Source organism: Sphaeramia orbicularis, chromosome 24 (assembly GCF_902148855.1).
Source record: "Sphaeramia orbicularis chromosome 24, fSphaOr1.1, whole genome shotgun sequence".
Lineage (NCBI taxonomy): Eukaryota > Metazoa > Chordata > Actinopteri > Kurtiformes > Apogonidae > Sphaeramia > Sphaeramia orbicularis.
In genome coordinates this window covers 3,041,708-3,113,796 of record NC_043979.1, presented here as the reverse complement: position 1 = coordinate 3,113,796, position 72,089 = coordinate 3,041,708, and the positions used below count along the sequence as shown (strand labels likewise).

The following is a 72,089-nucleotide window of genomic DNA, read 5'->3' as shown; positions in this document are numbered from 1 at the left end:
TATACATGTGTGTTACAACTTTCATTACAATTATAAATACAGTCACGGAAAAAATGACCATCAAAAGTCATCAAAAACAATGGTTATGCAATCAATTACTAACTCCTGTGTGTACCATGTGACTAAAACAGACAGAAAAGAAAACATGGAATGTCTTAAAGCACTGTTTTTGTCAGTACAATGCCATAGATGTTGATGGAAGAACTGAAGTGATTTTGCTTATTATCAAGAAAACATGTTAAATGGATAGACATCAGCTGTGAAATTAAACTACTATGAGCTATTTTTGTTGGTATCATTCTATTTGTCCAAACAAATGGACCTTTAGTTGGACCAGGCATTAAAACAAACTAGAAATTGAAGAAAACAAGGGTGGTCTAGTAATTTTTTTCTGCAACTGTACACAAAACATTTAGTAACAGAAAAAATATTGGTAAAATGGCATTTATTTCTCTTAAAACATTTCATGTTGTTCGTATTTGTTCAGGTTATTCACATTTTTTTGGTAAAAGTATAGTTTGTTAGTGTAAACATTTTCATGTAATTTTACTTTTTTACACTAAAATAAAGAGAAAATTTGTGGTTGTCATTCTTTATAGTTATTATCATAATATTTTACTGGTCTGACCCATCTGAGATCTAATTGGTCTGTATGTGGAACCTGAATTAAAATGATTTTGACACCACTGATTGTTAATATCTTCAGTGTAATTTTTGCATTTCACAAACTCATCCCATGGGCCGGAGTGGACCCTTTGGCGAGCCGGATTTGGCCCCCAGGCCGTGTGTTTGACACCTGTGCTCTAAAGGCACAGCCATCAGCAAGACCTGGAGTGTAATCCACTCATCTACATTTCATACAACTCTAATTAAAAAAGGTCAACGCTTTAACCCCTGATGTGTCTGTGTGAACGTATGATTTATTTTACATATTCATTAAAATTCAGCCATTTCCTCAATAGGAAAAAATTCCAAATGTGCTGATAGAATAGACTTTGTTCTGTCCATAGACATCTGAGCATGCTCAGTTCACCCCCCACCGCCTGTGGAATGGGGGGTAAAACACAGAGCAGTGAGTGAGACCGGCTCAGTATAAAAATAGACAGTTTGGGCTTCTTCTTTTTTTGTTTTTTACACAGTTTTCCTTGTGGTTTTTTGTTTGTTTGTTTGTTTGTTTTGTTTTGTTTTTACAGTTGTTTTCAGTGTTGTTGTGATTTTCCTTTATATTTTTTTTTACTGTTTTTACAGAGTTTTGACCATTTAACTGCTTTATGGAGTTCAACAAAGTGTCAAAAAGCAGCTGGACTGATTTATACAATAAAAAAAAAAAAAGAACCCAAACTAAACCTACTGGGCCCAGATTCAAATCCTTGTTGTTGTTCAGTGTGTTCCAGTTCACTGTTGATGTTCAACATCCTAAATCTCTTATTGATGTCCATTCTAGTGCCTTATTTAGTCCAAACCTGTCAAACTTCAGTTCCTCTCTTTGTCTTTTTCTGTTCTTCCACCTGTTTTGACCCTACAACACACGGTAAAACAAAACCACTGAAGTAAAGGAACACAAGCACATACTCACAGCAGCTTTAATGAACCTGAAACAGACGCAGATTCACAGCAGCACCTTTACCTGGAATCAGGGCTCAGGGGTTAAAGCAGTGTTTTTCAACCTTGGGGTCGGGACCCCATGTGGGGTTGCCTGGAATTCCAATGGGGTTGCCTGAAATTTCTAGTTATTGATCAAAAAAACAAAAAAAACAACAACATACTAATAAACAATATATGGTGAGTTGAGAGAGAGACAGTCACAATCCATAAAAGACATGACAAACTGTGGTTGTGAAACTGCAGCACTGTGGTTCTGTTTATCTGTCAAATGTTCATTGTGGTCAGTTTCAGATGCTGCAGCTCTTTCATAATTCATAGTTTGAGTTCTTATTTGTTCAGTATTAATTGTCAGCCTTGTAAATATAAGCTGGACTGACCAAGGAAAATAAAATTCTCACTTTTTGCAGTAATCTGCACCTGGCTTTTCTGTCTCCATCTATAATAATATATATTATATAGACTAAATGTCCTCTAAAATTAACATTTATTTGCAACATAGTATAGTAAACTATTACATGATCAAAAACAAATTAATTTTAGCAAAAAAAAAAAAAAAGAGTTATCCGTTTTGAATGTCTGGGGTCGCCAGAAATTTGTGATGTTAAAATGGGGTCAGGAGCCAAAAAAGGTTGGAACCACCGGGTTAAAGGGTTCATATGTGAACCTTTACCTGAATCAGGGCTCAGGAGTTAAAGGGTTAATATGGTAAACACCCATTCCTCACACTCAGGCTGTATCATGTAAGAAATTGGAACAGGAGTGGTTTAAGACTACTACTGAGTGAAAATAATTCAATATCAGTGTGATTTGAAATCATATCTATAATCTTTGGTCCAAAATCAGCAAAAGTGATTTGTATATTTCAGTCTAAACGGAAAAGAATGAGAAGATTGAAGGAATGTGGATGTGTTTCAAAGTGTAAAGGAAAAAGGTTCAAGCCTTAGTTCAACACCATGAGCTCTGATCCTTCAGATGACACCACATCACACACCATCATTCATCCAGAGCTGATAGAACCACATGGGTCAGGATGACTGTGGAGAACCTCTACCAGGCTGTACAATGCACAGATGCAGATATAAATACCAGATGAAATGACTGACCCAAAAGGAAGCCTTCTGTTCACTTCCTGGAGGCATCTGGTCTGGACCATCACTTAGTGGAAACACTGACTACATTCATTCCAATCAGTGCTCAGGTCTTTTCAGGAATAATTGGACGCTGTGTTTTCCAGACAAAAGACAAGACTTCTTAACCCTTAAAGACCCAAACAGCCTCTGGCAACCAAAACCATCTACCGCCCTAAAATATGTAATACCTGTTGATCCATTAATCTCATCAATCCATGTCAATAACTGGCGTAAAATACAATTTGTCATCTTTTCATGGTCATCAGATATGACCTATTTGGACGTTCAGAGGCTCTGTCGTTACCGTGGAAACACAGTTATCTTCTACAGCATTGATTCACCAGTAAAACCCATGGAGTTGGATCAGTGACAGTGGATGGACACACTGGGTTTATGTTCAGTTATTGAGATCTTTATTGAACCTTTATTTAACCAGGAAGTCCCTCGAGACTGGAGATCTATTTTGGGAGGGAGACCTGGACGAGAGGTTGAACTGGTGCAACAACAAGAATAGAAAGCAATAGGACATAATAATATAAACATTATAATACACTTACAGTTAAGAATAATATGTGAAAATCTGAATTAATTTATGTGTTAAAAGAGCCTTGAGTTCATAATGAAATGAGTCCAGTCAGTTTTATTGAGTTCTGTATGTGATTCCTGGACCAGGGAACAGCATCAGAGAAAGCTGCTCTGCCAAGTCCTGTATGTTTGATTTAGTTTGAGAAGGACATTCTCAGACTCAGCTCATAAAGGAACGGCTTATCCTTCAATTCACCACAAACATTCAGAACAAACACATTTGGAGACACACATGGTAATGGTAATCTGAAATCAGAATCAGAACACTTAATTAGTCCCAGAGGGAAACTGTTGTGAGTTACAGTTGTTCCATTCAGGTATAATAAAAAGTATCAGGAAAGACATTGTCAACACCAAAAATAAATGAATGAATGAATGAATGAATAAATGAATGACTGAATGAATGAATGAATGAATGAATGAATGAATGAATGAATAGAAAAAAATAATAAAATACACACACACAGATTAAAGCACTCTATTAAAACACTGTTAGAACAGCAATTTGTACAATATGTACTAGACAATGTATTATCAATATGATAATTACATAAATATACATGAGTGTGCAAATGAAACTAAAAGAAACTGAAAATGTTGAAGTAAAGGGTGAGTATCTCACATCTGCACCTATTCAGTTACATGAAATACCTCTCTGCTGCTGATATACACTGAGTGTATTCTCTAAAGGTCCATGTGCAGCCCTGCTGCTCATCTGATACTCAAAAAGAGGATTATAAAAGGGTTTTGTGACCAAAAAAATAAAAAGGTAGAGGCAAAAGGTCATTTTACGAGGACTGTTCCCTTTATGTAATCGCCTTCTTCTCCTGCTGTTCTTTGATGGAAAGGTTCACCTCTGTGTAAAGGCCAAACTGATTTAACCAAAAGTGTGTGATTCAGAGCCCATCAGGTGTTTGAAGCACTTGTTGGTTCCACTGAATGTCAGCTGTTAAAGCACTATTGAGACATTATTTCCCATGGGGCCTTTTGATTCTGAAAATAGGTGCTGTTAGTGCATTCAAAAGCTTTCTGAAGTCCTTTCGACACCACTATGACTGTAGTATCGACAACGCACATATACGCTCTGAGTAACTGAGCTGAATGGTGTGTATCTGCTTGATCTGAATGTGAATGTTCCAAAGGGAACAAGTCGCTTCTATGGATGACTGCGCCTCAGCTGACTCAGCTGATGATGAATGATCTGTCATCGTTCTGCCCACTCCTCACCAGCTCTGTTATGGTGACTTCTAACACACAACCAGTAAATGTCATTGGAGACGAAGGAAATGAAGCTTGGAGGACTCGCTGCCACTGGCTTGGCTAAAGAGCACTGAGGCAGACTAATAATGATGATGTGTAAAGGACAAAATGTAAAGCTTAATAATATCAAGTCAGGTCAAGTAAGGACTCCTTCAGTCCTCTGGGTTCATCCAATGTCCAGAAATATTCAGCCATCAAATACCTGGACTTTGTCTGCCATCTAGTGTACACTTACAGGAACAACATGTACCTGTTAGGAACACACAGGAGGTGTGTCTTTACCAAACTGAGGACTGAAAATGAGCAAAATACTCAGGTCAGCCAAAAAACCTCCCCACCTTTATTCAACTAAGGAAAGAAAAAAACCCCACTGAGTTAAAACCCACTTACTATGAGTCACTCTTAGAACTTCGCAGTGCTCAGTGTGTTTGGGGGTCTGCTCTTTCATCCACCAGAGGGCACCATTTAAATCTGTGTGACCAGATCACACAGTAGTACTTCCGGTGTTAGCAGTGACACATTTTAAGATAAAAGTTTTCAAAGAAGGTTCTTCCAAATAAGTGACAACTATCACCACAGATTCATAAAACACCGAAGTTAGTGTTTTTGAAACTTCAAATCTACAACTTTTCTGTATGGCTTTAAATTTTAAATGACTAATTCACTTAAATCCCGAGGATTTATTTTAAAGGCTTTTACTTTGGAAAAACGTAACCCGGAAGTACAATGACGGTCCGCTTCTCCCCTGTGATTGGCTGAGCTCACATTGCTGCTGATGTGGTGTTCCGGAGTTAGCAAAGCTGTTCGAGCGATTCATCCAGATTGTTTGGTCTATTACTCGGTTTCTGGGTGATCACAATGCCTTTCTATCAGACCTGGGAGGAGTTCGCTCGTGCAGCAGAAAAACTGTATCTGACAGATCCAATGAAGGTGAAGAATGTTGAATTATTTTAGCATGTTAGCATGCTAGCTGGGTAGCTTGTTAGCCGGATCGCTGGTCAGCGGCGTGAACGTGTTCAATGCTTGACTGTGTGTTTTTGACTGTAATATCTTCACTTTGCTCTGTCCTCAGGTCAGAGTGGTTCTAAAGTACAGACACTGCGACGGCAACCTTTGCATCAAAGTGACTGACAATGCTGTGGTAAGTGTTTGACTTTAATTTGTGTTTGTGAGGAACAGTCTGTTAAAGTCACTGATGCAGCTGCAGTACAGACCAGTACTGATGAACAGTCAGACAGAAGTATACAGTCACCTCATCACATCTGAAAACTGTCTGCTGCGTTTGTCCAACTTTTAATGCCATGAGCCTTTAAAGATAAGCATCTGCCTCTTTCTTAAATTTTTGACACAGACCTTTGTTTCAGCAGATTGCTCGGCTCTTTATGGATATAAGATAATCAGGTTGAATAAGGCACAGTGGCTGCATTTCATCTGTTCCAGAGTTCAGCTTTTTCATGTGTTTATTTATTTATTTAACCTTCATTTACCCAGGCAAGCAATTAAGAACAAATTCTTATTCACAAATGCAGCCTGATCAAAGAGCAATGGCTCCTTGAGGGATAGGGGGTGAGGGGGCTAAAAGTAAAAACATGGTTAAACAATTACAGAAACAATCAGTTAATAAATAAATACATATCAACAACAACAACAACAACAACAACAGTGAGACATGTACAAGACAAATACTCAACAGGTGCAACAGTCAACTAAAAATTGTTCCAGGTTTTGCTTAAAAACAGTGAGAGAAAAACCTGGAACAAATTTTAGTTGACTGTTGCAACTGTTGCGTATTTGTCTTTTACATGTTTCACTGTAATTGTTGTTATGTATTTATTTATTTACTGCAGTGGTTCTCAGTGTTTTTCTGTGGGCCCCCCTTTGGAGGATGAAAAATCAGCCCCCCTCAACCCCAACAGCATTGTAACAGTGGTGGAGTTATAACTTTTATTGAATGAAACATCAATATTGTAACAATATTTTTAGCTTTTCTTAAAGATAACTTAGATCTTTGCTTGAACAATCCAAATAAACTCAACCAGACTGCTCCCTGAGACAGCATTTTTCCAAGTAAAAATAGGAAATGTGTAAGTATCTTACAACTATGACAATAAAGTGACTTTTTTTTTTTTTAAGAACAACCAAATTTTGGTAACAAAGATGAACGTTTTTTAACAATATCAGTAGCTGCAATGAGCCTGTTTCCATTGCACATCTCAGAACATGAAAGTACAAACTGCAACAAAAGAAACACGTCCCATGTTTCTCGTCCATTTTCCAAACCTAAACTCTTGGTCTAGTCTAGTGCCAGATCACCATGGCAGTAGATTGGTTTGGTGTACGTCCCTAAAATGGGTCCAGGGTGCTCCAACGCTAAAACATTAGTTCCACCTGATACATGCTCTAACCCGAAGAGAAAAAAAAACAAAACACCCAGGAGTGATCCCATGACCCCCCCCTCACAAGCCTTTCCACTTCCCATAGGGGGCCTGCTCCACAGTTTGACACATACTGGTTTACTGGTATGCTACAATGTCTGAAAAAGATTTGTTAACATTGATTGGTCAAATCATGCATTCTGTCTGCATTTATTCTGTGAAATTTATTGTAATTAATTAAACTCTAACTGAAAAGAAGATGTTTTTTTCACTGAAGGCTTTCCTTGCAACACCTAAGCTGGGATTCACTTGTAAAATGCACAATATCATATTTTAACCATAACACAAATCAAATAATAGCAGAGACACTGCAGTTCGCCTCTGACACATTCAGTGACTTCAAAAAAATAACAGTGGAAAAAAACACCTGATAAGAAATAGAATATGGATAGATTTACTGTTTTAAGTTGTATACGTTTAAAGTAGCAGTCTTGGATGTTTAAAGGCAGCATTGTGCAACATCTAGTGAAGTTTAGTACAACATCAATGCATATTGTGCAATAATAACATTCACTGAATCTCAGGCTGTGAAATGGGTGAATGTGTGAGCTGTGCATCGTGTTTAAGCTGTTACCAGTGAATCTGAGCTAATGATCACAGAGCAGTACTTCTACAGAGACAGTAAAAGCTCCAAAGTCAAAGGCTAAGACAAGAATGAGCACTGAGGTGTGACTAAGCCAAACAGGTCAACTTGGTTTGACAAATTTGCAAAACTGGTGTCATGTTGATCAGTGTAAAATTAGTCGGCAGCTGTCTGTAAACTGTGATGTACGGCCACCACAGATACTGCTAGGCTTTGTTATCTTTGGTCTAAATGGAGACCAGGCACCAAACGATGCAGCTAATACAACATTTATCCTCATCAAATTAAAAGACACTGATATAAAAAATGGAAAAGTCTACATTAAATGTCAATGATCAGTTTTATTACTCACTAATTCTCAAAGATCTGTGTTTATTTCATCTTGTAAATCTACAGTTAAAATCATTTACCTCGTTGACACAGCACTAATAAAACCACCAATATCTGGTTTTTTATCATGAGTGTGAAATGTCCAATTCCTGGGAACCCTATAGTAGTCACAGTAGTCACAGCTCCAGGATCAGATCCAGCGGTGCCACGGGACACATGTCCTGTTCAGTAGTCTCTGTGTTTAAACTAAATAACTTACCTGTATGTTTAGTACATGTATGAATAGGTCTGAGTAAGTACTTTCACATGGCACATGCTACAATTTACAGAAATAACATTTTGGAGTAAAAATACTTAAATTCCTGCTGCATGACATGGGGACTCAAAATGAAAAGCATTTATTTTTCACTTTATTCAAATGTTCAAAACATGCTGTTCTCATCATAAATGGACCCTAAATGAAACACAGGGCTTTAGCTCAGATGTTAAACTACAACTGGGATCAATATTGGATCAAAATGTTGAAATGATCAGTTTGGATGAACACAAATGTGTTGTGACACTGGGACAGCAGTTTGGACCTTTGTTCAGTATCACAATAAAAGACTGACTGGAACTAAAACACTACAAATAGGATCAGAAACTTTTATTGAACAAACAAATTACAACAGAAGTGATTTATACAGATAATAACAGAACATATTTGACTAATAATTGGATTGGACAGAACCTCTGAATATTCCCGTACTGTTGAAAAATTAGTTCAACAGATTCACAGACTGAAAATATCACTGATACAAGAACAAATATTATTATTAAAGTTCATAGTGCATTTACACATGAGTCCTTTTTAGGTTTAATTTTTCTACAAATGATACTGAAATTTTGTAAACCGCTCCATAAAATATAGTTCTCAAGCTAAAAAATTAACCTATTTGAGAAATGATCGGTGAAACTTAAATTTTTGACCCTGATGTTCACTTTCATTTGCTCTGGCCCTGCCGTTTCACTTGTTGGATGCATAATGTGCTGTGTAAATAACCAGGCAGGAACATTTAACGCTGACATTTAAGGTAACAAACAGAAATATCAAAATAAACTCTCCTTTACTGTCATTAACCAGTTGAACCCACATTAAAGACAGATACGGATGCTCTTATATTTGGTGTCAAACTGAATAACTGGAGTGTAAACCATGTCAATCCAGCACAAAGCAGTACTGTGCCAAACATGTTTAAGTGCATTTACTTTTTGAGGCTTGGTGAATTCATGTTGCTCCCAGGGAAGCTCCACCCTCCTCTGATGAATAGGGGTGTAAGAAAATATCAGTTCTGCAATATATCGCAATATTTCATTTCACAATACTGTATCGATATTAAAAAGTACTGTATCGATATTTTTAGGTATTTATTCAAATGCAGATATTGTGGAGGTTCATTTTTGTTTTTTAAATATTTTGTTTATTTTTATTTAACAGTCATTAAATAATGTTAGTTCCTTTGTTGGGATTGCACAAAAACAATGTTTTGGTGTTAGTTCTGAACTAATAGAATATGAACATTTGAACAGGATCTTAAACTGTAATGTCTGTAAAACAGAATTTAAGTTTTAACAGGAAAATTTTGTGATATAGCATTAGATCCTGTTCTAATCAAATAAAAATGTGTTTAGTATTTGTGCATATTTCTGATGTAATTCAATTCTTCAAGGAAATAATCATTTAAAAAAAAAAAACCAGAAACAGACAAAAAATTGCCTTTTTAACAGTATCATGATATAATGAGATATATCGTATCTAGGGATGTAATGGTATGAAAATTTCATATCATGGTTATTGTGACCAAAATCATCATGGTTATCTTTATTATTGTGGTATTGTCGAAATTGTGCTCAAAATGTTCAAAAAGTACTAATACACACACTGAAATAATTTAACCAAGTTGTATTTTAAAAAAACAACAACAACAAAAAAACAAAACAAATAAAATAATTGACACAATGTTCCTTCTGTTGCAGAAACATTCAAATATTAACCCTTAGTGGTCTGAGTCTATTTTGTCCGTTTTTCAGTCCTTTTGATTTTACCTTTATATACTATATAAACAAATGTTTACTATACCCATGTTTGGGATCTGTTTTTCAGCACAACTTCATCTATATCATCTGCCTATTATTATTTTTTCACTTTAACCGACTATATCAACATAAAAGGCCAGAAAACACAAAAAATATATAAAATCCGATTTGAAAAATGTATATACTTTATTGCATAAATAACACACAGATGTTTAACAGACCTTTTCAAAGACTTTAAAAGTGAGTATTGGTTCCAAATATTAGGCATGTAAAATTAAAATTGGAATAAATTAAAACAATATTCAAATGTTTGACATAAAAGCAGATCTTTACATAGGCGTTTTCTCTGTATAAGTGCGGTAATCAAACACGGTTATCATGATAATTAGAATTTAAACTTTAATACTAACCGTTGGCAATTTTACTGCGGTTTATCGTTATAGCGGTAATCGTTCTATCCCTAATCATGATCCTAGTATTGTGATTTGTATCGTATGGCCAGATTCTTGCCAATACACAGCCCTACTGATGAATGTGAAAACTAACCAGTACTGTTGTTCTCATCATTATCGTCCTGTCTCCTCAGTGTTTACAGTACAAGACAGACCAGGCCCAGGATGTGAAGAAGATTGAGAAGCTCCATGGGAAACTGATGAGACTCATGGTGTCCAAAGAGACGCACAGCGGCGCCATGGAGACGGACTAAACTCCTCCAGAAGAGCTAACCTTCTGTAGCACCTGGACTGCGCTAAAAGTGTGGACGAGGAGTTTGTTTAAAGCACAGATCCATCCAAGTGCTATGAAGAAGTTGAAAGACTGTAGATGTGGCTGCCTACACTCATGTAATACTGTCAGAGATGTGGTACTGTACATATTCTCTCAGGATTTTGTTTTTATGATACTTTCCTAGTCTTTTAATATTTCATCCAGTTTTTTTTTTTTCCTGTGTCAGGCATGGAAACACATCCCTGATGGTGTTACAAGTCAGTGAAGGCTTGTGGGAAATGTAAAGTGATGGCAGAGGGGTTTGGAAAGGCAGGGTGAGACAAAAAGTACAATAGTGGAGAATCCTCTGCTGCTGTGTTTGCAGCTTTGGCACCTTGATTTGTTTAGAGGAGAGTGCATTTATTTTCAGTTTAAGAGGGACAAAAAGTACAGCTTGTGAAGACGCTGCATGTCTGTTTTTTTTTTTTTCTCTTTTACATCTTTACAGCTATGTTGGATTCAGTTTCAGCAAAGAGGTGGATTTTATTTTTCCCTCATGGACTTGTGCCACATTATGAAGCAGGACCTTCAGAAACCCCCGACAGAGGGGTGGGAAAACATATTTTCCATGGATAGTGATCCACACCACCAAATGCCATTTCTTCTACTGAGAATAAGTGCATTACTTGTTCAATAAATGTTTATATACCCAAATCAGTTTGAAGTGACATGATGCAGCAGATTTCCTAAAAAAAGTGTTGAATTTCAGATAAGATATGACCATTTATCCCACTGTGTTTAACAGCAGCAACATTTACATTTATGCATTTAGCAGACGCTTTTTTCCAAAGCGACTTACAGGGGAAAACCAAAATAAAAATAAATAAGAAAATAAAATACAAGAATAAAGACATGAAGCAGCTGTACAATTAAAAACAGTGTCGTACGGAAGAATAAAAAAGCAAAATGATAGACTAAAATACAAGAATAGACTAAGACAAAAACAGCTGTACAATTAAAACAGTGAAATAAAAATAATTACGACAACCAAGTGCAGACAGAAGACAGAAAAACCACAAATGAGTGAAAAATGAAATATAAGAGAAAACTGAGAAATTTGGTATTTATTGAAATATAGAATTAAAATTTAACATGACTTACATATTAACATTGTGGTTGCACATGGTGTGATATAAATCGACTTATTCATTTATATTTATCTACTACCACTACTTTCAGCTGCTCCCTTTAGGTGTCATCACAGATCATTTGTTTCCATCTGACCCTTTTCCTGCATCTTCTACCTGTTTGTCGTCCTCCACCACCTGTGTTGAATGTAAAGAGTTGCAAAGTAACATGTTACAGTAATATAACTACTTTTTTAGGGGGTAAAAAGTAGTGTAATGCTTTACTACTGAAAATTTGGTAACGAAACGTAGTTCCTTTTTCAGTTCGGCATGTTACTTTTCTTAGGGACAGATTTGACAAGTGTCACGTACAATTTTTTCCCCACAAATTTTTTTTACACCCTAAAAATTATGTGCATGCTCCAAACCGTCAGACATGCGCTAACCAAGGTTATTGTTAATGAAAACTAACGAAATGACGAAACTAGAATTGTAAAAACATTTTCGTTAACTGAAATAAATAAAAACTATAATTAAAAGAAAAAAAAAAGTTAACTAACCGAAACTGTATTGTGTGTTTACAAAACTAACAAACAGATAAAAATTATGGATAAAATTCTCTTCGTTTTCGTCTTTGTCAGTGTTGGATTGATATCAAATTGATTTATTTCCCTCGGGCAATTTTAGCTGCTGGCACCATATGGTATTTAACGATCCATCGCTTCTCGTCACTTGTTTAAAGTCGTCTTCTGGTCCCCACTCTACCTGGAAACATGGAGACTAAAGTTGGGAGAAAGCAGCAGAGTCCTGTCTGGGATTTATTTGAATATGACGGTGAAAAAGATAAAAGATATAAAAAACTAAACTAAAACTAAGCATTTAGAAAATAATGAAAACTAATAAAAACTAGCAAACCTGCTCTAAAAAATGATTAAAACTAACTGAATTAGAGAAAAAAAAGTCAAAACTAAATAAAACTAAACTATAATGAAAAATCTAAAACTGTTAAAATCCGTGGCGCAAACGCATTCTTTTCGATGTAAACATCCAGTAGTGAAACAGCTGCGCAATAGTCACGAGTTCTCATTTCACCTCATTTCACCAGGAAACTAAACAAGAGTTGGACAAAAAATGACAAGCCCTTATATACAGGGTGTCCCATAAGTCTCCATACATAGGAAAAATAAACGTTTCTTGACATAAACCTTTTTTATTTATATAATATGCTCTATATGACTGCCATTTTGTCGGGAACACATTTCAATGCGTGTCCTCCACTGCTGAAGAACTATAAAGAAATACATGTTAGAACCATATCTGTATGGAATGTATTGTGTCTCCTATGTATGGAGACTTATGGGACACCCTGTATTTTGTGTTCACCTGTATGCCCATCAGATGTATGGAGGTTGTGTTATTTCATACTGTTTGACATGGCTTAGTGGTAGTGTTGAAGCCTACAGTAGTCCAGTATTGTCTTGTCAAGTGCTCTGTTTGTGGCATTTTTTATAACAGAGCACAAAAAACACCTGTTCGGTCCTCCATAGTAGAACTATATCCATCCCTACACATTTACAAACAGATACGTGGTTCTGCCCAAAGTCCAGTAACATAAACGTAAAAGTAACAAGTAACATTAAAAAAAAGTTACTTTCCATAGAGGACAACCAAGTAAAGTAATGGATTACTTTTCAAAGAAGTGACGAGCAAAAGTTGCTTTTTAAAAGTAACTTTCCAACACTGTTCACCACATCCATACATCTCCTCCTCGGTCTTCGTCTTTGCCTCCTGCTTGGTATCTTCATCATAATTCCACCAGTATATTCACCATCCCTTCTCATCCCACGTCTGAACCATCTCAATCTGACCTCTCCCCCCTTTTTCTGAAAACATCTAACCAGACCGTTTATATTTATCTCTTACCTGTAAAACTATTTTAGTGTTTAGTGTTTTTTTTTTTTTTTTAGAAGATTTTTTTGGGTTTTTTTTTTTGGGTAATTTTGCCACTTATTTCTTTAAGGTGAAGTTATTTTTGTTTTATACAGTCGCAGAAAAAAATTTAAACTATCAGAAGTCAACAAAAACAATAGTTATACAATCCATTCCTAACTCCTGTGTGTATCATGTGACTAAAACCGACAGAAAAAACATGGACTGTCTAAAAGCACTGTTTTTGTCAGTACAGACACAGATACTGATGGAAGAACTGGAGTGATTTTGAATATCAAGAAAACATGTTCAATGGACAGATATCAGCTCTGAAATTAAACTACTGTGCGCTATTTTTGTTGTTATAATTATAATGTAGCAAGAATAGGATACCAAATTATTTAAGGACGGAGTGTTGATTTATTGATTAATTTAATTATAGATTTATAACTAAGCTTAAACTTAAATCAACCCAAAACAATAATTTGGAAATCTTGCAAAGGTGGTGGAACTTTTTGACGGGACAGGGAACCCGAAGGTGAAGAGGCAGTACACAAGGATAAACTGAGGCAGCGGATTTATACACGTATAAATAATTTATTAACTAAACTAAGACACACAAATAACATAAAGACAAGAGACAAACAAGATAATAGGGAGCAGGAGATTATGGACAGGAGAATATGTAGATTAAGTTGGCAGATGGCTGTATTCAAGGTATTATAACGTTAGTGAGGTTACTGTTGTGGAAATGTTCAACTGATAACCCACACACAAAGAGGAGGAGAGAAAGTTAGAGTTAAAATAAATAAATGCATTTATTGAGAAGTCAATCACAGAGAAACTCTGTAAGTGAAGTCTGATTAAACAAGAGAAAACTAAAGCTTATATAGAACCAAATCCAACCCCCTCAAACCATGATGTCATCCCTTACGTACATCGTACCACTCCATACTACTCCTTCTCTGCTCCATGAAGAGGTCATGATGACCTCTTCACCCTAACCTTGCATGGATCCTATCTGGAGTGCAGGCGCCATCGTCTATCTACACATTCAGACATTTAGGTGTTTGGGTTTTAACTCAAGGCAAGAAAGAACTCCATTCCTGGGTCGGGGGTGTTACAGAGTGGTAAACATCACACATAACAATGACTCAGCATGTACTAACAGTATGAAATATAAAAAGTAAATTTTCCACCACATTACGTTGAGGTAAACCTACTTAAATTGGAATAACACCAACTCAGATAAATCAGGAGCAAGTTTTCTTACAAGTTGGAGGCCCTCTGAAGGATGCAGGACGTGACTTTGGAGAAGGAGCATGTAGCAGCTGGAGCGACACGCCAAAGGTGAGGATGCAGGCTGGAGAGGCCTTGACGGAGAACGGATGCAGTTGGGCTGACGTCTTCTGACAGAGTTCGAAGCAGGAACAGGCTGTGGGAGCGGATTGCTCACGCCGGAGGTCTGAAGTTCTGAAGTTCTGCTGGCTGGAAGAGGTGCACAGCTGGCTCTGGCGGCTGGTTCTGGAAAGCTCGCCAGGAGAAGTTGAGAACAGCAAAGATGGTAAAGCTCTTTGAGAGCTCAGAAGATGGTAAAAGCTCTTTGTGAAGTTTGGAGAGCGACGGAGATGGAACAGCTCTGTGAGAGCCAAGGAGATAGTCAAGCTCTCTGAGTAGTTGAGAGCAAGAGGGATGGTAGAGAAGATGGTAAAAGACTGATGAAAAGTTGGTTTCGTTTACTTTTTATAGTTCTGTCCGAAAACCAACCCGGCACACCTCCCTTGTGCATATTGATGAGTCCTCGATGCCTCGGGGCGTTGCCTTCTTTGTCTGTTTCGGCTCTAATCCGGCCTCCTCGTGCATATTGACGAGTCGTTTGCATATCTCAAAGTATCACGTTTCTCCTCCCTCTTAGGAAGAGGGGGAGAGGACGTTGTGCAGACTTGTAAGAAAACTTTGCATCCTTAAATAAGATCACTTAAACTTTATACATCACCTGTAACCTCACTCGGCCTAAGTAAAATAATAGCATGATTATTCAGACATGCTATAAGCAGTAATTCTCTTACTTTCACATAACTCACCGTGAACATGATCAGGACACACTTATATGAAACCACAGGTCAGGCAAATGGCTGAAGTATTACGTCTACATGAAAGAGTTAACGTGCTGAGTTAATCAGCATTAACACATAATGTAATACATTATTAACATGGCACCAGATACCAATTTTGTTATTCAGCCCTTTGTTCGTTTCTGGGTTCATCTTCACCTCTGGATGAACAAACATAATAAAACACAGATGTTGAGAGTACGAAGTCAGCTAAGTGTAAACACTCAGTTCCTGAGTCCTTAATTTACTATGGCAGGGAAGATGTCTCTGATGAAGAACAGATAACAATGGCTGAGATTTTCGTTTTCTTAAGTCCTTTAGGCTCATTCCTTAAAATCATTCGTCTTCATAAACATCACTTGCAGAGGATGTCCCTGCATTGACCTGATACCAACCAATCAGCATGGTTGTTCAGGAATTTGGTTTGACACGGAAAGGAAAATAAAATTATTTATAAATCTGTTTTCGACTCTGTTCACCCACTGCACCGTCAGGAGGCTACAATATTTATCCAAACAAATGGACCTTTTGTTGGACCAGGCATTAAAATGAACAGGACATTGAAGAAAACAAGGAGTAGTCTAATAACTTTTTCAGCGACTGTATTATTAATTATACAGAGCACATTCTACTATTTTTTTTTTCTTGGCACAAAGCAAATTTACATAACAAGAATGGGAAAAATATTACAGAAGAGAAATATAGAAATACATTTGGAGACATGGTGGAATGGTTAAACACAACTATTCCAACTATCTGAAACAAAATAAGTAAAAAAAATTAAGACATTTGAAATGTAATGAAAATATTGAAACAGAAAGAAAAATGAATGAGTAAATCTGACTGGACAATAGAGCACAAAGGACTAAGGCAAGATACAATTAAAACAGCAAGGACTTAGATCAACTAAAAGAAAGTTTTCTGGCTTTTTTTTGGGAACATATTTACAATATACTGAAGAGATTTGTAATATTTAATAAAATCACATAAAAACAAGTTAAAGGAAGGGTTTGTGTTTTTCCACTTACAAGTATGAATATAACATTTACCTAAAATAATAATAAGGTTAACAGTATGTTTGACATGAACTTCTACATCACAGGTGTCAAACATGTGGCCTGGGGGCCAAATCTGGCCCACCAAAGGGTCCAGTCCGGCCCTGGGGATGAATTTGTGGAATGCAAAAATTACACTGAAGATATTAACAATCCTTTTAGTTCAGGTTCCACATTCAGACTAATTCAATCTCAAGTGGACAGGACCAGTCAAATACTATCAGAATAACATAGAAATAATGACAACTGCAAATGTTTCTGTTTGTAAATGTAAATATTTTCATGTATTTACACTAAAAGTATAATTTTGCAAAAAAAAAAAAAAGCAAATAACCTGAAATGTCTTAAGAGAAGCAAGTACAATTTTAACAATATTCCACCTGTTATTAAATGTTTTGTGTGTTTGTAGATCCACTGTGATCTGTACGTTCTAATGTACATGTGTAAATGAGAAACTGAGGCAGAATATTGTTAAAATTACACTTATTTTTTCAGTTTGTTCATGTTATTCACATCATTTGAAAGGATAGTTTGTAGATGTAAACCTGTTCATAAAGTAAATTAACTTTTTTCGCTCTAAAACAGAGAGAAAAGTTTGGAGTTGACATTATTTATTATATATAATTCTGTTATTATTTAACTGGTTCGGCCCACTGCAGATCACATTTAGCTGAATCTGGTCCCTGAAATAAAACGAGTTTGACAGCCCTGTTCTACTTTCTACTAAATATGCAAATGGGAAATGGGAAAACTTTTCATTCAGGCAAATACACGGGAACCTTGTAAACGTTTCCATATTGACTCTCAGTGTGCGCGCTCCCGCCAGCGTGTGCACTTTCCGTCTAAAACTCAGGCAGCAGAACTCTGCATCACATCTGGAACGGAGGACCGACCTGAGGTAAGTACTGGATCTGTGGGGGGGTGGGGGGGGACTTAATACTTGACATGATCGTGAGTAGTGTTTAAGTACAGCTACCGAACAAGTTGGAAAAAGGGGCTTAAACTGACACATTTGACCCAGTTAAAGGCAGCCTTACACTGTGTGAGTTTAGAGACGATTTCTCACTGGTGCGACTCTTTCTGGGATGGGGCCAGATGTGCCTCTAAGCGTGTGTGGTGCTTGGTGCAGTGTACATGGGGTAAGGAGAAGCGATCAGCACCTTACCACCAGCAATCGTGTGTTCGCAAGGAAAACAGAGCTGTTTGAAATCCTGCTCGCTCCTCGTGAGTCTATCGCATTGTCAAAGCAGTGCCACGAGCCCATGTGCTTCAGATTCTCACACTGTGCATGTGCGAACACAGACGCGTACAGTAGTGTACAAGCTGGCTATTGGCCCAGTGCAGTTCAGCTTTAGCAGCTTACCTCTAGTTAGGCCGAGCCGAGTAAAGCCGGCGCAGGGCCTATTGAGTCTGCAGTGAGCACATGGGGACCAAATCGCCAGTGACGCGGTCGCCTTTCGCCACTGTCGCCACTCTCACACATATTCACATTCATGGCACTGAGACCTTTCCGAAGATGTACATGACATGTGCACAAATCGCATATTTACACCTGCTCAGAATGAATGGGGGTCAATGGGTCACGCCCACTCGGGGTCAGTCATGTGGGTGTAAGTGCACGACACGTGACCTCTGACCCCACAGACATGTGGGGGAGCTCGAGAGCTTACAAATAAGGCCAAATACGTGGTTGCCACGGAAACGGCTATATTGTTCTTGCTCAGATTATTATTATTTTTATTTATTTATTTATTTATTTATTGTTTGTCTTATTTTTCTTTCTCCTGCACTTTGAGCTTAATTTTGACCACCTGAACATTTACGAAAACTCACCAAATTTTGCTCAAAATTCATAAATGTGCAAAATTGAATTTACATATAGGTTTCGTAGATGTCGGTAAAGAAATGTTGCTGCAGCGCTCCCTTGAAAAGTGGAAATGCATTACGTCAATGGGAGCATGTCCTCAAATTTGACTCAGATGTCTGTCTCTCAGGCCTACACCCATTTATCAGAAAAAAATGAAATTTGGTGCTATAGCGCCCCCTACAATTTTACCTTCACGAAAATTACTTTACTTCAGACATACGATCACCAATTTGGCTCAAATTTGAATCAGTTGTCAATCTCCCAGGCCTACACCCATTTATCAAAAGAAATTGCCACTTCGCTCAGTAGCGCCCCCTACAAATTTACCTTCATGAAAATTGCATCAGTTCGGACATACGAACACCGATTTGGCTCAAATTTCACTCAGTGGTACATCTCGCAGGCCTACACCCATGCAATGGAACAAATTGAATTTTGGCTCATATCGCCCCCTACAGATTCATGTATACAAAATTTTTTTCAGTTCGGACATACGAACAAAGATTTGCCTCAAATTTGAATCATTTGTCAATCTCCCAGGCCTACACCTATTCATCAGAAGACATTGAAATTTGGTGCTAGAGCGCCACCTGCTGAACGATGGATATACTTCTACTGGACATGCCCGTGGCGAGGGCCTTTAGATGCCACTTGCGACTTTAATTTTTTTTTTTTTAATTTATTTTTCTTCTCCTTCTCTTTGAGCTCAAATTTGACCCCCTGAACATTTACGAAAACTCACCAAATTTTGCCCAAAATTCAGAAGTCTGAGAAATTGAATTTACATATAGGTTTCGTAGATGTCAGGAAAGAAATGTTGCGACAGCGCCCCCATGAAAAGTGGAAATGCATTACGTCAATGGGAGCACGTCCAACGTAAAGTTTGTTGTAGAGCCATGAAAATCGGTGCACAGATTCATCATGAGGAAACAAACAAAAAATATTATTATGGCCACGCCCCAAAACCAACCCTTAGTCGGCCATATTGGATTGAAATTTCCAAAATGCTGAGTCAGCGTTTTTGCTGACGTCGTATTTGAACTATCTCCTCCTTGGCCATTTGGCTGAATGAGCTCAAAATCGGTGTACAGTATCTAGAGAAGTGGGGCATCAAAAGTTAGCCAAATTCTTGGGATCGGTGTCACCGTTTTTGTGTGACGACATCGGAAGCTTTGCAAAGTTTCTTCGGGAATTTACCATTACAAAAATTGCTTCAGCTCAGACATTCGAACACCGATTTGGCTCAAATTTGACTCAGACGTCCATCTCCCAGGCCTACACCCATTTATTAAAAGAAATTGAAATTTCGCACTATAGCGCCCCCTACAAATGTACATTTACAAAAATTGCATCAGTTCGGACATACGAACACCGATTTGGCTCAAATTTGACTCATACATCCGTCTCCCAGGCCTACACCTATTTTTCTAAAGAAACTGAAATTTCGCACTACAGCGCCCCCTACAAGTTTAAAAAAATTTTTTTTTTAAAATTAAAATTGCTTCAGTTCGGACATACAAACACCGATTTGGCTCAAATTTGACTCAGATATCTGTCTCCCAGGCCTACACCTACTTGTCAAAAGAAACTGAAATTTCGCACTACAGCGCCCCCTACAAGTTTAAAAAAAAAATTTTTTTTTTATTAAAATTGCTTCAGTTCGAACATACGAACACCAATTTGGCTCAAATTTGACTCAGACGTCTATCTCCCAGGCCTACACCCATTTATCAGAAAAATTTGAAATTTGGAGCTATAGCGCCCCCTACAATTTTACCTTTACAAAAATTACTTCACTTCAGACATATGAACACCAATTTGGCTCAAATTTGAATCAGTTTTCAATCTCCCAGGCCTACACCCATTCATCAGAAGACATTGAAATTTGGTGCTAGAGCACCACCTGCTGAACGATGGGCATACTTATACTTCTACATGGCGAGGGCCTTTAGATGCCGCTTGCGGCTTTAATTTTATTTTTTCCTTCTCGTGCGCTTTGAGCTCAAATTTGACCCCCTAAACATTTATGAAAACTCACCAAATTTTGCCCAAAATTCAGAAGTGCAAAAAATGTAATTTACATACAGGTTTCGTAGATGTCTGTAAAGAAATGCTGCGACAGCACGAGTTTGTCGTAGAGCCATGAAAATTGGTACAGAGATTCATCGTCAGGAGACAAACACAAAATATTATGGCCATGCCCCTAATCCAACCCTTAGTCGGCCATATTGGATTGAAATTTCCTAAATGCTGAGTCAGCGTTTTCACTGACATCGTATTTTAACTATCTCCTCCTTGGCCCTTTGGCCAAATGAGGTCAAACTTGGTGTACAGTATCTAGAGAAGTGGGGCATGACAAGTTAGCCAAATTTTTGGGATCAATGTCACCGTTTTTGTGAGACAAGGTTGCCAACTTTGTGAAGTTTTTACAAAAATTTACAAAAATTGCTTCAGCTCGGACATATGAACACCATTTTAGCTCAAATTTGACTCAGATTTCTATCTCCCAGGCCTACACCCATTTATTGAAAGAAATTTTAATTTCACACTATAGCGCCCCCTACAAAGTTACCTTTACCAAAATTGCTTCAGCTCAGACATACGAACATCAATTTGGCTCAAATTTGACTCAGACGTCAAACTCCCAGGCCTACACCCATTCATCTGAAAAATTTGAAATTTGGCTCCATAGCGCCCCCTACAAATTTCATTTTACTAAAATTGGTTCAGTTTGGACATACAGTCACCTATTTGGCTCAAATTTGAATCAGTTGTCATTCTCCCAGGCCTATACCCATTCATCAGAAGACATTAAAATTTGCTGCTAGAGCGCCACCTGCTGAACGATGGACATACTTGTACTGGATGTGCCCGTGGCGAGGGCCTGTCAATGCCGCCTGTGGCTTTAATGCTCTTTCTGTCTGCTGGTTCAGACACGTTCAGCCAGTTCATCTTCATAGTCTTTTGCAAGAAAAACAGACAAAAAGACAGTCTCAAACTGGCTCCAAGTAGTGACATCTAATCTAGCGATTTCCCACCAGTCACAAGCGGTGCCTTGGAGGACAGTTCTGAAAGTTGCCAGAATATCAGAATCAATCAAAGGATGTAGAGCAAGAAAGTCATGGCACTTTGACAGATAATTAAGGGGGTCAGGATCATCATTAGGTCCTCCATACGTTGGGAAGGTCTTCTTAATATGATCACTTTTCGTAACTGGGGGGTTTGTAGTCAGAACTGGGCGTGATTTATCAGAATACTCTCTATAACTCGAAGAGGATGGAGTAGATTTGACTTCAGCTATGAAAGATTCTAGTCTTCCTTCCAGACCAGAAGATTTCCTCTCAAGACACGTTAACTGTTCTTTATTTTCAATCTCCACTTTCTTCATGTTAGTAGCCAGCTTGGTTAGCTCAGCACTAGTTGCTTCAACAGTTTTTGACAACTTGGAAATGCATTCTTGAGAATGTGTGTGAAAAGTTTTGAGCTCCGATTGGATCTCCACTTGAAGCTGCTCCACCATAAAGCGAACTTCTGACAGCAGGGATGCTTCAGAGTTTTTTTTACTTCCTTTTCTACAATCAGTTTGATTGTCTTTACAAGATTCTCCATTTCAGTTCCCGTACCTTCTTTATGTGATGTAATCATAGTGCAGAGTTGTTGATGATTTGTACTTATTTGATCCACAAAATCCTTAAGATGTTCCTTTGAAGAATTTTGACTTTCTTTTAAGTATGTTGTTAGCTCCTTAATAGCCACATTTTGCTCCTTCATTTCCATGTGCATTCTGTCCCAACCTGTCTGGGTTTGTTCTGTGAGTTGATTCAATTCCCGAGCAGGTGTAGGTATTGCACGTGGAAGTTCATAAGGAGAGGGAGGTGCTGGGTAAGAAGAGGAAGCTGTAAGGTTTAAAACTCCACCTCCTGGAGCAGATGAATAAGACACAGCCTCAGTTTCCCAAGCAAGAGATTGATCAACAGGATGTAGATTATCCAAGGGGGGAAAGGATTGGAGAGGGACTCTGGCATCAGGTGTTCCAGCTAGTGGTTGACTGGGGGTTGGAAAATAAGTCTGTAAGTGTGCACTAAATCCAGTGGGTGCACCATGTGCAGCCAGTAGAGGGGTTTGAACATCAGGAGGTTCTATGTCAAGAGAAACACTTGGTGACACTGTAGAAGACTGTCTAGCCATACTGTAAGGTGTGGGGGTTATGGGTGAAGTATGAAATATGAAACAGAGTAAAACACTAAGGGTCATTCATCACATCAAAAAAAAAAAAAGTCAGTATCAGTTCAAATCAGCATTCAACACATTAAAACACAAAAATCCACAAAACAGACCAAGAAAATGAATATACAGGTGAAATAAATTAGAATGTGTACTTTAACTTAATATTACTGAGGTTTTATTGCTCAGGGCTATAACAGCTACTTCCATCCAAAGATATGAGGCAATACACAACACATTCAGACAAGCATATGCTGTGGGAGGGGACTGGGGCTCCACAGAAGACAAACCACCACTCAGTTTTATTTATGAACAGACTGAAGACTCCAGCTCCACACCCTTCTGTCTCCTGTGTAGTAAGTGTTTTCGCATTATATGGTTGAGTATTTTACAGATTTAGATTTTCTATTTGGAGGAATTCCACATTCAAAAATCCATGCAAATTACTAATTATTAAAATTATGTAAATGAGTAAAACTTGTTTTTTTTGTGTACTGTTAAAAAGAATCAAGCAATCCAGTTCCAATGAAACACACTAATGCTGGTGATAATGCAAAGAAGATCTGATGAGCTAAAAAGCTCAGTTTTTGTGGGTGAAAACAGCTCAACTTATTAATGGTGTTTTCCCACCTCTGTGCTGACTTACACCAGTCAGGTTGGGACACGTATTCTCTTTACAATAATACTGGAGGGTCTCAGAGTGTGTGCATGTGTGTCAAGGTTATTATCGTTAACGAAAACGAACGAAATGACAAAAACTAAAATTGAAATAACATTTTCGTTAACTGAAATAAATAAAAACTCTAATTAAAAGAAAAAAACGATAACTAACTGAAACTGTATTGTGAGCTTACAAAACTAACTAAAACGTATACAAATTATGGATACAATTCCCTTCGTTTTCGTCTCTGTCAATGTCGGATTGATATGAAATTAATTTATTTCGCTCCAGCAGTTTGAGCTGGTGACACCATACGACACTACACAGTCTGTCATGTCCGGTCACTGGTGGTTTCCAGTGGTCTTCTGGTCCCCACTCTACCTGGAACATACAGACTAAAGCTGGGACACAGCAGCACAGTCCTGTCTGGGGTTTACTGTAGTGATGCATGGGATACATGGGTCGGGTTTTTTTTTTTTTTTTTTTTTTTTTTTGGCGTACCGTGTGCGCGCGTGAGTGACAGAGACAGAGCAGAGCTAAAGGACAGAGTCAGTGTTGAACTAGCATCCAGGTTAAAACTGGAGAGTTTATCACCATGAAAAGGCCTTCCAAGCCCTGAACTGCACAGTTTAGAAGAGGAGAAAAGAGGAGGATGAAAACTAATCCAATTACAGAGGTATGGAACCTGTTAGAATGTTCAAAAACGTTTGATGTTACAGCTACAGCTAGCTGAACTGAACTGAAGCAAAGTTGGCTAATAATGGAACTGGAGATGATTAAGATATGAGAGATCTGCTAAGGTGTGGTTTACTGATGAGGAACTGGGTTATATATGTTTATAAGTGGTTTTTATATGTTTCTGTCTGCTTTAACTGCTGGTTAGCTGGTTTATAATATGTTCCTATCTGCTTTAACTGCTGGTTAGCTGGTTTATAATATGTTCCTATCTGCTTTAACTGCTGGTTAGCTGGTTTATATATGTTTCTATCTGCTTTAACTGCTGGTTAGCTGGTTTATATATGTTTCTATCTGCTTTAACTGCTGGCTGCTTTGTGCATCTCCTCTCATGCATTGCACATCTTCGCATTGTTTCACGTAAGTGACGTTGTGTATGGATTGCACCCCCCCTCAACCTGCTATAGGGAATTTATACATTGTACAGTACATTGTGTCTCTGCTCAGTCCATGAGCCGCCCTAAACCGACCCCCAAATAAAGTGTCCAGGGTAACCCATATCCGCGCCTCACTAATTTCTTTGAATAGGATGATGAGGAAGATAAAATATATGAAATAACTAAAACTAATACTAAAACTAAACTAAACTAAAATAAAACTAAGCATTCAGAAAAAAACGATAACTAATAAAAACTAACAAACCTGCTCTAAAAACTAATTAAAACTAACTGAATAAGAGAAAAAAAAGTCAAAACTAATTAAAACTAAACTATAATTAAAAATCCAAAACTATTATAACCTTGATGTGTGTATCTGCACACTTCTGAGAAATTGAGATGTTTTGAAGTGGCCAATTTGGTACCTACATTTGAGTAATAGTCCTGTCTCCACATTAAACATTTTGGCAAGTTGACAGGACCAATATTTTGGGAGATATTTGTAATTTTGGAATACAATTGCCTTACAATCACGGAAGCACAACGCTGCATGACGGGAAATGAAGTTAAAAACAGGAACGCCGCATTTACAAGCTACAGTCCCGACGTATTGGCATCGGAGCCAGTTCTAGAGAGGGCAAGAGGGGGAAATTCCCCCTTAAACAAACATCCTACCCCCTCAAAAAAAAGTTTGCGAAGTTTTAGGAGGTTGGGAAAGGTAAATGAGCTTCATAACAGCCGGAGACATAGAGGAATTGCAAATGCCTGTTAAGTTTCACATCTGTGCGTACTCATTGTGAGGTACCCAGCAAGGAAGCCCCCCCCCCCACACCATCTTACAAATTATTCACCCCCCGCTGCTCCGCCGCTCACTATTTCACTCTGCAGGTGCGCCTGTGTATATGAATTGCCGGTCACATTTTTAAGATTTACTTAGCAAACAATTTTTATGTCACTACTTATTCAGTATGGACTATCATCTTTTCCCAAAAGTCTGCTCTCCCCAGCATAAGAACTCCCACATCTACAGCCCATGGTTCCCCATGGGCCACATACTAGTAAAATTATAATTCAGAACATTCAGCTATTCTGAGTTTGCTTTCACACCACACTTTGTCAAACAAAACATTTTGAATAACGTGATCCCCTCCTCTCCTATGATGGCGGTGCAACAAGAATTACTGAAGGAGAAGACAACACAAACAAAGAACAAGAAACCTTGGTTATCGGTTGGTCTGCGGTTGGTTATGCAGGGTAACTTCCTTTTCTGTTATATATGTTTACCCACAAGGCCCTGCATTGAGGTCCACTTCCTACATTTGGTTTCCTTTTTCTTTTTTCTTTTTTTTTTTTTTTTTTTTTTTTAATATTTATTGAAATAGAATAAGCCAGTGTTTTTCAACTGGTGGGGTCACCTGGAATTCAAATGGGGTCGCCTGAAATTTCTAGTATTTGGTAAAAATAAAAAAAATTACTGATTAAAAAATATATATAGTGAGTTGAAAGGGACAATCACAATACATAAAAGACATGTCAAACTCTGAGTCTGAAACTGCAGCACTGTGGTTCTGTTTATCTGACAAATGTTCATTGTGGTCAGTTTCAGATGCTGCAGCTCTTTCATAATTCATAGTTTGAGTTCTTGTTTGTTCACTATTGTCAGCCTTGTAAATCCAAGCTGGACTGACTGTACATATCCTGACCAAGGAAAATAAAATTCTCACTTTGTGCAGTAATCTACACCTGGATTTACTGCCTCCATCCATAATAATGTACATTATATAGACTAAATGTCATCTAAAATTGATGTTTATTTGCAACATAGTATAGCGAACTATTACATGATCAAAAACAAATTAATTTTAGCAAAAAAAAAGTCTCTGTTTTGAATGTCTTGGGTCGCCAGAAATATGTGATGTTAAAATGGGGTTACAAACCAAAACATTGTTGGGAAACACTGGAATAAGCCATACTGATAACAACTAAGACCATTTACAAAACTTTAAATAATGGACAAAAATACACAGAGCAAGAAAAAAAAAAAAAATTAAGCAACATTCTCATTACAACCTATAGTATTTTTTTCACAGGCACACCACTGTTTTCCAGCTGCATAATGACAAAAACTCAAAAGCCAAAAGTGATTTTTCGTTTAATGTTAATTTGATGACTCGGACCAAGTCAGACACCAGTGGTCAGCCTTCAGTTACACAAATCGTTTTGGATCTGGTCCAGAGCCAGGAACATGGTAGCTGCAGATAAAACCCTGTCACTCACCAGTGATCTTGTTCCTTTTGTTTTATTATAGACCATAACAGAGTGCTCCATTTTGTTTTTTATTTATTTATTTAACCTTTATTTACCCAGGCAAGCAATTAAGAACAGGTTCTTATTTACAAATGCAGCATTGCTATGGAGCAATGTCTTTGGGGATAGTAGGGATGGATAGTGTTGATGATGGTGTTGGCGATAATCAGGATCACACATTAGACTCTTGTATTTTAAGAGGTAGTATCTGACGCTTTGGATAAAATATAACAGATCTGAACCTTTTCATGCAGGTCACTAGTTAGGCCCGATCCGAGTAAAGCCGGCGCAGGGCCTATTGAGTCTGCAGTGGGCGCATGGGGACGAAATCGCCAGTGACGCGGTCGCCTTTCGCCACTGTCGCCACTCTCACACACATTCACATTCATGGCACTGAGACCTTTCCGAAGATGTACATGACATGTGCACAAATTGCATATTTAGACCAGCTCAGAATGAATGGGAGTCAATGAACCACGCCCACCCGGGGTCAGTCAAGTGTGTGTAAGTGCACGACACATGACCTCTGACCCCACAGACATGTGGGGGACCTCGAGAGCTTTCAAATAAGGCCAGATACGTGGTTGCCATAGAAACGGCTATATTGTTCTTGATCAGATTATTATTATTTTTAATTTTTTAATTTTTAATTTTTTTCTTTCTCCTGCGCTTTGAGCTCAATTTTGACTCCCTGAACATTTACGAAAACTCACCAAATTTTGCCCAAAATTCAGAAATGTGCAAAATTGAATTTACATATAGGTTTCGTAGATGTCGGTAAAAAAATGTTGCGACAGCGCCTCCTTGAAAAGTGGAAATACATTACACCAAAGGGAGCACGTCCAACATAAAGTTTGTCGTAGAGCCATGAAAATCGGTACACGGATTCATCATGAGGAGACAAACAAAAAATATTATTATGGCCACGCCCCAAAACCAACCCTTAGTCGGCCATATTGGATTGAAATTTCCAAAATGCTGAGTCAGCATTTTCGCTGACGTCGTATTTGAACTATCTCCTCCTTGGTCGTTTGGCTGAATGAGCTCAAAATCGGTGTACAGTATCTAGAGAAGTGGGGCATCAAAAGTTTGCCAAATTCTTGGGATCGGTGTCACCGTTTTTGTGTGACGACATCGCAAACTTTGCAAAGTTTCTTCGGGAATTTACCATTACAAAAATTGCTTCAGCTCAGACATACGAACACCGATTTGGCTCAAATTTGACTCAGACGTCTATCTCCCAGGCCTACACCCATTTATTAAATGAAATTAAAATTTCGCACTATAGCGCCCCCTACAAATGTACATTTACAAAAATGACATTAGTTCAGACATACGAACACCGATTTGGCTCAAATTTGGCTCAGACATCTGTCTCCCAGGCCTACACCTACTTGTCAAAAGAAACTGAAATTTCGCACTACAGTGCCCCCTACAAGTTTTTTTTTTTTTTTTTTAATTTTTTTATTAAAATTGCTTCAGTTCGGACATACGAGCACCAATTTGGCTCAAATTTGACTCAGACGTCTATCTCTCAGGCCTACACCCATTTATCAGAAAATTTGAAGCTATAGCGCCCCCTACAATTTTACCTTTACGAAAATTACGTCACTTCAGACATACGAACACCAATTTGGCTCAAATTTGAATCAGTCGTCAATCTCCCAGGCCTACACCCATTTATCAACAGAAATTGTCATTTCGCTCAATAGTGCCCCCTACAAATTTACCTTCACGAAAATTGCATCAGTTCAGACATACGAACACCGATTTGGCTCAAATTTGACTCAGTGGTACATCTCGCACTCCTACACCCATTCAATGGAATAAATTGAATTTTGGCTCATAGCGCCCCCTACAGATTCATTTATAAAAAAATTTTGTTCAGTTCGGACCAAGGTTATTATCGTTAACGAAAACGAACGAAATGACGAAAACTAAAATTGAAAAAACATTTTCGTTAACTGAAATTAATAAAAACTCTAATTAAAAGAAAAAAACGATAACTAACTGAAACTGTTTTGTGAACTTACAAAACTAACTAAAACGTATAAATATTATGGATACAATTCCCTTCGTTTTCGTCTCTGTCAATGTCGGATTGATATGAAATTAATTTATTTCGCTCCAGCAGTTTGAGCTGGTGACACCATAGGACACTCCACAGTCTGTCATGTCTGCTCACTGTGGTTTCCAGTGGTCTTCTGGTCCCCACTCTACCTGGAACATACAGACTGAAGCTGGGACAAAGCAGCACAGTCCTGTCTGGGGTTTACTGTAGTGATACATGGGTCGGGTTTTTTTGTTTTGTTTTTTGTTTGGCGTACCGTGTGTGTGCGCGTGAGTGACAGAGACAGAGCAGAGCTAAAGGACAGAGTCAGTGTTGAACTAGCATCCAGGTTAAAACTGGAGAGTTTATCACCATGAAAAGGCCTTCCAAGCCCTGAACTGCACAGTTTAGAAGAGGAGAAAAGAGGAGGATGAAAACTAATCCAATTACAGAGGTATGGAACCTGTTAGAATGTTAAAAACGTTTGATGTTACTAGCTACAGCTAGCTGAACTGAACTGAAGCAAAGTTGGCTAATAATGGAACTGGAGATGATTAAGAGATGAGATATCTGCTAAGGTGTGGTTTACTGATGAGGAACTGGGTTATATATGTTTATAAGTGGTTTGTATATGTTTCTGTCTGCTTTAACTGCTGGTTAGCTGGTTTATATATGTTTCTATCTGCTTTAACTGCTGGTTAGCTGGTTTATATATGTTTCTATCTGCTTTAACTGCTGGTTAGCTGGTTTATATATGTTTCTATCTGCTTTAACTGCTGGCTGCTTTGTGCATCTCCTCTCATGCATTGCACATCTTCGCATTGTTTCACGTAAGTGATGTTGTGTATGGATTGCACCCCCCCTCAACCTGCTATAGGGAATTTATACATTGTACAGTACATTGTGTCTCTGCTCAGTCCATGAGCCACCCTAAACCGACCCCCAAATAAAGTGTCCAGGGTAACACATATCCGCGCCTCACTAATTTCTTTGAATAGGATGATGAGGAAGATAAAATATATGAAATAACTAAAACTAATACTAAAACTAAACTAAACTAAAATAAAACTAAGCATTCAGAAAAAAACGATAACTAATAAAAACTAACAAACCTGCTCTAAAAACTAATTAAAACTAACTGAATAAGAGAAAAAAAAGTCAAAACTAATTAAAACTAAACTATAATTAAAAATCCAAAACTATTATAACCTTGGTTCGGACATACCAACACTGATTTGTCTCAAATTTGAGTCAATTGTCAATCTCCCAGGCCTACACCCATTCATCAGAAGACACAAAATTTGGGGCTAGAGTGCCACCTGCTGAACGATGAGCATACTTCCACTGGACGTGCCCTTGGCGAGGGCCTTTAGATGCCACTTGTGGCTTTAATTCCCTTTGCTGTAGGTTTGACAGCCCATACTGTCCACGTCTGGCCAACCAATTCCTGCACCAAACACGTCGTTGTCTTTTCTTCTTTTTTGATTCCTCACAGATAATGGCACATATTTCCAAAGCAGCTCGTTGGTTTTTGTTTAGCACTACCATTTCGTGGCTCACGCCAATACACAATCGTCTATGCACTTTTACGGATTCCTTGGTATTTTAACGTTGTATTTCCGGATTCAACACTGGAACGTGTGGTGCGTCCTCTGGTGTATGGTCCTACAGTGTGGTGCATCCTCTGGTGTATGGTCCTACAGTGTGGTGCATCCTCTGGTGTATGGTCCTACAGTGTGGTGCATCCTCTGGTGTATGGTCCTACAGTGTGGTGCGTCCTCTGGTGTATGGTCCTACAGTGTGAGCAGTCAGGTCGCATACGAGCGTCGGTCCGTGCAGTGTGAGAACATGAATCGTGAGCCTGACTGTACGACTGATTCGCACAGTTTGAGATGGAGCTGCATGCAACGATCAAAGTAATCACACAGTGTATGGCCGCCTTAAGGCGGAGAACTGAACAGAAGGCGGTCAGTATCTGTTTCCAGCAGTGGTCATTAGCTGTTTAGTCTGTTAAATACTGTTCAGTGTGGTTTCTTGGGTGTCTGTTATTGCCACATTTAGGGTCGAAATGTGTTGACCATTTCCTCCTGCTCTGTTGAATGTTCAGAGTTGGATTTTGTTCTGAATATGACAGGTCATTCAACTTTCCTCCATTAGCCTTCACTTTTAAACACAGTGCTTCCAAACTTTTTTTTTTTTTTTTACTCCTGACCCCATTTTAACATCACAAATGTCTGTCAACCCCAGACATTCAAAACGGAGACATTTTTTTTTTTTTGGTTTTGTTGCTAAAATTAATTTATTTTTGATCATGTAATAGTTTTCTATACTATGTTGTAAATAAAGGTTAATTTTAGAGGACATTTAGTCTATATAATGCAGTGATTTTCAACCTTGGGGTCGCCTGAAATTTATAGTAATTGATTAAAAAAAAAAAAAAAGAATAAAAAATATATGGGGAGTTGACAGAGATAATCACTATCCATAAAAGACAAACCGAGTGTGAAACTGCAGCACTGTGGTTCTGTTTATCTGTCAAATGTTCATTGTGGTCAGTTTCAGATGCTGCAGCTCTTTCATAATTCATAGTTTCAGTTCTTGTTTGTTCAGTATTAATTGTCAGTCTTGTAAATCCAAGCTGGACTGACTGGACATATCCTGACCAAGAAAAATCCAATTCTCCCTTTGTGCAGTAATCTACACCTGGATTTACTGCCTCCATCCATAATAATATACATTATATAGACTAAATGTCCTCTAAAATTAACATTTACTTGCAATATAGCATAGCAAACTGTTACATGATCAAAAAACAAATTATTTTAGCAATACAATAAAGTCTCAGTTTTGAATGTCTGGGGTTGACAAATTTGTGTTGTTAAAATGGGTCAGGAGCATAAAAAGGTTGGGAACCACTGATATAATGTATATTATTGTGGACAGAGGCAGTAAATCCAGGTGTAGATTACTGCACAAAGGGAGAATTGGATTTTCCTTGGTCAGGATCTGTATAGTCACTCCAGCTTGGATTTACAAGGAGGACAATTAATACTGAACAAACAAAAACTCAAACTATGAATTATGAAGGAGCTGCAGCATCGGTTGAAAAATGCTCTGTTACCCTGTTCTGTTTGTTAGCTGCCAAGATCACTGGGCTGTTCTCAGAATGTTGAACTTGGAGGTGTGTATTTGGGCCATTCCACCGAATGGGTGCCATTTGCTTGTTGCAACTCTTTCAAATATCTTTTTTGTTTTTTAAATCTTTTTTCAACATTGAATCTAATAACATGCATATTTAACTATTCAAAATGTGTATATTGGTCAATCTCAGGCAACTTTATTAAATTTTTTTTACAAGGTTTTTAAGCAGAAGGTGGTTGCATTTTTCTCAGTCCTGTTACCAAAGCTCATGTGACATTTAAAAAGCACACTTAAAAGCATGTCAATTAATTCCTTTGTTTTCCTCTCAACAAAGTGTTTATTTTAAAGAAATGGTTGGTTACATGTTCAAATAATTAGTATTTTCTACTAAAAAATCACTATATATGTGCGCAAGTTGTATTTTTAATTAAAAAAAAAATGCAAAGCCATTTTTTCAGTTTAAAGGAGACCCAAACCTCAAATTTATCAACATGTTTGTAATGTAATTCATTAAATAATTGGATGAATGATGGACCACACATAACTGAACTAAACATAGAAGCTAAACATAGAGGCTAGGTGAAATTACACCACATTAAAAAGAGAACAATGTAGACAAACTTAACATTCTAAATATAAAAACATAAACTGTCAAAATGAAAATACATAGCCTCTCGTTAAACTTTAATCTCAATTGCAAACACACAATATGCTTCTTCATGGAAGAATGTATAGTATATTTAAATGCTATTTACCAGTGTACCACAATCTGCACTGGTCTGTCTTTACTGGCTGACTCAAAGCCAATGATGTAGGATTAGTTTAAAAAGTTTACTGAAATACTCTGTTTCAGATGAATATTGTTTTGTGTTGTTTAATATTAACATTAGAAGAAAGTATGACAATGGAAAAGAAAGAGAATAACTCTCTTAACAGCGCAAAAAACTCAGATTATCTACATTTTAAGTGCACAGAAGGTTTTCATTGTCAGAAAAGCAAGGAATTTACAGAATTTTAAAAGTAAAAGGGGAGTAAGTTTGTCAAATTTCTTGGAGGATAAAAAACGAACCAGTTCTGCTTCCTCCAAATAGGCCCTGTTCTACCATATTTCACATTTGTCAGACATTTGTTCCTTGTTCATTTGTCTCATTCCAGCTCCTGTCCAGTGTTTGTCGTCCACTCGTCCCTGTACTGGTTCAGACACTTGGCACCATGTTTACAGAGATCCTAGTTTCTCTCCTGATTGGAGGATTGATCTATTTTCTGGTCATGAGGAACAGAAACCAGGTCCTGAAGACCAAAGATGGCTGGTGGGGGGCTGGCGCACCCCCTGATGGAGAGGAGGACGTCTCAGTCCGACCCTTTAAAATCTCCACCAGCGATGAAGAGCTGGAGGTCAGATTTCCACTTTGTTTGTCAGGATTTCTATGGCATAGACACTTGACCTGGTTACACAGAAAAGTGACAGAAGATAACATATCATTTGGTTTTTTTTTAATCTGTCAGGACCTTCACAGGAGGCTAGACCAGACTCGACCTGTGGCGTCACTGGAGGACAGTCAGTTTCATTATGGTTTCAACTCCCAGTGCCTGCAGAAGGTGGTGTCCTACTGGAGAAATGACTTTGACTGGAGGAAACAAGTGGACAAACTCAACCAGTATCCTCATTTTAAAACCAACATAGAAGGTGAAGAAGCTGCAGCTCTGGAATATACTCTAGAGACTATACTCTATAGACTTTATTTACTTAATTTCCCAGTTAACAGCAGAGAAAAAGACATAAAAACCGAGAGAAAAATAAGAAATGTGGTATTTATAGAAATGTTTATATAGATATAGAATTTTAGAATTCAAATCCAATATTATTTACATATTTACGTTGTGATTCAATATTATTTACATATACATATTGCATTCTGATCTGTAATATATACCAACCAGCTATGCAATATACTCTACTGATAATAAGATAAGATAAAATATGACTTTATTTATCCCACTGTGGTGAAATTTCACATTTAGAAGCAGCAACATACAACAAGTAAGTGCAGAGAAAAAGACAGATAGAAAACCACAAACGAGTGAAAAATGAAATTATGAAGAGAAAAATAAGAAATGTGGTATTTATAGAAATATTTACATAAATATAGAATTAGAATTAAAATCTAATATTATTTCCATATTTACATTGTGATTCTATATTATTTACATATACATATTACATCATTCTGATCTGTCATATTTGATCCCTGTCAGGCATTGATGTCCACTATATGCACATCAAACCCCAGAGGGTCCCACAGGGGTCTGCAGTGATCCCTCTGATCATGGTTCATGGTTGGCCTGGATCCTTCTATGAGTTCTTTGGGATCATCCCTCTGCTGACAGAACCATCAGATCCAGGTGACTGTGTGTTTGAGGTGGTCTGTCCCTCCATACCTGGATACGGCTTTTCTGAAGCACCACATAAGAAAGGTAGGTCTGGGACGTCTGGAGCCCAAATATGAGGAAAACATGTGCAAGTATGTACATGATGATGTATGGGTTTACAAAACATCTATAACAGGGCTCTCAAACTCATTTTCTTTCAAGTTCCACTTTCAGCCTGATTTGATCTCCAGTGGGCCAGACCAGGAAAATAATAGCATAATAACCTATAAATAATGACAACTCCGAATTTTTGTCTTTGTTTTAGTGCAAAACCCCCCCATTCAATTATGAAAATCCTTACTTTTATAACAAAAAAGATGTGTATAACCTGAAAAAAACTGAAATTTCTTATGAAAAATCAGTGCAATTTTAACAATATTATGCCTCAACTTATCATTTACGCAACGTTCATTATGGATTGGATCTACAAAGACACTAAACACTAAGGAACAGGCAGAAAATTGTTAAAATTATGCTTAATTTTCTTTAGACATTTCAGGTTGTTCATATTTGTTCAGGTTATTCACATTTTATTGTTACAGGATAGTTTGTAAATGTAAATATTTACCTCCGCCAAGGAGGTTATGTTTTTGCCAGGGTTTGTTTGTTTGTTTGTTTGTCTGTCCGTTAGTGTGCAACATAACTCAAAAAGTTATGGACAGATTTGGATGAAATTTCCAGGGTTTGTTGGAAATGGGATAAGGAAGAAAGGATTAAATTTTGGTGGTGATCGGGGGTGGGGGGGCCCACGGGGGGGGGCCACTGATCAGCCTTGGCGGAGGTCTGCGCTCTCCGAGTGCTTCTAGTTTCATAATTTTATGCTATTTTTTGCACTAAAACAAAGAAAAATTTGAAGTTGTCATTATTTATAGGCATAGTGTAATATTAGCAATTTTTTCCACACCAAACAAAGATGAAAATATAAAGTCATTCTTTTTTGTAGGTTCTTCTGCTGTTATTATTTGACTGTAGATCAGATTGGTCTGTATGTGGAACCTGAACTAAAATGAGTTCCACAGCCTTGACTGTGGAATTTTTGCACTTTGCAAATTCATCTCACGGGCCGGTTTGGAACCTTTGGTGGGCTGTATTTGGCCCCCGGGCCGCATGTTTGAGACCCCTGATCTATAATATACACTGAACAAAAATGTAACCGCCCCATGCGACACTTTATATTTTTAATAGAATTAGATGTCGCACAATCTATTAGTGTCCGTTGTGTGGCATTCAGGGACATTCATGTGGACACGGTTGAAACAAATCACCACTTAATATGTTGTGTGTCCACCAACGGCCTCCCGTAGAGCGACACATTGTGTTCTGTTCATCTTCATGTTTTACAATTATAAGACATCATGAGCTCATTTTAGGCCGTGCGTTTCATGTTACACAAGTTCTGTACATGGGGCGTTTATAGTTTTACTCAGTGTATTTGAAAATTCTACATTAACCCCTTAAATCCTAAGCCTAAAATGATCCAAATGATCCACCTGGGCTTTTTTTTCTTATTTTGACTAAATAAAAGGTTAGGAAATGACTGAGTCCGTTTGCCCATTTTTCCAGAGTGCTTTTTTTTCCAGATCTTTCAAAATCTAGCACTCATTTACAATATACTGCATGTTATAATTCTGCTAAAACGGCTTCTTCTCCAGCTTCTAGTACAGGCATGAGTGAAATTACCGTAATTACCCAATAAAGCCTATAAAGCGCAATGTCTCAGGTTTCAGAAACTGCTGGAATTTTTCCAATTGTATAAACAGTGAATAACTTACAGCCATCCAAACTGGTAATGTCTCATCATCTGACACTATAGGCCAATGGTTTCCAACCTTTTTTGGCTCGTGACCCCATTTTAACATCACAAACTTCTGGCAACCCCAGACATTTAAAACAAAGACTTTTTAAATGTCTGAATTAATTTATTTAATTTTTTTCTGATCATGTAATAGTTTGCTACGCTATTTTGCAAATAAACATTAATTTTAGATGACATTTAGTCTATATAATGTATATTATTGTGGACGGAGGCAGTAAATCCAGGTGTAGATGACTGCACAAAGGGAGACTTGGATTTTCCTTGGTCAAAATATTTACAGTCAGTCCAGCTGTGATTAATACTGAACAAACAAGAACTGAAACTATGAATTATGAAAGAGCTGCAGCATCTGAAACTGACCACAGTGAACATTTGACAGATAAACAGAACCACAGATAAACAGAACCACAGATAAACAGAACCACAGTGCTGCAGTTTCACACTCACAGTTTGTCATGACTTATATGGATTGTAATTGACTCTCTCAACTCGACATATATTCTAATTAGTAAGGTTTTTTTTTTGTTTTTTTTTAATTTATCAATTACTATAAATTTCAGGCGACCCCATTTGAATTCCAGGTGACCCTACGAGGGGTCCCGACCCCAAGGTTGAAAAACACTGCTTATAAGCCATGTTTTCACACTGTCAGAGATGCTAATGCTCAATGAGTGATCAGTCAACTAATCAGTTACTTGGGTTTAATGTCTGCCACATCAGAATTGATCAGAAAATATGCATTGATTTTCCCTCATGCACATTTACTGTTTATAAAAAAACAAAAAAAAAAAACAACACCTCAGGTGAGTGAACAAAAACATTCTGCAAAATTTGGAATGCTTTTTTTTTTTTTCCATTTTCATAAATATCTTCAAATCTGAAACTTTCTGAAAGAGATGAGGCAGTAGCTAGCTAGCTAGCTAGCTAGATATACTCAGTGCCAATGAAAGTGCAACACTTGAAGCTTCTTATATTTTTTTTAAATCGATGAGGATTTTTATTCCATCAGCTCTTTGGAATTAATCATAGGCCATTTCTATACAGTAAAAATAAAAAATCACATCCAAATTTGTTGACAAAAAATAAGGATAAAGAAAGAAACTCAAGGACCCCCAAAACCAAAAGTCACACAGCGGTCCTGGAGGTGCTGCAGCTCAATGTAGCCATCCTGCTGTGGCGTGGTCACACGTGCTCGTCCAGGTCCAGGTCTGTCTGCAGTTTAACCAGTTTCTTCATGCCTCTATTGCATCCTGACTATGGCGGACACATTGCACGCCACCTGCCGAGCAGAGATTCCGGCCTCCAGGAGCCCCATAGCATGGCATCTGTGGTCACGTGTCAGTCTAGGCATCGCTGAGTTATTGCAAATGATTTTCCTGCTTTTCAGTTTGCCTTTATATACAGAACATGACCACTCCTGAACTGACCACAATTCCTTAAGTTGAGCAGTTCATTGCTGAGCAATGAGAAAAACAAGTCTTATGAATGGAGACATTGTGTTTGTGTTGTGTTTTCATTGGCACTGAGTATAGATGTACTTAACTGGGAAATTACAGATGAATGAATGACCAAACACCCAGAGAATTACTGTCTACATGGACTATAAATATTGTAGATCAGAGTGAAATAACCTGAAACATTTTTCTTGCTTCCTTAGGTTAAGGAAATGTGACATATGCAGTTTAAGTCTACTGACACTCTGCTGTTGAAAGACATAACACTCCAAACCTACTTCCTGTGTCTCTTTGTTCGTCTGTGTGAACAGGTTTTGATACAGTCTGTGCAGCTCGTATCTTCATCAAACTGATGAAGCGTCTTGGCTTCCAGCACTTCTACGCTCAGGGAGGAGACTGGGGCTGGCAGATCACCACCAACATGGCTCAGCTGGAGCCCAAGTAAGACGCAAACACAAGTGACTCATAGATGAACACTGGAGCTGCTCCTAAACCTTCAGTTCTGGCTAGAGAAGAAAGCCACACTCCGACTGACGGTTGATGAGTGTTTTGGTTTATTTCTCAGCTTTCAAACACCAAACCACCGTGAAAAACTGAAATAACATATGACACAACATATATCAGAGGGTCAAAACACAGTAATGTCCCGTCAGAGAGCGAACTAACTGATTGCCATTCCCACATTTATTTCAGTATAAAGTAGCTCCTTGTTTTGGATAATCCCTTACGGTCCAACTAAAGCAAAAAATAATTTAAAAGTAAAAATATGGGTCATTTAGCAGCACTAACCTGTCAGATGGTCTCTAAAATGACCCATCAGAGAGATTTCGAATACCTTGTTTTGACCCCAGAATATATTTGTGTCAATAAGCATATTTAACCTAAAGCTGTTAAGACTAGTTCTTTTACAGTCCATCATATTCAATATAACATGAAAGTGACATACACATTAACCCTTAGATGTCCACGGTCACAGCCCTGTGACTGAATCCCATGACATTTTCAAGTCGGTCACATAGACCACGTGGGCATTCAAAAGTGTGGACTTGAAACACTCTCCCACTTTATATTTGATGTTGATAGAGCAAATCCAACCAGAGATACGACAATATGAACTCAGAGCAAACAAATGTGTGAGTAAAAGTATGAAAATGAGGTGTGTGTGTGTGTGTGTGTGTGTGTGGGTGGGTGGGTGGTAGGGGGCGTTAGATTTTTGACCATATCTTTGTCATTTTTTGTCCATTTTCAAAATGGAAAAAACTGGCCGATTCTGTGGATTGTAATCCACAGACTGCATTAGCATTACAGGTAAGGGGGAGGATGACCCCTACCTGAACCGGGTGAGGAAACCGAGAGGACCACAGGTGGGGGGATGGGGGGGGTGGGAAAACCCTTATGTCAAGATCTGCTTTTATGTCAAATATTTGAGTGTAGTTTTAATTTATTGCAATTTTGATTTTATATCCCTAATATTTGGAAGCAATATTCACTTTTAAAGTCTTTGAAAAGGTTCGTTAAGCATCTTTGTGTTATTTATGCGAGAAATTATATACATTTTTCAAATTGGATTTTATTTTCTTTGTGTGTTTTTTGTCCTTTTGTGTTGATATAGTAGATGAAAGTGAAAAAATAATAGGCAGATGAGATAGATGAAGTTGTGCTGAAAAAAAGATACCAAACATGGGTATAATAAACATTTCTTTATATAGTTTATAAAGGCAAAATCAAAAGTACTCAAAAATGGCTAAAATAGGCTCAGACCCCTAAGGGTTATTGTAAAGTCATATTTTCAAGTAACCCATACCGTGTACGCCTTCCATTTAGAAAGTACAGAGTAGCCAACACTCTTCTGAAAAACAGGTCTTACCCTGTGCACACTCTAGCTCCAAAAGAACCAAACTCTCATTGTCCCTGCTACGAATGTAGACATCACATCACATGACTAACTAGATGCATCACATGACCATACAACCTTGAAGCACAATTCTTTCATTCCAGCAGGGGTCATTAATTATGAAAATGACAAAAAGGGGCCCAACAGCAAACAGTTCCAATTTTACACTGCAAAACTTTTCACTGAGATATAAGAACTTATTTTTACACAATAGAGCTTGAATATCTTATTTCAGGAAACCTTTCCAAGACATTTTTCACTTGTTCCGTTGGCAGATTTTTTTTGCTTGAATAAAGCAAAAAAAAAATCTTGAATTAAGCAAAAAAAAAATCTGCCAATGGACCAAGTGAAAAATATCTTGGAAAGATTTCTTGAAATCAGATTTTCCAGATCTTTTGTCCGTAAATCAGTTCTTATATCTCACTGAAAAGTTACTCTTTAGGTGATTATGTCTTATTTTATGTGTGATGAGATATTTTGACTAGAAATGAGAAAAATACACTTGGTAAGATTCAGATTTTTTCCAGTGTAGGTGCAAAAGTGCATAACCAAACAAAAAAAATACATACAGATTAAATATTTAAATGAACAGACACATATTTCAATGGCAGCTACAAACATGATGAAATTAATACTTTACTGTATGTATTAAAACGACCGTATTGTGGTTTTGATGCTTTTTGTTACACTTTTCAGGATGGTTACAGGCTTATATTTGAATTTTGCATCGGTAACGATGGGAGGACTGATCGTGACTTTATCCATCATGTTCGGCCGTCACTTCCCCAAACCGTTCGGCTTCACTGACCTGGACATTCAGAGACTCTACCCCTTAATGGACAAACTGGTGGTGGAGTCCATCAAAGAGTCTGGATTCATGCACATCCAGGCCACGAAGCCTGACACAGCCGGTAAGAACTGAACGGACATCTGTTAAAAGGATCGGTTACTCTGTTAACCAAAGTCTGCTCAGATCAAATATTTCACTTTTGTCATTTAATCTGACACTTTAAGATCACAACTATATCATCTCAAGAAATCTTTAAATGATCAAAGTAATCAGTAGTTATTGTTTTTGGTTGGGTTTGTTTGATTGTTAACGCTCTAGCAGCAAAACTGTTGATTGAGTTCATACCAAATATGGTTTATAGATTACCAGTGACCCAGAATAGATCTCATTACATTTTAGTAAACGTAGGTCAAAGTTCAAATTTTTTAGAAATTTTTAAAATCTTTTTTTCTCCCATATATGTAATGCGGCTAGTACAAACACTGAATCCAAATGCAGTAACTCGGACACAAAAATAAGGTTCAAAAGATTTATTATTCACACACAGGTGAAAGAATAATAATGACAGAATCTTGAGGATAATGGTAGGAGATATCCTCCTCTGATTCGTCCTCCGGTTCGAGGGCGGCAGCCCATCTCCCCGAGCGGCGTTTGGGGTATTTTCCCCGACTGGGGAAAAGCAAAGGGAGGTCAGGGAAGGAAACAGGTCATGCACAGGCAGGCTATCACTCAGGCAACAGGACATAAGGGCTAGACAAATACTCACGTACCAGAAAGTCAGGGCGAGAAGATCGAAACCAGGAAACCAGATGAGGCAGACAAAAACCGACAGGGAGCAGGCAGTAGGCAAAAAACCGAGGAATCCAAAAAGGGTCACAACAGGCAGACAAACGAACAAACGAGGTCAAGACGCTGGTAAGAACTATGAGAGTTACAAACTGGCGACTGACAAGGGGAAAGGACAGGGTTTAAATACACAAAAGGGAGGGAAGACAACTAGACACAGGTGGAGCAAATCAGGGCGGAGACAGGTAATCAGGTCAGAGGTAAGGATGATCAGAGAACAGGAAGTAAAGACGACAGACACGACACATGAGGGACAACTTAACAAAATAAAACAGGAAGAGACAAACAAAACATAAAAGACAGACAAAACCAGACTATCGTCTGGCAGCAGGTATGACAATATACTTATAATGGGCAAAATTTCAAATGTCCGTAGCAGCAAAACTATTGGTTAAATTCATACCAAGTTTGGTTTATAGATTGCCAATGACCAAGAATAGACGTGATTACATTGTGGGAAAAGTAGTTCAAAGTTCAAATTTTTAATGAATTTTTTTCATCTTTTTTTCTCCCATTTACTTCAACTTCAACTTTCAACTTTCAACTTTATTTATCCTTAGAAAAGGAAATTCGGTGTGCAGCAGGGGTCATAAACACATAAGCACATACACAGAAACACATACCCATAAACAGCACCCCCATATGCCACCCCAATAAAATTACATAAAACAGGACAGCACACAATGGAGCCACTCCCCTTCCCAACACTTAACACTTTACTTATAGTGGGTGAAATTTCCTGTCTATAAAAACATCAATATTGCTTCAATTTACTTCAGACTTGGCCCATACATAGAGGCAATTGCTATGCTGACATTAGCACTCAGATAGACATGATGACATCAGCTGGATTGATGCCAAAATAAGCTACAGTACATTCGAGGGGCGGGGTTTGTTGTACCTGGCACCACTTGTTTTTGTTTTTTTTGTTTTTTTTGCACTTCAACCTCTGTTTGTAGACTGGAATGAAATGACAAGAAACAAGTGGTTCCAGGCGCAACAAACCCCACCCCTCACATGTATTGTAGCTTATTTTGACATTGATCCAGCTGATGTCATCATGTCTATATGTGTGCTGATGTCAGCGTAGACAAATTTGGTCCAGTATAAGTAAATGGGTAAAAAAAAAATATTTTAAAAATTAAAAAAAATGAACTTTAACCTACTCTTCCCAGAATGTAATCACATCTATTCTGGGTCACTGGCGATCTATAAACCCAGTTTAGTATGAATGGGCTCTATGCACAGCCCACTACTTCCTGAACTTAAAGCAGCTCCTTTGTTTCCTGTCTCTCATTATTGGACACAATGATTAATGCAGGTGTGTGTGACCACAGTAGTCACAACAGAAAATAGCAGACACACCTGGATTAATCATTGTGTCCAATAATGAAAGACAGGAAACAAAGGAGCTGCTTTAAGTTCAGGAAGTAGTGGGCTGTGCATAAAGCCCATTCAACCAGTAGTTTTGCTGCTAAACTTTTAACAAACATACAAAGAAACAAATTGAACTGTGTAAACAAACACACCTTTCTGAAGTACTCTGCATTATTATCTGTGGTTGGGACGCTGTCAGGTCGGGGGCTGAATGATTCTCCAGTGGGTCTGGCTGCCTACATTCTGGAGAAGTTCTCCACAGCGACAAACTTTGACTTCAGGAACCTGGAGGACGGAGGACTCACCAGGTCAAACACACAGTTTTCATTGCTTTACTCTGTGTTATGTCATATGTAAACACATTATAAGGCTGTTTTTATTCTGAACTCAGAGTTTACAGTGAATGTACAGTGGATCCTAAAGCTCCTCGTTACAGCTTCAGTCTCACTAACCTTGTCTTTTAGGAAGTTCTCTCTTGACGACCTGCTGACGAACATCATGATCTACTGGACGTCTGGTTGTATCGTCTCCTCCATGAGGTTCTACAAGGAGAACGTAGGCCTGGCCCCGCCCCACACTAAGTAAATGACAGACACAGTGTTAAGTCACAACACATGCACTTGGTTTTCGTAATCTTACCTTGTATATATCCTATATTACCTGTATAGTATATCTTATATTACCTGTATATATCCTAAATTACCTGTATATGTTCTATATATTACCTATATATATCCTATATTACCTGTGTAGTATATCTTATATTACCTGTATATATCCTATATCCTATATTACCCATATATATCCTATATTACCGGTATATATCCTTATTTGTTGTACATATTTCTCCTCTGTAGTATAGAATTAGATTGTGTATATTTCAGTAGTTTTAATAGTACTTTAGTAGTATGTGTACATTTTATATTTTATCCTGTACCTTTCTGCACATGCCTACATTTACTATAGTACTTTGTGTGATATTTTTATGGTCTTTTTTTGCACAAAGTGTTTTTGCTGAATAGAAGAGACAATAAAGATCTATTCTATTCTATTCTATTCTATTCTATTCTATTCTATTCTATTCTATTCTATTCTATTCTATTCTATTCTTAAAGGGTTTGCCTACCAAACTTTTCTTACATATTTTAGATTTCAACTCTTGGGTTAGGAATTTCAGGATTTTAGTATGAATCCTCGTCCTCAGTTCTGATAAAAACACACCATCTTCTGTTTCCCAGAATTCCAGTGGTCGTTCCCACCGGGTTCGCCTGCTTCCCCAATGAGGTGATGCCCATGCCGAAGCTGTGGGTCCAACAGAAGTACCATAACCTGGTGTCCTACACACTCATGGCTCGGGGTGGCCACTTCGCAGCCATGGAAGAGCCTCAGCTGTTGGCTGAGGACATCCACAAGTTTGTGAGGACAGTGGAGAAGAAGACGAAGACACAGTAGAAGACACTGTGTCTGAGGTACCGACGAGTAGGAGGAGAAACTGCTAACTCATTAGAAAAGAAGGAAATCACGTTTATCCATTAATGCTGTCCTGCTGGCTGTAATTAACATTTTACTGTTCTGTCCCTGACTAACGGTAAATAGCAAACATTGTTTTGGTGGTGGAGAAGTATGAAGAAAATGTAGGTGTCAGGGCAATTCATGATTTAGCTTTGTTGGTATGCATCTGTGGGAGAGAATGCAAATTTGTCTTTAAACATAAAAAATCTAAATTTTTGTCCAGTTTATTTAATTTCATGACAGAAATTGCTTGGTTTATCAACTAACAGTTGCTTAGATACTTGCTTAGCGTTTTTATTTAGCTCCAGTGTTACATCCTATGTTCTCATCACTTGGCATTTGTTTATGTTGTAAAAGAAAACAGTTTTTAACCAGTAGTGGTAAATACTAAATGCTAAATAACCTATGTTAAATAACCACAGCAGCGGTGCTCATGGTTTCAGTTCATTGTTGTTCACTTCCAGAACCAACTCACCAGAAATGGAACTTTTCTTTTTTTCATCCATGCAAACAGACTGAGGTGATACATGAATAGATTAGACACCCCTCCCTCTTTAACCCTTTATAGTTCACTCATAGAAATACTCTGACATTCTAAATTTCAACCTTAGTTTGTTATTGGAGGCAACTCCGTTTCAGAGGATAGTGCCAAGTGCAAGGGCCAAAGGGGAGGGCCAAGGGGTGAACTGGTCTCAAACATGCGGCCCGGGGGCCAAATGCGGCCCCCCAAAGGTTCCAGTGCAGCCCGTGGGATGAATTTGTCAAGTGCAAAAATTCCACAGTCAAGGCTGTGGAACTCATTTTAGTTCAGGTTCCACATATAGACCAGTATGATCTACAGTCAAATAATAATATAATAACCTACAAAACATATTTTCTTCTCAGTTTGATGTGAAAAAAATATTACATTATGCCTGTAAATAATGACAACTTCAAATTTTTGTCTTTGTTTTCATGCAAAAATAACATTAAATTATGAAAATATTTACATTTACAAACTATCCTGTAACAGTAAAATGTGAATAACCTGAACAAATCTGAACAACCTGAAATGTCTAGTGTAATATTTCGAATTTTTCTATAAAATGTTTTCTTTCTTCCCTCTTTTACATGTTCACACTTAAATGCTAAAGTGAAAAATACACAACAAAAAATAAATTGTAAACAGTTTACAACATTCCACTGTTGTACACATAAATATAGTCTATAGAGCTTTATAACTTACTATTATTTTTTATTGTTTGCCGTCTGCACAATTTTTATGCATGCACATTTTTTCTTGCACTTCACTCAGATGTTGCTTAGATTATTGAATTTCCCCACTGTAGGATCAATAACCTCTCTAATCGCTAATCTAAATCAGTGTTGTTTCTGCATGAGCTGAAGGTTGTTGAGTGACTAAATCTGAGGGGTCATCACATGGATAATAGTATGGAGGAAAAAAAGTTTTGTTTTCACTTTGTGGTGACATATTGGATGATTTTTCATTTGAACATTCATTAAAATAAAAGCATGTGAGAAGTTCAGAGGGAAAAATGTCTATTTCATGGTGCTTCCTGTATGTCACAGAATAAAACTGTTGTCAACAACTTCTTTATTCTTGATCACTGTGATGGAGTTTAAATGCTTGTTCTATTATCCAGTATGTCAAATGTTCTCCTGCAAAATATCATAAGTTGTATTGGAGAATAAAGGTACAATTTTGACCAATAAAATGCAGTAGAATGTACAGAGTACCATAATATGTAAATACTTTACTTTCTACTGTAATATCTGTTGCTAAATCTCTATTAAACAAAATAATAATTGATGATGTTATGAATCAGTGTGCAATTATGGATGTTCTTTTCACCACCACTGCTGACGAAAACCAATCGAATCAAGCAGAAATGATGTTTACAGATAAAATAAGACCAGTTTTATTCACAGTACTCTTATGCGATGTACATTTACCTTCTTTTCTGTCATTCTACTAAAATAGCCTTTAGTGTGCTTACATTAAACACTGATAAAGGACATTCTGTATGATGTTTTTGAGAGGTGACCAAATAAATAAAGGCTGCACCACTGACTCAAATAACTGTGAACTGAATGTGAACATTGTTGGAAACATGAAAATTCAAGTGCACGAGTCAATAATATGTATGTAACGTAGGTTTTTTTTATTTCACATATTTAAATGCAGAAATGGTACATGTTATATTTGTAAATTCATGCACATGCAGCAATTATGGATTAATTAAACCAGTCTAAAATCAGTCTGCTCATGGTAATTCTGTACTGATTAAAGCTCCAAATCACTCATTATAGTATTCTTATACATATGTAAAACATGACATGTATTGGGATGTACACGGCATTTGCCTTTAAAGTACTCAACATCATCTTATTTGGTGACAAATCAGACACTGGCATACAGTACAATACATATTACTTGTAAAAAACAACAACATTGTTTTGGTGAATCATCTTTGGACACAACATTGTAATGGTCTCACGGTTTGAGTTGATGATCATCCTGGAAAATGGAAACAGTTTTTGGAATAAATTCTGGCATAGTCAACATTTAACTCTGAGCTGACTGATCTCCAGCATCTTAACCCATAAAGACCCAAACATCCACCATCGACTAGAACCATCTACTGATCTAAACTGTTGAATACTTGTTGATTAAACTAATCCTGTCAATACATGTCAATAATTGGTGCAAAATACAGTTCTTCATCTTTTCATGGTCATCAGATATGACCCGTTTGGACGTTCAGAGGCTCTGTAGTTACCGTGGAAACACCATCATCTTCTACAACAGGGGTTCTCAAAGTAGAGGTCGCAAGTTGATTTTCAGAAATCTTTTTCAGTAATCCCTGAGGTAGGTATGACAGATTAAGGGCATTATTGTTGTACTTACACTTCGAAGGAAGGAAATGTGCTCTATGAATTTCAATAAACACAGGAAGTGCTTTTTACTTTACATCAGCCAAACTTTCATTAATGGTGCATGAACAGCAGCATAACAGCGACAAACAGGTTCAGCATTGTTCAGTTTACAGGTTTGACTAATGGTGTCACATTAATAAAAATAAACAAACATAAAAAGGCCAATAAGTGTGGCAAAACAGACACATTTACCTAAAAAAAATTAAACCCCCCCCCCCCCCCCCCCCCCCGCACATGAAACAGAACACAATGAGTAAAATACCCAGTACCCACAATGCAATGCAGCAAATATGCCACAGTATCATTGCATGAGTCCTGTGTGCACGTTTTTTTTTAATGTTTCAGTCACTTCAGGGATAATAGGGGTCACCAGGTCACAAGTTTTGGGGCGGCCTTGGCTCATTTGGTAGAGCTGGTTGTCCAGTAACCAAAGGGTTGACGGTTTGAATCCCGCTCTGTCCATGTGCTGTTGTGTCCTTGGGCAAGACAGGGCAGTTGTGGCTACAGATGTAGTTTACCACCACCAGAGGGAGAATGTGAGAGCAATTGAATAATGGATCCTCTGTATGCGCTTTGAGTATGAGTTCATAGAAAAGCACTATATAAAAATCTAATCTATAATTATTGGGAACCCCTGGTCTACAACACTGATTCACCAGTAAAACCCATGGAGTTGGATCAATGACAGTGGACGGACACACTGGGTTTATGTTCAGTTAATAATATCTTTGATGGAAAAAGTCATGTTTTCTCTGTTTTTGATATAATAACCCTTAACTTTAATCTGAGCTTTTATGAACATCTACATGATCAGGGAATTAAATTCAGGAAAATACATGATTTCCACTGAAAAATGCAAAATAAACAAGATAATATTACAATAAATGGTGATAAATCCCTTAAGAAATATTAAATATCGAGAAAAAACTAATTGGGAGCTGCCACAAAAGTAGCACTGGGTCTTTATGGGTTAAATAAATGTTCCTATAAAAGTATGAAACCATAGCTGGTAGCAGGCACAGGTCCAGGTTTGTACACTCACAAAACAGAAGCTGCTTTATTCACTCCAAACCACTTTATGGAAATAGTTTCTAGTCCAGCTCAGACACAAATGTTGCACCAGTGAATCCCTTTTGGGCCTTTAAAAAAAAAAAAAAAAAAAAAGACAAAATCCAGTTTAAATTTCACTCTTTTTACCAACTGAATATATGGACTAAAAGGTAGAGAGTGAACTTTATCAGGGGAAAACAGAATGAGTTTTGTTTTGCCAGAATTACAAAAATGACAACGTTAAAGGCAAGTTGAAGTCAGGAGAAAGTCTGCATTCATCTGATGTTGAGCAGTAAACCACTGTGTCAAGTACAAGTCTGCATTGGAAATATTATGATTTAGATGGTTCATAGAGAATGAAAGCAGAGGTCCAAAGGCCGATCCCTGAGGCACACCTTTGGTTACATTCAGGAACCTTCAGTCTACACACACCCATTATAGGCAAGGCAAGGCAATTCAAGACATGTACAGGACAATTCAAAGTGCTTTACAATGCACTGACCAAAAGAACAGCTTAAACCAATAGATTTACATTGATAAGTCTTTATTTAAGTATAGCTTTAGGTAAATGTGGACTCGGATCACTCCCTTTAAACAAACAAAAACAGATTTATGAGTGGACAAATATGAATGAGCACAGACATATTATAAATGTGTCAGAGGTAGAACAATAAAATCAGCTGATAACCTTAATCACAGAGATTCCAGTTTATCAGAAACTGTTTTTAAAGTCTCCTAAAGCCAGAGGCATTTACAACGTGGGCGGTTACAAGAGGTTCCAACTGGAATAAAACCTAGAGAGTGATTTGGCAAAACACAACTGTCAGAACAAATGGTCCAAATGGAAGGGGATCCACATGAGTATTTAAACCATGAACTGTACATGTGGTAAACCAGGGGTCCTGCAGGTTTCTACAAGTCACATTAAGACCTTTAAAGACCACTTAGAACAGGACTCTCAAACTCATTTTCTTTCAGGTTCCACATTCAGCCCGATTTGATCTCCAGTGGGCCGGACCAGTAAAATAATAGCATAATAACCTATAAATAATGACAACTCCAAATTTATGTCTTTGTTTTAGTGCAAAAAAAAAAACTCATTATGAAAATACTTACTTTTATAAACTATCCAAACAAAAAAGATGTGAATAACCTGAAAAAAACATATTTTCTTAAGTCAAATAAGCACAATTTTAACAATAATTTGCCTCAACTTATCATTCCTACATATTCATTATGGATCGGATCTACAAAGACACTAAACACTGAGGAACAGGCAGAAAATTGTTAAACTTGTGCTTCATTGTCTTTAGACCAGTGGTTCTTAACCTTGCTGGAGGTACTGAACCCCACCAGTTTCATATGCGCATTCACCGAACCCTTCTTCATTAAAAAACAAAATGTGATTTTTTTCAAATTCAAGACACAGGTATATGTTTTACTGGTGCACAAAATGAACCGTGCATTAACATCACTGTGTTCAAAGAAAAAACCAATACAGTGCATGAACTCACAACAAATTCCATACCTTTTCACAAAGACATGACCTTTTTTAATACTACCACACTGAAATGGTTTTCATTTTTAACCTTGTGATCACCTGCAGCCAGTGATGGCCAAGCAGGGCGTGTCATCACCAATCAGATGGAGGCCGTCAGGTCAACCCGGTGTTCGTTTCATCTCGCTCCGAACTTTCCGAACCATGCAATTTTGACATAAAAAAAGATAATTGCATGTAGTGTATAAAAAAAGTTCTCGTTATCCTCCTTCAGTATTTTTGTGATCGTTGTTTTATTACGGCACTAGCTCGGCTTTAGCGTAATACGATTTCTCCATCCGCGACGGTGCGTCGGTTGTCATGTGATTGTAACTGACCAATGCGGTGACCTAAAAATGTAAACAAACGCTACACATGGCTGCCTCTGTGGTTAACAGGAAGTAGCAAAAGTCATAACAACGTTGTGGAAAATACTCAAATAATTCATCATCAGACGAGTGGAAGGGATTATAAACACTTCCGGATGTGTTGTAGTGCTATAAGCAACAATAATACACCACGTATATTGGATGTCAATCAGAGAAAGAGTCTCCGAAGCCGTTTGTTTACATACACAGACCTAGCCCGACACACACACCCGACTAATGAGTCCAGTGTGTGTGCTGACCTCCACCGAACCCCTGAGACTGACTCACCGAACCCCTAGGGTTCGATCGAACCCAGGTTAAGAACCACTGCACTAACAGAAAGCATTACACACTATGATTTACATAACTGAAAAGAAGAGGAGAAAAGTACAGACTGTGATGGAGTTTTCATTTGTTTATTTATTTTTCTTTCTTTCTTTCTTTCTTTCTTTCTTTCTTTCTTTCTTTCTTTCTTTCTTTCTTTCTTTCTTTCTTTTTTTCTTTCTTTTTAAACTTTATTGGCTGTTTTCCTTAAATACAGGCTTCATCCATCTCTTCCAGTCTATAATACTTTTCTCCAGGCAGATCCCTTTAAGTGTGGAAGTTTCCGTGTGCGCGCTCCCGTGTGGACGTGCACTCGCCCGCCACGGCGCAGCCTCACACTGATGGGCAGCAGAACTCGGCACAACACGGACCTGGACGTCTGGACTCTGGACCAACAACAGGTAAAAGGGCTAGAAGTGGGGTCCTGTGTGGAGTAGGGTCTAAACAGGACTTCAGTGACTGTGTGGAAGAAGTTCAAGTGAAGTTAGTTCGATTCATTTAAGTGCATTAAACTGAAGCTGATGAGTAGAAACAGAGAAAAGAATGTGGAACCCACTAGTGGACCTGCTTCTGTTTGAGTGGACATGCTAACATTTTATGTTTTAATGCACATGCTAACATTTTATGTTTTAGTGGACATGCTAACACTACCTTCTGTTGTAGTGGACCTGCTAACTCTACACTGAGGGTTTATGTGTTAGCTCTAACAGCTAGCAAAACCTAATGACAGCTACAGTGTGTTAAAGACCTGCACTAGTGTTTATTACCACATTCTGTTTCCATTTGTCTTTCTATTTGTCTGTGTTTTAGTCTGGTTTACTGATGCAGAACAGTGTCAGCCTGTTGAACAAACAGCTGTTTTTTGTTTGTGTGGACTGGACTGGTGCAAACTCTGACAGGTTGTTGAACTCTGGGTCCAGTGGCCCCTTTAACTCTGGGTCCAGTGGCCCCTTTAACTGTGGGTCCAGTGGCCCCTTTAACTCTGGGTCCAGTGGCCCCTTTAACTTTGGGTCCAGTGGCCCCTTTAACTTTGGGTCCAGTGGTCCCTTTAACTCCGGGTCCAGTGGCCCCTTTAACTTTGGGTCCAGTGGTCCCTTTAACTTTGGGTCCAGTGGTCCCTTTAACTGTGGGTCCAGTGGCCCCTTTAACTTTGGGTCCAGTGGCCCCTTTAACTTTGGGTCCAGTGGTCCCTTTAACTGTGGGTCCAGTGGTCCCTTTAACTCTGAGTCCAGTGGTCCCTTTAACTGTGGGTCCAGTGGTCCCTTTAACTGTGGGTCCAGTGGTCCCTTTAACTGTAGGTCCAGTGGTCCCTTTAACTTTGGGTCCAGTGGTCCCTTTAACTGTGGGTCCAGTGGTCCCTTTAACTGTGGGTCCAGTGGTCCCTTTAACTGTGGGTCCAGTGGTCCCTTTAACTGTGGGTCCAGTGGCCCCTTTAAGGCTCCGTCCTGTCCCCATGCATGTATTAGCCTGTTTAAGTCCACACTGGTCCTCCAGGGGCCTGTCACATAGCACTGGGAGCTACTGAGAGCTCAAACTATCAAGTATTTTTGTAATCGAACAATCTATCGATTGTTTTCTTCCAGTCGATTAAACGAGTATTTAAATAAGCAAAATGTGTCAAAATGTGCAGTAAAAATGTGAAACAGAAATGTATGAAAATGACAAACTTGTGCTTTAGTCCAGAACCAGCTGAATTTGATTAAATGATTATTTGAATGGACAAAAAAAACAGTTATTCCTGTGGAGAGGACATAGGGTCAGTCCAGCTCTTGTACCCTCTTCAGGCCAGGTCCATGGACTGTGTCCACAATGAGATTTTGCATCATCAAATAACTGGAGCGATTCCTCTAAATGTTATATACTATGTCTTAAATGCATGAAGTAAATGCATTATTTCTCATCCTTAAAGACTGTATTATGGCATTCTGTTTACTTCTGTGGACACTTCTGTACTGAGTTACTTGTAAATAGAGCTATCGGGTCATTCCATGTCAGATCACCCGATGAGTTGAACCCTACCTCCTCCAAATTCAATGAAAACTGGTTTATAGGTAAATCCTAGCCAGAAAAGCCAAATTTTAGCAAAATCGGACCAACGGTTTTTGAGATATCGCCATTTCTTTTTTTCACTTTTTCGCGAAAAAGGGCGTGGCCGCCAAATTTTAAAGTGCTGTATCTCGGCAACCAGTGGTCCGATTTTCAAAAATAAAGTATATTTGTGAAGGGGAGATCATAAGGAATCTAAATACATCATTAGTTTTATATTTTAAGTGATATATCTCATCATGACCTTTTGACCTATATTTTGACCTTGAAATTGACAATTTGGGACAAATGACCCCGCGACGACTTTTCCTGAAAATTGTAGCCCAACATGTTGCCTACAACATATGAAGAAACTGGAGAGGTAATATTTTTCATTTTGAAGCAGCATCAGTTTGAAATGTGCATTACCACAGCTAAAAGTCCTACTCCTGTACATTCTATGTACATCCGTACACACAATTCAACACATTTCACACATTATATGCTTACCACATGGTTAACATGTTCTCTGTCTCTACACTACTAACAAGACAACTCAAAACCACTTGCTTGCAGTAGTGCATGCTATTCTCAACTGAAACTTTATTCAAAAATATCTAGAATACAAGTCAGGGGTCACATGACCTAACCCACTTAAACTGCAGACCATATGTCTGCCACTAAATTTCCCTCAGCCTTTGATGTCTGTTAACTGCAGACCTCGAGTCTGCCCTAAATTACATCATACACAAGAATGTGAATCTTGTACACTGTCTTTCATGTCTGTATTTCTTTGATGCAGGAAGTTGTTAAGCTGCATCATTTCCTTAGTAATTCATGATCCAATTAATCTTTGTTTATACTACACCCAAATAAAATTCCCTGTATCACATATTTGTTTATTCCTCAGCAGGATGTTACATAATAGGAGTTTACTTGGCAACAGCTTTTTTGACAAAGATAGGCCTTGTGCACAGACAGTTCACAGCATTGCTAAGTTGCAGTTCATACTGTGCATGTCCTAGCCATGACAAAGAGAATTTTCATGATATACGTTTTTATGCTTTTCTCGATTTTCTCGACATTCCAAAATGTAAGTATAATTTTTCATCCGATATCATGTGAAAAGAATGTAAAAGTATCATCGTTTTGTACCTGTCTCCCTCACTCAGATTAAAGCCTTTAACCTCTCTGAGCAGGACAGTCCTCCAGATTTGGTACAAATCCAAGACGCCAACAATGAAACATGTACACCCAGGGTCATGCAAATTCCCTTGGAAATAAAACAGCAGAATTTCGTCTGCTGTATGTACGATGAACATCCGTGGATCGGACTAGTTGACGAAATTTCTGAGGAATTCGGTGACTACCACATCAAATTTATGCATCCATCTGGACCTGCTAAAACCTTCCATTGGCCATCAAGGGATGACCAATGTTGGATTCCAGAGTCGGATATTCTATGTGTGATAACTGCTCCGTACCTAACCTCCTCCTCTACTAGAAACTATTGCCTCTCTTCAGATGACCTTTTCAGGATTTCAAGTGAATGCAACAAATGGATTCTTGACTCTGAATAGACATGTCATTACATAAAAAGACTAAAGACACTGGATTTTCCATATTAAGACTGATAATTGGCATATATCTTCTCTTGACTTTGTGAATATGTGATGTACATGGATAATACATGGTTTATGTACACAGAATACAGGGATGATCATTTTAGTGGCAAGTATGTCTCATTCTAATTGATATTGCTTCAAAATGAAAAATATTACCTCTCCAATTTCTTTATATGTTGTAGGCAACATGTTGGGCTACAATTTTCAGGAAAAGTCGTCGCGGGGTCATTTGTCCCAAATTGTCAATTTCAAGGTCAAAATATAGGTCAAAAGGTCATGATGAGATATATCACTTAAAAGATAAAAGTAATGATGTACTTAGATTCCTTATGGTCTCCCCTTCACAAATATACTTTATTTTTGAAAATCGGACCACTGGTTGCCGAGATACAGCACTTTAAAATTTGGCGGCCATGCCCTTTTTCGTGAAAAAGTAAAAAAAAAAAAAAGAAATGGTGATATCTCAAAAACCGTTGGTGCGATTTTGCTAAAATTTGAAAATTTGGCTTTTCTGGCTAGGATTTACCTATAAACCAATTTTCATTGAATTTGGAGGAGGTGGGGTTTAAAATGTCTTTTTTTTTGGGTAATTTGACATGGAATGACCCAGCTGCTTGAACCCAGTGGTGCTTTATTAGGTTAAGTTCTGTTTTCTCATTCTGGTCCAGTGGTTCTTAACCTGGGTTCGATCGAACCCTAGGGGTTCGGTGAGTCAGTCTCAGGGGTTCGGCGGAGGTCAAGACACACACTGGACTCATTAGTCGGGTGTGTGTGTCGGGCTAGGTCTGTGTATGTAAACAAACGGCTTCGGAGACTCTTTCTCTGATTGACATCCAATATACGTGGTGTATTGTTGTTGCTTATAGCACTACAACACATCCGGAAGTGTTTATAATCCCTTCCACTCGTCTGATGATGAATTATTTGAGTATTTTCCACAACGTTGTTATGACTTTTGCTACTTCCTGTTAACCACAGAGGCAGCCATGTGTAGCGTTTGTTTACATTTTTAGGTCACCGCACTGGTCAGTTACAATCATGTGACAACCAACACACCGTCGCGGATGGAGAAATTGTATTACGCTAAAGCCGAGCTAGTGCCGTAATAAAACAACGATCACAAAAATACTGAAGGAGGATAACGAGAACTTTTTTTATACACTACATGCAATTATCTTTTTTTATGTCAAAATTGCATGGTTCGGAAAGTTCGGAGCGAGATGAAACGAACACCGGGTTGACCTGACGGCCTCCATCTGATTGGTGATGACACGCCCTGCTTGGCCATCACTGGCTGCAGGTGATCACAAGGTTAAAAATGAAAACCATTTCAGTGTGGTAGTATTAAAAAAGGTCATGTCTTTGTGAAAAGGTATGGAATTTGTTGTGAGTTCATGCACTGTATTGTTTTTTTCTTTGAACACAGTGATGTTAATGCACGGTTCATTTTGTGCACCAGTAAAACATATGCCTGTGTCTTGAATTTGAAAAAAATCACATTTTGTTTTTTAATGAAGAAGGGTTCGGTGAATGCGCATATGAAACTGGTGGGGTTCAGTACCTCCAGCAAGGTTAAGAACCACTGTTCTGGTCTCTGCTGTTGTTGAATTGGTCATTTTTACAGTTTTGTTCTGAATTGGTTTTTGTTCGTGCACTGACTCAAAGCCAGGGACATCTGATACACGGACAGGTCTATAAACAATAATGATCCTCAGAGAGGATTCAGGGGTTCATGGTAGACCATGGACCACATAGGCCAGGGTCTTACCTGTCTGACCCTTTACCTGTCTGACCCCTTACCAGTCTGACCCTTTACCTGTCTGACCCTATACCTGTCTGACCCTTTACCAGTCTGACCCTTTACCAGTCTGACCCTTTACCAGTCTGACCCCTTACCAGTCTGACCCTTTACCTGTCTGACCCTATACCTGTCTGACCCTTTACCAGTCTGACCCTTTACCTTTCTGACCCTTTACCAGTCTGTCTCTTACTGTCACTAATACAAGTAAATATTCCCCAATAATATCCTTAAGGTCAGACTAATAATGAGAATAAGTTTGTCACATGGTCCAAATTAAAGGGTCTCTGGTCAGTGGGTCCTAAATTAGGCGGTCATGTTCTGTTAAATGTGTCATTTGTCAGACATCTTTTCCTCGTCCATCTGTCTCATTCCAGCTCCTGTCCACTGTTTGTCCTTCCACTCATCCCGGTTCAGACACTCGGCACCATGTTTACAGAGGTGCTGGTTGCCATAGTGATAGGAGGAGTGATCTACTTCCTGGTTCAGAAGCGCAGGAGCCAGGTCCTGAAGACCAAAGATGGCTGGTGGGGGGTTGGAGCGCCCCCCGATGGAGAGGAGGACATCTCAGTACGACCCTTTAAAATCTCCACCAGTGATGAAGAACTGGAGGTCAGATTTCCACTTTATTAACTGTGATGTCGATAAAACAGCAGAGCACAGACATCAGTAGAGGTAACTGGTAACACACAAACATATGTGTCCTTTTTTTTTTTTTAATCTGTCAGGACCTCTACAGAAGGATAGACCAGACTCGACCTGTGGCGTCACTGGAGGACAGTCAGTTTCATTATGGTTTCAACTCCCAGTGCCTGCAGAAGGTGGTGTCCTACTGGAGAAATGACTTTGACTGGAGGAAACAAGTGGACAAACTCAACCAGTATCCTCATTTTAAAACCAACATAGAAGGTGAAGAAGCTGCAGCTCTGGAATATACTCTACTGATGATAAGATAAGATAAAATGTGACTTTATTTATCCCACTGTGGGGAAATCTCACAGTTAACAGCAGCAACATACAACAAGCAAGTGCAGAGAAAAAGACAACAAACAAGTGAAAAATGAAATATAAAGAGAAAAATAAGAAATGTTTTTATGTAAACATAGAATTAGAATTAAAATCCAATATTATTTCCATATTTACATTGTGATTCTATATTATTTACATATACATATTACATCATTCTGATCTGTCATATTTGATCCCTGTCAGGCATTGATGTCCACTATATGCACATCAAACCCCAGAGGGTCCCACAGGGGTCTGCAGTGATCCCTCTGATCATGGTTCATGGTTGGCCTGGATCCTTCTATGAGTTCTTTGGGATCATCCCTCTGCTGACAGAACCATCAGATCCAGGTGACTGTGTGTTTGAGGTGGTCTGTCCCTCCATACCTGGATACGGCTTTTCTGAAGCACCACATAAGAAAGGTAGGTCTGGGACGTCTGGAGCCCAAATATGAGGAAAACATGTGCAAGTATGTACATGATGATGTATGGGTTTACAAAACATCTATAACAGGGCTCTCAAACTCATTTTCTTTCAAGTTCCACTTTCAGCCTGATTTGATCTCCAGTGGGCCAGACCAGGAAAATAATAGCATAATAACCTATAAATAATGACAACTCCGAATTTTTGTCTTTGTTTTAGTGCAAAACCCCCCCATTCAATTATGAAAATCCTTACTTTTATAACAAAAAAGATGTGTATAACCTGAAAAAAACTGAAATTTCTTATGAAAAATCAGTGCAGTTTTAACAATATTATGCCTCAACTTATCATTTACGCAACGTTCATTATGGATTGGATCTACAAAGACACTAAACACTGAGGAACAGGCAGAAAATTGTTAAAATTATGCTTAATTTTCTTTAGACATTTCAGGTTGTTCATATTTGTTCAGGTTATTCACATTTTATTGTTACAGGATAGTTTGTAAATGTAAATATTTTCATAATTTAATGCTATTTTTTGCACTAAAACAAAGAAAAATTTGAAGTTGTCATTATTTATAGGCATAGTGTAATATTAGCAATTTTTTCCACACCAAACAAAGATGAAAATATAAAGTCATTCTTTTTTGTAGGTTCTTCTGCTGTTATTATTTGACTGTAGATCAGATTGGTCTGTATGTGGAACCTGAACTAAAATGAGTTCCACAGCCTTGACTGTGGAATTTTTGCACTTTGCAAATTCATCTCACGGGCCGGTTTGGAACCTTTGGTGGGCTGTATTTGGCCCCCGGGCCGCATGTTTGAGACCCCTGATCTATAATATACACTGAACAAAAATGTAACCGCCCCATGCGACACTTTATATTTTTAATAGAATTAGATGTCGCACAATCTATTAGTGTCCGTTGTGTGGCATTCAGGGACATTCATGTGGACACGGTTGAAACAAATCACCACTTAATATGTTGTGTGTCCACCAACGGCCTCCCGTAGAGCGACACATTGTGTTCTGTTCATCTTCATGTTTTACAATTATAAGACATCATGAGCTCATTTTAGGCCGTGCGTTTCATGTTACACAAGTTCTGTACATGGGGCGTTTATAGTTTTACTCAGTGTATTTGAAAATTCTACATTAACCCCTTAAATCCTAAGCCTAAAATGATCCAAATGATCCACCTGGGCTTTTTTTTCTTATTTTGACTAAATAAAAGGTTAGGAAATGACTGAGTCCGTTTGCCCATTTTTCCAGAGTGCTTTTTTTTCCAGATCTTTCAAAATCTAGCACTCATTTACAATATACTGCATGTTATAATTCTGCTAAAAACGGCTTCTTCTCCAGCTTCTAGTACAGGCATGAGTGAAATTACCGTAATTACCCAATAAAGCCTATAAAGCGCAATGTCTCAGGTTTCAGAAACTGCTGGAATTTTTCCAATTGTATAAACAGTGAATAACTTACAGCCATCCAAACTGGTAATGTCTCATCATCTGACACTATAGGCCAATGGTTTCCAACCTTTTTTGGCTCGTGACCCCATTTTAACATCACAAACTTCTGGCAACCCCAGACATTTAAAACAAAGACTTTTTAAATGTCTGAATTAATTTATTTAATTTTTTTCTGATCATGTAATAGTTTGCTACGCTATTTTGCAAATAAACATTAATTTTAGATGACATTTAGTCTATATAATGTATATTATTGTGGACGGAGGCAGTAAATCCAGGTGTAGATGACTGCACAAAGGGAGACTTGGATTTTCCTTGGTCAAAATATTTACAGTCAGTCCAGCTGTGATTAATACTGAACAAACAAGAACTGAAACTATGAATTATGAAAGAGCTGCAGCATCTGAAACTGACCACAGTGAACATTTGACAGATAAACAGAACCACAGATAAACAGAACCACAGATAAACAGAACCACAGTGCTGCAGTTTCACACTCACAGTTTGTCATGACTTATATGGATTGTGATTGTCTCTCTCAACTCGACACATATTTTAATTAGTAAGTTTTTTTTTTTTTTTTTTTTTTTATCAATTACTATAAATTTCAGGCGACCCCATTTGAATTCCAGGCGACCCTACGAGGGGTCCCGACCCCAAGGTTGAAAAACACTGCTTATAGGCCATGTTTTCACACTGTCAGAGATGCTAATGCTCAATGAGTGATCAGTCAGCTAATCAGTTACTTGGGTTTAATGTCTGCCACATCAGAATTGATCAGAAAATATGCATTGACTTTCCCTCATGCACATTTACTGTTTATAAAAAAAAAAAAAAAAAAAAAACTCAGGTAAGTGAACAAAAACATTCTGCAAAATTTGGAATGCTTTTTTATTTTTTATTTTTTTTGCCATTTCCTTTAATATCTTCAAATCTGAGACTTTTTGAAAGAGATGAGGCAGTGGATAGATAGATAGATAGATAGATAGATAGATAGATAGATAGATAGATAGATAGATAGATAGATAGATAGATAGATAGATAGATAGATAGATAGATAGATAGACTCAGTGCCAATGAAAGTGCAACACTTGAAGATTCTTATATTTTTTTTAAATCGATGAGGATTTTTATTCCATCAGCTCTTTGGAATTAATCATAGGCCATTTCTATACAGTAAAAATAAAAAATCACATCCAAATTTGTTGACAAAAAATAAGGATAAAGAAAGAAACTCAAGGACCCCCAAAACCAAAAGTCACACAGCGGTCCTGGAGGTGCTGCAGCTCAATGTAGCCATCCTGCTGTGGCGTGGTCACACGTGCTCGTCCAGGTCTGTCTGCAGTTTAACCAGTTTCTTCATGCCTCTGTTGCATCCTGACTATGGCGGACACATTGCATGCCACCTGCCGAGCAGAGATTCCGGCCTCCAGGAGCCCCATAGCATGGCATCTGTGGTCACGTGTCAGTCTAGGCATCGCTGAGTTATTGCAAATGATTTTCCTGCTTTTCAGTTTGCCTTTATATACAGAACATGACCACTCCTGAACTGACCACAATTCCTTAAGTTGAGCAGTTCATTGCTGAGCGATGAGAAAAACAAGTCTTATGAATGGAGACATTCAAGTTCATTCAAGCGTGACAATAGCTCAACCCGTCTCAGGTTGTTAAGAAATTGTCTGAGATTATCTTATACAGGTGAAACGTAAACGTACTGATGCAGCTCAGGAACAATACAACACATTCAAGTGTTGTGTTTTCATTGGCACTGAGTATAGATGTACTTAACTGGGAAATTACAGATGGATAAATGACCAAACACCCAGAGAATTACTGTCTACTGATTTGATTTGATTTAATTTATTGGTCCCCGTGGGGAAATTCGTCTTCACTGACTGAAACATTACAAGAAAAAGACATTACATAACATACAAGAAAAAGATAACATAACATTACAAGAAAAAAGACAGTAACATTATACAACACAGATAACAACAACAACAGTAGGGGCAGACATAACGAAAAGAGACATTGATGGAGTGACAGTTGTAGACTGGTCAGCCTGTCAGCGGGGCCTGGTGTTTAGGGCGGCTATGGCTGCGGGGATCAGGCTTTTCCCAAGACGGGCCCTCCTGAATTTTAATGTCCTGTACCTGCGTCTTGAGGGTAGTGGGATGAAGTAGCGGTGTAATGGGTGCCTGATCTCCTGGACTATTGTGTTTGCCATTCGGGTGATGGATCTGTTATTTAGTTCTGTGAGATTGGGTGTGGGGAGGCCGATGATTTTAGCAGCTGTATTTGTGATACGTGTGAATTTGGCTCGGTTAGTGATGGAAAGCATGGTGTAAAAACATGTGGAGCAGTACAGGAGGATGGGTTGGATGATACTTTTGTAGAGTGACAACAGGAGGTGGGGTGCAACATGTAATCCTTTAAGTTTGCGGATGGCTGACAGTCTTTGTTGGCTCTTTTTTTGAATGTCTGTGGTGTGCTGATCGAAGGTGAGTTTATTGTCCAGAGTTATTCCTAGATATTTGAAGGTGTCAACTGACTCAACTGTTTGTGTGTTTATGATAATGGGATCCTGGGGTGAGGGGGGGTTAAACCATAGTTCCTTGGTCTTGTTGACATTGATCTCCAGATAACTGTCTGTGCATAGCTTGGTGAAGTGGGTGACTGTGTTGTGGTACTCCAGAGTGGATTGATTGTCGGAGAGAAGTGCAAGGATGGCTGTGTGGTCTGAGTATTTTAGGTATGTTGTGGCGAGTGAGATGCTGCGGCAGTCATTGGTGTAAAGTACATACAGGAAAGGGCTCAACACACATCCCTGTGGGACCCCGGTGTTGATGGTGAGTACAGGGGATGTGGTTGAGCCCACCCTTACTGCTTGCAGTCTGTCGGTGAGGAAGTTATGGGTGAGATGGATCAGCTGAGGGGGGATGTTGAGATGATGTAGTTTCTGGATCAGTAGATGCTTCTGCAGGGAGTTGAAGGCGGAACTGAAGTCCACAAGAGGATCCTGGCAAAGTTGCCTGGGGAGTCCAGGTGCTGGAGGAGGAGGTGCAGCAGGCAGGCCACAGCGTCTTCAGTGCCTCTTTTAGCCTTATAGGCAAATTGGAGGGGGTCCAGGTGTGGGGTGACAAGTGGAAGGATGATGTTCAGCAGTAGTTTCTCCAGGCACTTCATTATTATGGACGTGAGGGCTATGGGGCGGTAGTGGTTGAGTTCTGTGGGTCTGGGTTTTTTCGGTATTGGGATTATGGTTGCAGTTTTCCATAGTGTGGGTATTGTGGCAGTCCGGTATGATTGGCACAAGAGTGAGTGTAGTATGGGGGCTAGCTCCATGGCGCAGCTTTTAACCACTACATGGACTATAATTATTGTAGATCAGAGTGAAATAACCTGAAACATTTTTCTTGCTTCCTTAGGTTAAGGAAATGTGACATATGCAGTTTAAGTCTACTGACACTCTGCTGTTGAAAGACATAACACTCCAAACCTACTTCCTGTGTCTCTTTGTTCGTCTGTGTGAACAGGTTTTGATACAGTCTGTGCAGCTCGTATCTTCATCAAACTGATGAAGCGTCTTGGCTTCCAGCACTTCTACGCTCAGGGAGGAGACTGGGGCTGGCAGGTCACCACCAACATGGCTCAGCTGGAGCCCAAGTAAGACGCAAACACAAGTGACTCATAGATGAACACTGGAGCTGCTCCTAAACCTTCAGTTCTGGCTAGAGAAGAAAGCCACACTCCGACTGACGGTTGATGAGTGTTTTGGTTTATTTCTCAGCTTTCAAACACCAAACCACCGTGAAAAACTGAAATAACATATGACACAACATATATCAGAGGGTCAAAACACAGTAATGTCCCGTCAGAGAGCGAACTAACTGATTGCCATTCCCACATTTATTTTAATATAAAGTAGCTCCTTGTTTTGGATAATCCCTTATGGTCCAACTAAAGCAAAAAATAATTTAAAAGTAAAAATGTGGGTCATTTAGCAGCACTAACCTGTCAGATGGTCTCTAAAGAATGACTATGAGCAAAACTATTACGAGAAAGTCTGGAAGCGGAGGAAGCAACAAAAAACGTACCAAAGCTTTTATTAAAGCTCTCAAATCCAAAATCCTAAAGGATCCAACCAAATCCATGAGAAAAATGGCAATTGAACTTGAGGTAGACAACAAGACCGTTAGAAATGCAGTAAAATATGATTTGAAGTTAAAATCTTACACAAGAACACCAAAACACTTGTTGACAACAGCAACAAATCCAACTTGAGCAATTTTTGGGAATTATGTTTATGTCCGCCTTCTAGCCCAGATCTAAACCCTCTGGATTCTGTTATTTGGGGCGTTTTAGAACATGCTACCAATAGAACATCACACAGTAATGTGGCCTTTCTTAAAGATACTATTAAAGAAGAATGGGAGAAGTTGTCACCCGAATATTTGAGGAACACTTGCGCAAGTTTCAGGAAGCGTGTGAAGGCAGTTATTGAGAAAGAAGGAGGACACATAGAATAAAAACATTTTCTATTATGGAAATTTTCTTGTGGCAAATAAATTCTCATGACTTTCAATAAACTAATTGGTCATACACTGTCTTTCAATCCCTGCCTCAAAATATTGTAAATTTTGCTTCCCCACCCTGTAGGTGCAAAGTGCATAACCAAACAAAAAAAGTACATACATATTAAATATTTAAATGAACAGACACATATTTCAATGGCAGCTACAAACATGATGAAATTAATACTTTACTGTATGTATTAAAATGACCGTATTGTGGTTTTGATGCTTTTTGTTACACTTTTCAGGATGGTTACAGGCTTACATTTGAATTTTGCATCGGTAACGATGGGAGGACTGATCGTGACTTTATCCATCATGTTCGGCCGTCACTTCCCCAAACCGTTCGGCTTCACTGACCTGGACATTCAGAGACTCTACCCCTTTATGGACAAACTGGTGGTGGAGTCCATCAAAGAGTCTGGATACATGCACATCCAGGCCACAAAGCCTGACACAGCCGGTAAGAACTGAACGGACATCTGTTAAAAGGATCGGTTACTCTGTTAACCAAAGTCTGCTCAGATCAAATATTTCACTTTTGTCATTTAATCTGACACTTTAAGATCACAACTATATCATCTCCAGAAATCTTTAAATGATCAAAGTAATCAGTAGTTATTGTTTTTGGTTGGGTTTGTTTGATTGTTAACGCTCTAGCAGCAAAACTGTTGATTGAATTCATACCAAATATGGTTTATAGATTACCAGTGACCCAGAATAGATCTCATTACATTTTGGTAAACGAAGGTCAAAGTTCAAATTTTTTAGAAATTTTTAAAATCTTTTTTTCTCCCATTTATGCTTCTGTTTATGTTTATGCATTTGGCAGATGCTTTTTTCCAAAGCGACTTACAGGGGAAAACCAATTAAATCACTCAACCAATCAAATTTTATTTATATAGCGCCAGATCACAAAAAAGTTATCACATGACACTTTATATATAGAGTTGGTCAAAACCAGACTCATTTACTTATAATGGGTGAAATTTCAAATGTCTGTAGCAGCAAAACTATTGGTTAAATTCATACCAAGTTTGGTTTATAGATTGCCAGTGACCAAGAATAGATGTGATTGCATTGTGGGAAAAGTAGGTCAAAGTTCAAATTTTTAATGAATTTTTTTCATCTTTTTTTCTCCCATTTACTTATAGTGGGTGAAATTTCCTGTCTATAAAAACATCAATTTTGCTTCAATTTACTTCAGACTTGGCCCATACATAGAGGCAATTGCTATGCTGACATTAGCACTCAGATAGACATGATGACATCAGCTGGATTGATGCCAAACTAAGCTACAGTACATTCGAGGGGCGGGGTTTGTTGTACCTGGCACCACATTTTTTTTTGTTTTTTTTGCACTTCAACCTCTGTTTGTAGACTGGAATGAAATGACAAGAAACAAGTGGTTCCAGGTGCAACAAACCCCACCCCTCACATGTATTGTAGCTTATTTTGACATTGATCCAGCTGATGTCATCATGTCTATATGTGTGCTGATGTCAGCGTAGACAAATTTGGTCCAGTATAAGTAAATGGGTAAAAAAAAATATTTTAAAAATTTTAAAAAATGAACTTTAACCTACTCTTCCCAGAATGTAATCACATCTATTCTGGGTCACTGGCGATCTATAAACCCAGTTTAGTATGAATGGGCTCTATGCACAGCCCACTACTTCCTGAACTTAAAGCAGCTCCTTTGTTTCCTGTCTCTCATTATTGGACACAATGATTAATGCAGGTGTGTGTGACCACAGTAGTCACAACAGAAAATAGCAGACACACCTGGATTAATCATTGTGTCCAATAATGAAAGACAGGAAACAAAGGAGCTGCTTTAAGTTCAGGAAGTAGTGGGCTGTGCATAAAGCCCATTCAACCAGTAGTTTTGCTGCTAAACTTTTAACAAACATACAAAGAAATAAATTGAACTGTGTAAACAAACACACCTTTCTGAAGTACTCTGCATTATTATCTGTGGTTGGGACGCTGTCAGGTCGGGGGCTGAATGATTCTCCAGTGGGTCTGGCTGCCTACATTCTGGAGAAGTTCTCCACAGCGACAAACTTTGACTTCAGGAACCTGGAGGACGGAGGACTCACCAGGTCAAACACACAGTTTTCATTGCTTTACTCTGTGTTATGTCATATGTAAACACATTATAAGGCTGTTTTTATTCTGAACTCAGAGTTTACAGTGAATGTACAGTGGATCCTAAAGCTCCTCGTTACAGCTTCAGTCTCACTAACCTTGTCTTTTAGGAAGTTCTCTCTTGACGACCTGCTGACGAACATCATGATCTACTGGACGTCTGGTTGTATCGTCTCCTCCATGAGGTTCTACAAAGAGAACGTAGGCCACGGCCTGGCCCCGCCCCACACTAAGTAAATGACAGACACAGTGTTAAGTCACAACACATGCACTTGGTTTTCTTAATCTTACCTTGTATATATCCTATATTACCTGTGTAGTATATCCCATATTACCTGTATATATCCTATATTATCTGTATATATCCTATATTATCTGTATATATCCTATATTATCTGTATATATCCTATATTACCTGTATATATCCTACATATTACCTGTGTAGTATATCCCATATTACCTGTATGTATCCTATATTGCAGTGGTTCTTAACCTGGGTTCGATCGAACCCTAGGGGTTCGGTGAGTCAGTCTCAGGGGCTCGGCGGAGGTCAAGACACACACTGGACTCATTAGTCGGGTGTGTGTGTCGGGCTAGGTCTGTGTATGTAAACAAACGGCTTCGGAGACTCTTTCTCTGATTGACATCCAATATACGTGGTGTATTGTTGTTGCTTATAGCACTACAACACATCCGGAAGTATTTATAATCCCTTCCACTCGTCTGATGATGAATTATTTGAGTATTTTCCACAACGTTGTTATGACTTTTGCTACTTCCTGTTAACCACAGAGGCAGCCATGTGTAGCGTTTGTTTACATTTTTAGGTCACCGCATTGGTCAGTTACAATCATGTGACAACCGACGCACCGTCGCGGATGGAGAAATCGTATTACGCTAAAGCCGAGCTAGTGCCGTAATAAAACAACGATCACAAAAATACTGAAGGAGGATAACGAGAACTTTTTTATACACTACATGCAATTATCTTTTTTTATGTCAAAATTGCATGGTTCGGAAAGTTCGGAGCGAGATGAAACGAACACCGGGTTGACCTGACGGCCTCCATCTGATTGGTGATGACACGCCCTGCTTGGCCATCACTGGCTGCAGGTGATCACAAGGTTAAAAATGAAAACCATTTCAGTGTGGTAGTATTAAAAAAGGTCATGTCTTTGTGAAAAGGTATGGAATTTGTTGTGAGTTCATGCACTGTATTGGTTTTTTCTTTGAGCACAGTGATGTTAATGCACGGTTCATTTTGTGCACCAGTAAAACATATACCTGTGTCTTGAATTTGAAAAAAATCACATTTTGTTTTTTAATGAAGAAGGGTTCGGTGAATGCGCATATGAAACTGGTGGGGTTCAGTACCTCCAGCAAGGTTAAGAACCACTGCTATATTGCCTGTATACATCCTATATTACCTGTATATATCCTATATTTCCTGTATAGTATATCTTATATTACCCATATATATCATATACTACCTGTATATATCCTATATTACCTGTATAGTATATCTTATATTACCTGTATATATCTTATATTACCTGTATAGTATATCTTATATTACCTGTATATATCCTAAATTACCTGTATATGTTCTATATATTACCTATATATATCCTATATTACCAGTATAGTATATCTTATATTACTTGTATATATCCTATATCCTATATTACCCATATATATCCTATATTACCTGTATATATTCTTATTTGTTGTACATATTTCTCCTCTGTAGTATAGAATTAGATTGTGTATATTTCAGTAGTTTTAATAGTACTTTAGTAGTATGTGTACATTTTATATTTTATCCTGTACCTTTCTGCACATGCCTACATTTACTATAGTACTTTGTGTGATATTTTTAGTCTTTTTTTGCACAAAGTGTTTTTGCTGAATAGAAGAGACAATAAAGGTCTATTCTATTCTATTCTATTCTATTCTATTCTATTCTATTCTATTCTATTCTATTCTTAAAGGGTTTGCCTACCAAACTTTTCTTACATATTTTAGATTTCAACTCTTGGGTTAGGAATTTCAGGATTTTAGTATGAATCCTCGTCCTCAGTTCTGATAAAAACACACCATCTTCTGTTTCCCAGAATTCCAGTGGTCGTTCCCACCGGGTTCGCCTGCTTCCCCAATGAGGTGATGCACATGCCGAAGCTGTGGGTCCAACAGAAGTACCATAACCTGGTGTCCTACACACTCATGGCTCGGGGTGGCCACTTCGCAGCCATGGAAGAGCCTCAGCTGTTGGCTGAGGACATCCACAAGTTTGTGAGGACAGTGGAGAAGAAGACGAAGACACAGTAGAAGACACTGTGTCTGAGGTACCGACGAGTAGGAGGAGAAACTGCTAACTCATTAGAAAAGAAGGAAATCACGTTTATCCATTAATGCTGTCCTGCTGGCTGTAATTAACATTTTACTGTTCTGTCCCTGACTAACGGTAAATAGCAAACATTGTTTTGGTGGTGGAGAAGTATGAAGAAAATGTAGGTGTCAGGGCAATTCATGATTTAGCTTTGTTGGTATGCATCTGTGGGAGAGAATGCAAATTTGTCTTTAAACATAAAAAATCTAAATTTTTGTCCAGTTTATTTAATTTCATGACAGAAATTGCTTGGTTTATCAACTAACAGTTGCTTAGATACTTGCTTAGCGTTTTTATTTAGCTCCAGTGTTACATCCTATGTTCTCATCACTTGGCATTTGTTTATGTTGTAAAAGAAAACAGTTTTTAACCAGTAGTGGTAAATACTAAATGCTAAATAACCTATGTTAAATAACCACAGCAGCGGTGCTCATGGTTTCAGTTCATTGTTGTTCACTTCCAGAACCAACTCACCAGAAATGGAACTTTTCTTTTTTTCATCCATGCAAACAGACTGAGGTGATACATGAATAGATTAGACACCCCTCCCTCTTTAACCCTTTATAGTTCACTCATAGAAATACTCTGACATTCTAAATTTCAACCTTAGTTTGTTATTGGAGGCAACTCCGTTTCAGAGGATAGTGCCAAGTGCAAGGGCCAAAGGGGAGGGCCAAGGGGTGAACTGGTCTCAAACATGCGGCCCGGGGGCCAAATGCGCCCCCCCAAAGGTTCCAGTGCAGCCCGTGGGATGAATTTGTCAAGTGCAAAAATTCCACAGTCAAGGCTGTGGAACTCATTTTAGTTCAGGTTCCACATATAGACCAGTATGATCTACAGTCAAATAATAATATAATAACCTACAAAACATATTTTCTTCTCAGTTTGATGTGAAAAAAATATTACATTATGCCTGTAAATAATGACAACTTCAAATTTTTGTCTTTGTTTTCATGCAAAAATAACATTAAATTATGAAAATATTTACATTTACAAACTATCCTGTAACAGTAAAATGTGAATAACCTGAACAAATATGAACAACCTGAAATGTCTAAAGAAAATTCAGCACAATTCTAACAATTTTCTACCTGTTCCTCAGTGTTTAGTGTCTTTGTAGATCCGATCCATAATGAATATGTAGAAATGATTAAGTTGAAGCATATTATTGTTAAAATTGCACTTATTTTACTTAAGAAATTTCAGTTTTTTCAGGTTATTCGCATCTTTTTTGTTTGGATAGTTTATAAAAGTAAGTATTTTCATAATTTAATGAGTTTTTTTTGCACTAAAACAAAGACACAAATTTGGAGTTGTCATTATTTATAGGTTATTATGCTATTATTTTACTGGTCCGGCCCACTGGAGATCAAATCGGGCTGAATGTGGAACCTGAAAGAAAATGAGTTTGAGAGTCCTGTTCTAAGTGGTCTTTAAAGGTCTTAATGTGACTTGTAGAAACCTGCAGGACCCCTGGTTTACCACATGTACAGTTCATGGTTTAAATACTCATGTGGATCCCCTTCCATTTGGACCATTTGTTCTGACAGTTGTGTTTTGCCAAATCACTCTCTAGGTTTTATTCCAGTTGGAACCTCTTGTAACCGCCCACGTTGTAAATGCCTCTGGCTTTAGGAGACTTTAAAAACAGTTTCTGATAAACTGGAATCTCTGTGATTAAGGTTATCAGCTGATTTTATTGTTCTACCTCTGACACATTTATAATATGTCTGTGCTCATTCATATTTGTCCACTCATAAATCTGTTTTTGTTTGTTTAAAGGGAGTGACCCGAGTCCACATTTACCTAAAGCTATACTTAAATAAAGACTTATCAATGTAAATCTATTGGTTTAAGCTGTTCTTTTGGTCAGTGCATTGTAAAGCACTTTCCCCTGATAAAGTTCACTCTCTACCTTTTAGTCCACATATTCAGTTGGTAAAAAGAGTGAAATTTAAACTGGATTTTGTCTTTTTTTTTTTCTTTTTTTTTAAAGGCTTAAAAGGGATTCACTGGTGCAACATTTGTGTCTGAGCTGGACTAGAAACTATTTCCATAAAGTGGTTTGGAGTGAATAAAGCAGCTTCTGTTTTGTGAGTATACAAACCTGGACCTGTGCCTGCTACCAGCTATGGTTTCATACTTTTATAGGAACATTTATTTAACCCATAAAGACCCAGTGCTACTTTTGTGGCAGCTCCCAATTAGTTTTTTCTCGATATTTAATATTTTTTAAGGGATTTATCACCATTTATTGTAATATTATCTTGTTTATTTTGCATTTTTCAGTGGAAATCATGTATTTTCCTGAATTTAATTCCCTGATCATGTAGATGTTCATAAAAGCTCAGATTAAAGTTAAGGGTTATTATATCAAAAACAGAGAAAACATGACTTTTTCCATTAAAGATATTATTAACTGAACATAAACCCAGTGTGTCCGTCCACTGTCATTGATCCAACTCCATGGGTTTTACTGGTGAATCAGTGTTGTAGACCAGGGGTTCCCAATAATTATAGATTAGATTTTATATAGTGCTTTTCTATGAACTCATACTCAAAGCGCATACAGAGGATCCATTATTCAATTGCTCTCACATTCTCCCTCTGGTGGTGGTAAACTACATCTGTAGCCACAACTGCCCTGTCTTGCCCAAGGACACAACAGCACATGGACAGAGCGGGATTCAAACCGTCAACCCTTTGGTTACTGGACAACCAGCTCTACCATCTGAGCCAAGGCCGCCCCAAAACTTGTGACCTGGTGACCCCTATTATCCCTGAAGTGACTGAAACATTAAAAAAAAATGTGCACACAGGACTCATGCAATGATACTGTGGCATATTTGCTGCATTGCATTGTGGGTACTGGGTATTTTACTCATTGTGTTCTGTTTCATGTGCGGGGGGGGGGGGGGGGGGGGGGGGGTTAATTTTTTTTAGGTAAATGTGTCTGTTTTGCCACACTTATTGGCCTTTTTATGTTTGTTTATTTTTATTAATGTGACACCATTAGTCAAACCTGTAAACTGAACAATGCCGAACCTGTTTGTCGCTGTTATGCTGCTGTTCATGCACCATTAATGAAAGTTTGGCTGATGTAAAGTAAAAAGCACTTCCTGTGTTTATTGAAATTCATAGAGCACATTTCCTTCCTTCGAAGTGTAAGTGCAACAATAATGCCCTTAATCTGTCATACCTACCTCAGGGATTACTTAAAAAGATTTCTGAAAATCAACTTGCGACCTCTACTTTGAGAACCCCTGTTGTAGAAGATGATGGTGTTTCCACGGTAACTACAGAGCCTCTGAACGTCCAAACGGGTCATATCTGATGACCATGAAAAGATGAAGAACTGTATTTTGCACCAATTATTGACATGTATTGACAGGATTAGTTTAATCAACAAGTATTCAACAGTTTAGATCAGTAGATGGTTCTAGTCGATGGTGGATGTTTGGGTCTTTATGGGTTAAGATGCTGGAGATCAGTCAGCTCAGAGTTAAATGTTGACTATGCCAGAATTTATTCCAAAAACTGTTTCCATTTTCCAGGATGATCATCAACTCAAACCGTGAGACCATTACAATGTTGTGTCCAAAGATGATTCACCAAAACAATGTTGTTGTTTTTTACAAGTAATATGTATTGTACTGTATGCCAGTGTCTGATTTGTCACCAAATAAGATGATGTTGAGTACTTTAAAGGCAAATGCCGTGTACATCCCAATACATGTCATGTTTTACATATGTATAAGAATACTATAATGAGTGATTTGGAGCTTTAATCAGTACAGAATTACCATGAGCAGACTGATTTTAGACTGGTTTAATTAATCCATAATTGCTGCATGTGCATGAATTTACAAATATAACATGTACCATTTCTGCATTTAAATATGTGAAATAAAAAAAACCTACGTTACATACATATTATTGACTCGTGCACTTGAATTTTCATGTTTCCAACAATGTTCACATTCAGTTCA

General features: G+C 38.1%; 3 protein-coding genes and 1 long non-coding RNA gene across 7 annotated transcripts; 3 read left to right on the top strand and 1 right to left on the bottom strand.

Annotated features, from left to right (window-relative positions):
- Positions 1 to 5,332: 5,332 nt before the first annotated feature.
- On the top strand, positions 5,333 to 11,423 carry srp9 (signal recognition particle 9). Its single transcript, XM_030129211.1, has 3 exons — positions 5,333 to 5,510; positions 5,653 to 5,721; positions 10,591 to 11,423. Exons 1-3 carry the CDS (start codon positions 5,439 to 5,441, stop codon positions 10,708 to 10,710), a joined length of 261 nt encoding a protein of 86 aa, XP_029985071.1. The 5' UTR covers positions 5,333 to 5,438; the 3' UTR covers positions 10,711 to 11,423.
- A 6,328-nt stretch (positions 11,424 to 17,751) lies between these two features.
- Positions 17,752 to 45,153, top strand: LOC115415295 (epoxide hydrolase 1-like). The gene is made up of 9 exons (XM_030128817.1): positions 17,752 to 17,832; positions 33,452 to 33,691; positions 33,803 to 33,983; positions 34,553 to 34,771; positions 38,308 to 38,437; positions 40,587 to 40,801; positions 43,103 to 43,211; positions 43,368 to 43,484; positions 44,142 to 45,153. The coding sequence occupies exons 2-9, from the start codon at positions 33,509 to 33,511 to the stop codon at positions 44,353 to 44,355; spliced, it is 1,368 nt and encodes a 455-aa protein (XP_029984677.1). The 5' UTR covers positions 17,752 to 17,832; positions 33,452 to 33,508; the 3' UTR covers positions 44,356 to 45,153.
- On the bottom strand, positions 42,667 to 54,215 carry LOC115415297 (uncharacterized). Its single transcript, XR_003934791.1, has 3 exons — positions 53,895 to 54,215; positions 51,078 to 51,081; positions 42,667 to 42,681 (listed from the first exon to the last, which is right to left on the bottom strand). It is a non-coding gene; the product is annotated as an uncharacterized LOC115415297 (long non-coding RNA).
- Positions 50,945 to 70,379, top strand: LOC115415293 (epoxide hydrolase 1-like). Of its 4 annotated transcripts, XM_030128813.1 has the most exons (10): positions 50,975 to 51,032; positions 56,457 to 56,691; positions 56,808 to 56,988; positions 57,292 to 57,510; positions 62,523 to 62,652; positions 63,809 to 64,023; positions 65,557 to 65,665; positions 65,822 to 65,944; positions 67,826 to 68,056; positions 70,097 to 70,379. In XM_030128813.1, the coding sequence occupies exons 2-9, from the start codon at positions 56,509 to 56,511 to the stop codon at positions 68,037 to 68,039; spliced, it is 1,374 nt and encodes a 457-aa protein (XP_029984673.1). In that variant the 5' UTR covers positions 50,975 to 51,032; positions 56,457 to 56,508; the 3' UTR covers positions 68,040 to 68,056; positions 70,097 to 70,379. The 4 variants fall into 4 exon arrangements, with proteins under 4 accessions (XP_029984675.1, XP_029984673.1, XP_029984672.1 ...); XM_030128815.1 differs by lacking the exon at positions 70,097 to 70,379 and having other exon boundaries at positions 50,945 to 51,032; positions 56,492 to 56,691; positions 67,826 to 68,862; XM_030128812.1 differs by lacking the exon at positions 70,097 to 70,379 and having other exon boundaries at positions 67,826 to 68,862.
- Positions 70,380 to 72,089: the final 1,710 nt, after the last annotated feature.

Coding starts and splice junctions, on each gene's coding strand:
- srp9 (XM_030129211.1), top strand. CDS start 5,439: ATGCCTTTCTATCAGACCTGGGAGGAGTTCGCTCGTGCAGCAGAAAAA. Junction 5,511..5,652: donor ATCTGACAGATCCAATGAAG/GTGAAGAATGTT, acceptor CTCTGTCCTCAG/GTCAGAGTGGTTCTAAAGTA. Junction 5,722..10,590: donor AAGTGACTGACAATGCTGTG/GTAAGTGTTTGA, acceptor CTGTCTCCTCAG/TGTTTACAGTACAAGACAGA.
- LOC115415295 (XM_030128817.1), top strand. CDS start 33,509: ATGTTTACAGAGATCCTAGTTTCTCTCCTGATTGGAGGATTGATCTAT. Junction 34,772..38,307: donor TGAAGCACCACATAAGAAAG/GTAGGTCTGGGA, acceptor CTGTGTGAACAG/GTTTTGATACAGTCTGTGCA. Junction 40,802..43,102: donor CACGAAGCCTGACACAGCCG/GTAAGAACTGAA, acceptor GGACGCTGTCAG/GTCGGGGGCTGAATGATTCT.
- LOC115415293 (XM_030128813.1), top strand. CDS start 56,509: ATGTTTACAGAGGTGCTGGTTGCCATAGTGATAGGAGGAGTGATCTAC. Junction 57,511..62,522: donor TGAAGCACCACATAAGAAAG/GTAGGTCTGGGA, acceptor CTGTGTGAACAG/GTTTTGATACAGTCTGTGCA. Junction 65,945..67,825: donor CTGGCCCCGCCCCACACTAA/GTAAATGACAGA, acceptor TCTGTTTCCCAG/AATTCCAGTGGTCGTTCCCA.